This window comes from Mandrillus leucophaeus, unplaced genomic scaffold (genome assembly GCF_000951045.1).
Source record: "Mandrillus leucophaeus isolate KB7577 unplaced genomic scaffold, Mleu.le_1.0 Scaffold169, whole genome shotgun sequence".
Taxonomy (NCBI): domain Eukaryota; kingdom Metazoa; phylum Chordata; class Mammalia; order Primates; family Cercopithecidae; genus Mandrillus; species Mandrillus leucophaeus.
This window is the reverse complement of record NW_012101687.1, coordinates 3,044,977-3,117,065: the sequence shown is the minus strand read 5'-3', so window position 1 is coordinate 3,117,065 and position 72,089 is coordinate 3,044,977. Positions and strand designations below refer to the sequence as shown.

The 72,089-nt window shown below is 39.8% G+C and overlaps 1 long non-coding RNA gene across 1 annotated transcript; it reads right to left on the bottom strand.

Annotated features, from left to right (window-relative positions):
• Positions 1-19,288: 19,288 nt before the first annotated feature.
• Positions 19,289-54,889, bottom strand: LOC105537102. The gene is made up of 3 exons (XR_001005674.1): positions 54,737-54,889; positions 51,774-51,886; positions 19,289-19,489 (listed from the first exon to the last, which is right to left on the bottom strand). It is a non-coding gene; the product is annotated as an uncharacterized LOC105537102 (long non-coding RNA).
• Positions 54,890-72,089: the final 17,200 nt, after the last annotated feature.

Genomic DNA, 72,089 nt, shown 5'->3' with positions numbered 1-72,089 from the left:
TTTTTGTTGGGGGATGTTGGTTGATATGCGTGTAAATGAAGGTAGACTTTTAATTGCAACGGGGAAGTTAAAACCAAATGAGAATTAGAGATGTGTGCAGCTTTATGGGTGGTTGCTTTCGTAAGAACATGTTTGTACTCATTGATTCCTTTACTCAGTAAACAGTATTGAGTGCAAGGCACTGAGATACTCCCTAGGAATCCACCGGGGACAAAACAGTGGTTGTGTGAAGTTTCATTCCCCTGTTTCAGTCCCAAAATCACCTACAAGAAAATGTTGTATTTCAAATTTGCATTTTTATATTTGCATGTGTCTGTATGATTTAGAGAAGTGTTTAATTGAAATGCCACTGAAATAAGTCCCCTCCTCTGTATGAGGTACTCTAAATGACTGTTGGTGGCTGGCTATTCCAGCTTGGGCAGCCCCTGCCTGCCTTTTCAGGTCATGCATTTGGTGACATTAGTGGCTAATTAGGTTAATCCTGTTCCTTGACTGGAGAGACCACAGCTAGCTGCTATCCTGCAAATATACTCTTGGCTGTAGATCAACTGGACTGCAGCATGTGTCTGGATTATTAAAGACCTATTACCTGTCTTTGAGGAAAAAGTTTCAACAGCTTCTGTTCTAGTTTTTCAGTAGCTTTATTTTCATATCTGAGCAAAATCTGGCACAGAGTAAAGAATACAGCTCTTTCCCTCTTTTATATGTGTGTGACCTCAACAAGTCACGTCACGGCCAGTTTGAAAATCTCCAAGTAAACAGTTCTGATTTGTTGGTAGGCTATGCTGGAGAAAATGCAGAGGGGCTGGGGAGAAAGAAGACTGGGTCTAAAGTTTAGCTCTGCCACTTACTAGCTGTGTGAACTTGGGCAAGTCATTTAGCCTTTCTCCAAGACCACCTTTTTTCATGTGAATGGAAATAATTCTCATACTTACCCAAGCAAGTATCATGAGAACAAATTATATGAAGTATATAGAACATTATATAATATATATCCCCAGGTTCTAGAGATGGATTAGCGTTTGAGCCAAGAGGTATGGGATTGATCTTGGAAAGGTCACCCTGGCCCTCTGTGCCCAAGACACCTCTAGCATAAAGACTGAACATGTCCTGCCTGTATTGGGCTCATACACATTTACTGAGCACCCATATATGGGAGTCACCGAGCCAGAGACTATTGACACAGACAGAAGTGTCGGGTTCCTGTCCTCAACACAAATAAGGTTCCTCTATCTTATATCCGTTATTGGAAAAGGGAAGGGAAGATTTTCTAAGGTTAGAATGAAATTCTAAAGTAATTAATTGACTGCCAATCATTGTTAAAGGGCACTTTCTATGTTGTGTTATGAAGAGCACTGGCAGGCACGGGCAGACCAAGGGCCTTGAGTGGCTCTTCCACTTATTACGTGGGTGACTTTGGGCAAGATACTTTGTTTTGCTAAATCTGTGTTTTTTGCAAAATGTGGACAATAGGAGCATGTTCCTGACAGGGTTCTTGAGAAAATTAATTGAATTAATAGGAGAGAAAGAGAGAGAGAGAGAGAGAGAGATTTTCTGTCTCCAACATATGCAAATTCTGTTTGCATATGTTGAAACATTAGTCTATTTTCCCACTGCTATAAACACCCAAGACTGGGTAATTTAAAAGGAAAGAGGTTTAATTGACTCACAGTTCCACATGGCTGGGTAAATCTACAATCATGGTGGAAGGAGAAGGGGAAGCAAGCACCTTCTTCACAAGGCAGCAGGAAAGAGAAAGAGTGAAGGGGGAAGAGTCCCTTAGAAAGCCATCAGATCTTGTGAGAACTCACTCACTATCAGGAGAGCAGCATGGGGAAACCGCCTCTATGATCCAATCATCTCCCACTAAGTCCCTCCCCCAACATGTGTCAGTCACTATATTAGGCACTGGAGATACAAAGACAAAAGAAAATTCTGGACTTCAGTTGAATTAGAAAGGAAAGCACAAATAAGCAAATTGATTAGTACATGATGAATGTTATAAGGAAAGCCTGGAAAAGGTCTCAAGAACAAGAGGAGAAATTTTACTATTCTACCTGGATGAGGTAAAGTGTTAAGAATTTATGATTAAAGGTGTTCCTAAAGGTGGACCTCAGAGGCCAAAAAAAAAAAAAAAAGGGGTAATCAAGCTGTCCTCTTATTTCTTATCCCATAGGAAACACTGACCAAACAGGAGGGATTTCAGTACATCATTTCCTAACCAATGACATCTGGGATTTTCTCAAGTTGTGTAAAAGCAGCAGTAACTCAACAACAGACAAGTGGTTGAGATGAAACAGGCATGCTTGGGGTTGGACAATCTGGTGCTTTATAAACTGTGAGTCAAACTATGTTTCTAATTTCTCTTGGTTTCAGGTTTCTCACATATAAAGTGGAGATAGTGGTGCCAGCCTTTCAGGTTATTGTGGGATATGAGATAATATGCCTGACACACAGTAGGCACCCAGTATGTGTTAATGAATATTTCATCTGTAAGATAAAAGTTGTCCTGTCAGAGAATATAAAAGAGTTTTTAAAATTTGTGTTTGATTAGGTTTTTAAAATTTGTTTTGCTTGTAAAGACAAATCTTTCACCAATGCATGTGATTTCACCTCCTCTTATCTCCTCTGGACTGTACTATGCAAACATTTCCTTTATTTTATTTTTGACCAGGCTTATGACTAGTATGTACTAGCACAGTGATCCTGCCTTTACTTCCCCTCCACCATCTCATTCCCTTCACACTTCAAAATTAGTTGGGGGTTATTAGGGGCTGAATTGTGTCCCACCTCCTGCCCTGCAAATGTATATGCTAAAGTCTGTGCTGGTCAGGGTTCTCCAGAGAAACAGAAACAATAAGATATAGATTAAAATATAGATATATAAAAACAGCTTTATTATGAGGGCTTGGCTTGTGTGATTATGAAGGATAAGAAATCCCACCATCTGCCATCTGCAAGCTGGAGGCCCAGAAAGCTAATGGTATAGTTCCAGTTCAAGCCCACAGCCCATAGAACCAGGACAGCCAATGGTGTAAGTCCCAATCTGAGTTTGAAGGCCCGAAAACTAGGAGAACTGATGTCCAAGGGCAGAAGATGGACGTCCCAGCTCAGGAAGAGACAGTGAATTCACTCTTCCTTTGCCTTTTTGCCCCACTTGGGCCCTCAGTGGATTGGATGCCCAACCACACTGGGGAGAGTGGTTCTTCTTTGCTCAGTTTATGAATTCAAAGGTTAATCTCTTCCAAGAATACCATCATGAACACAACCAGAAATAAATCTTCCAGCTATCTGGGCATCCCTTAGCTCAGCCAAGTTGACACAAAAAATTAGCCATCACAAGTTTTTAACACTCGTGCCTCTGAATGTGACCTTATTTGGAAATAGGATCATTGGCTATGTGATTATATTAAGGTCATACTGGAGTATGGAGGACTCCTAATCTAATATGACTGATGTCCTTACATAAAGGGGTAATGAGGATGCAGACACACATGCAGGAAGAATGCCATGGAAAGATAAAGGCAGTGACTGGAGCGATGTGTCCATAAGCCAAAGAATGTCAAGCTGGGCCAGGCCAAGGTAGCTCATGGCCTGTAATCCCAGCACTTTGGGAGGCTGAGGCAGGAGGATTGCTTCAGCCCATGAGTTTAAAACCCGTAAAAGGAATATAGTGAGATATAATCTGTACAAAAATATTTAAAAATCAGCCAAGCATGGTGGTGCACACCTGTAGTTCCAGCTACTCAGGAGGCTGATGTGGGAGGATCGCTTGAGCCCAGAAGGCAGGAGTTGCAGTGAACTAAGATCATGCCACTGCACTCCTCCCTGGGTGACAGAGAGAGATCCTGTCTCAAAAGAAAAGAAAAAAAAAAGAATGACAAGATGGTCAGCAAATCATCAGAAGCTAGGAGCAAGGCATGGAACAGATTCTTACAGTCCTTAGAAGGAATGAAACCTGTTGACACTTTGATTTCAGATATCTGGATTCCAGAACTGTGAGAGGGTACATTTCTGTTGTTTGTGCCACCAAGTTTGTGGTACTTAGTGATGGCAGCCCTAGCAACTAATACAGGGCTCCAACAGAAGCTGGACGCATGGGGATCAGGGTCTTGAAAGACTAGTAATACTCCAGGTATTGAGTTAGATCAATTAGGGGACCCAATTCTCCATCCCTCCCTATATCCATATTTTTTGCCACGTAACTGTGCCACTCCTCCAACTCGAGGTAGTAACTTTCTCTGCCCCTTGACTTAGTGACTTGCTTTGGACCATGAAATGTGAGCAGACATGACATGGCATTGGTCCTGAGCCTAGTGATAAAGGCATTGATTGGAGTGATGTATCTACAAGCCAAAGAATGCCAAGCTGGGCCAGGCCATGGTAGCTCATTCCTGTAATCCTAACACTTTGGGAGGCCAAGGCAGGAAGATTGCTTGAGCCCATGAGTTCAAGACCAACAAAGGCAATATAGTGAGGCATTGTCTCTACAAAACAATTTAAATATTAGCCAAGTATGGTGGCACATGCCACCTTGAGAGGCCTTGTTTGTTCCTACTTTTCCTATTTCCATAGTCAACAGAAGACAGGGCTCCATTTTGTCTATTGGTCTCAGGAAAAGCATGAGGATCTCCTGGAGAGGAGTCACCTCAGCAAAGGTGTCGCCATTAACTCTCAAGTTTATGAAAAATAAATACTTACTTTTAAAAACCATTGAGATTTTGAGGTTTGTAATGCAACAATCATTGACTAATTCAGCTACTTTCATTTTCTTATTTTCTTCTAGTCTAGTTTTGCCTATTGAATATTATATTTTATTATTAATTTTATTTCATGTTTACCAAGAAGGCATTACAAAGTATTAATTATTAAAAGAGGGCATTGCGTCAGATAGAGATAAGAACTAATGTACTGAATGATCTCTTAGAGTTTCTGCAATATCTATATATCTTGGGCTCTTAGGCTCTTAAATGTTGAATGCAATAAGAGCTTTAGTATCTTAAATTTTCAGTATGGAAAGAAAGTTGGTTATTTAAAACTTTTTGTAAAATACCCAAATGTGAACTCAATTGTGTTATTTAACTTTCCTAAACCTCAGTTTCCTCATTTATAATGTGAAAATAATAATATTGACTTATAAGGATTCCTGTGGGCATAAAATTTTTTATCATGTTAAGTGAGAATGACAGTAGATAAGGTGGGTTCGGTTTTCAAAGATGTCTTCAGGCTGTAATGGCAAGAAAGCTAACAAGACCGGTGGTGGAGACAAAGTTATGTGTCTCCCATAGCATTTCCTCTTTCTGGAAATTCATGGAAATCTACTGTTTTAGCTAATGAAATATGTAAGCCACTCCCCAAATTGGCCTTTAAAATCAGAGCGACCCTCCAGTCCTCACTTCCACAGCTCCAAGTGACCCTTGGAGCCATGGGGACCTACTGGCTTGGCTGAGATGGAGAATGGTCTTCAGACTCTCATCCAACTGTGGGGTGAGCAAATAAACTTTTACTATGGTTGAGTTTTGGAGGTTTGTTTGTTGGGGCAATGTTTTAGTCCCTTTGTATTGCTATAAAGGAATACCTGAGGCTGGGTAACTTATAAAGAAAAGAGGTTTGTTTGGCTCACAGTTCTGCAGGTTGTACAAGACGCATGGTACCAGCATCTGCTTTCTGGTGAGGGTTTCAGGCTGCTTCCACTTATGGCAGAAGGTGAAGGGGAGCCAGAGTGTGCAGAGGTCACATGGTGAGAGAACAAGAGAGAGGTGGAAGGTGTCAGGCTCTTTTTAAAAACCAGCTCTCGGAGAACTCTCTTGGGAACTAATAGAACAAGAACTCACTCATTAACAGGAGGAAGGCACAAAGCCATTCAGCAGAGATCTGTCCCCATGGCCCAAACACCTCTCATTAGGCCCCACCTCCAACATTAGAGATCGAATTTCAACATGAGGCTTGAAGAGTCAAATATCCAAACTATAGCAGGCAACACACATGGCTTTCTCTAACCAGTACAAGATCTTAGACCACAATCACGGAAGACGGTCTCTGGTGAAGGGAAATGGTAACTCCCTTCTACACTAAGCATTTAGATTGCTGGTTTGCTTCTAAGCTCCACACTTTAAGAGAGACAATTTTGTTGAAGAAGAAAAAAAACAGTGTGATGAAGGAAGGAAAGATCTGCAAATCGTGATATTATCAGAAAACATTGAAAACTATAACACTCCACAAATATCCTGGAGAAAAGAATATTTGTAGAGCATTATAGTTGTCTTTAAATGGTTGAAGTTTGGGGCAGAAATTTTTTTCTATCTGGTTGCAGGCGTCAGCATTTAAGGAAATGAGCTACATAGAGTAGGATTGATTTTGGTTTGACATACAGAGGAAATCCCATTCTCTCTCTGAAAATGGCAAGGACTACTTCTTGAGAGAATATGTACCTTATTACTGGATGTACCAAAGTAATATCTTGAGAGCCACTTATAGGGGGTGTTGTAAGAGGAATTTATATATTAGATAAAAGGTTGAATTATGTGGCTTTTAAGTTTCCTTCAGCCTCAAAGAGTATGTTCCTAAGAACTATCACCTTGGATATTTCAGTTTTTAAAATTATACTTTTGAGTACTTCAATTTGTTTAAATCAAGGCACGCTTGTAATACAGGGCAATACGCATATACACTTGCTCACAGCAGGATCAATTTGGATTCAGGCTGACACTGTGCTCCTCTTCTGCAATCTAATTCAAATATAGACAGCGGTGAACTGACAATAGAGCAGCATGTGGAGTTTTAGCTCCTCTTGGGGAATGGAGGACGTGCAACCAAACAGGTGGCTTCAATTAGGAGAGCAGCTGCTGCCAGGAAAAACCAGAGGGAAATCATCAAACCACCAAGGAAGCAACGACAGGTAGATAGGGTCAGTCCTGGGATCCCCTGGAGCATCGCCAGAGAACACGGCCCGACTAGGCCAGCACAGTCAAGATTAATTGAAAAGAAAGGCAGTAAAGCATTGAGTTCTATAGGTATATCTGTTGGTGATAAAGCTGACTTCCCTTTCAAAGCTGCAATGCAAAGTTTAAAAAAGGAAAAAAGAAAAATAGAGAGCATGAGACTGCTATTTAATGAGATGACAACAGAGATGTGCTTAGACTGCTATTTAATGAGATGACAACAGAGATGTGCTTGAGATAATGACTTCCAAATTGTGAATGAGTCTGTAAAACCCTGAGCGCAGCCCATCTGACTATGCTTAGAGTGTTCTCCGTGTACTTTGGAGCTTTCCTGCCCCCATGCCTGCTCGAATACAAGGCTGATTCATTTGTTTGAGTTATCCTTGAATACCCCCTTGCTATCTTTTCAGAGTGCAACAACAAAGGGCATGTTCTCTAAAAGCAAGGCCAGGAACAAACCCTTTTAAAAGCATTGAGAGTTAATTTTAATGGGAATGGAATGGTCAAGGAGAAAGACAAATGGGAACATATCTTTGTCTGGCAGCTGCTTTAATTTATTTCCTACTAATGCAATCCCCTTCAAAGTCTCTGATCCTAGAACCATTTCCAAGAATCATTTTTAATTGGGGCAGATTCTACACAACCAAAGCGTATGAGAAGGTGATACTTAGGGGCGAATTCAGGCAGCTCTCCCTGTCTCCTCTGAAGAACAAGAATTCAATAATCAAGAAGCCATGACTTGGTAAAAATAGTAGTCTAGATAAGTATCTTCTGTATTATTTTGATTAATATTTTAAAATATCTGTGGAACCTGTGAGTAAAAGGCCTAGTCATTGTCCAAGTCAGATGACTCCTGACTTACTCGGAGCTGTGATTAAACCCCGTGCTGCTGCAGTGGCGACTTGGGAAAGCTCTGCCACTGCTTGGTTAGCATCACCACAAAACCACCATGATCACTCTCATGTTCCCAAAAGGTCTCAAAGGTGGTATTCCATTCCTGTCACATTTTTGTTTCATGGAATTCAGATATTCAGGAAAATGCCTTTGTAAAACTTGATTGGCAGGCACAGACATTTCAGTTCTGGGGCACAAGAATTTCTGATCACTTGTACTGGGATCAACAGACGAAGTAGAAAATGAGGACTGATAACAAAAAAATGTAAAAAAGCAAGAAAGTTGTTGAAGAGAATCAGAGTTTTATTGGAAGGTTCAAGAAGACAAAAATGAACTAATGTAAACTAAAAAATAAACTGAGTTGTCTATACCTTCTATGAGGGCAGAGGGACATGAACTTTGATCTATAAGATATAGCCAAAATTAGAGGGATGCCCCTCTCTGCAGACCTTATGCAGCTCACAAATCCTAAAATATTTTCTATCTGAACTTTTACAGAAAAATTTGGTTGATCCTTAATCCAGAAATAACCACCATTATTTTGGTGCCTCTTCTTTCCAATCTCTATTGAGCACTAGTGCAAATGTTTAAGAAAACAAAGTCTGTGATACTGCTGTTTATAGTATTTATTGACATATAATATTTGTGCATATTTATAAAAATGTGATATTTTGTTAAATGTATGGAATATATAATGATTAAGTCAGGATACTTAGAATATCCACCACCTTCTTTATCATTTCTATGTGTTGGAAACCTTTCAAGTCTTCTCTTGTAGCTATTTTGAAATATACCATACATGATTGTTAACTACAGTCACCCTACTCTGCTATTGAACGTTAGAACTCATTCCTTCTATCTAACTGTGTTTGTGCCATTAACCAGCCTGTCTTCTTTCCTCCACCTCCACATACACACTTCCCAACCTCTGGTGTCTATCATTCTACTCTCTACCTCTCTGAGATAACCTTTTTTTAGCTACCATATATGAATGAGAACCTATAATATTTGTCTTTCTGTGCCTGGCTTATTTCACTGAACATATTGTCCTGCACTACCATCTATGTTGCTGCAAGTGACATGATTTCATTCTTTTTTATGGCCGAATACTATTCCATCATATATATAATAGCACATTTTCTTTTCTTTATCCATTCATCTCTTGATGGACAATTTAGTTGATTCCATATCTTTGCTATTCTGTATACTGCTGCAATAAACATAGGGGTGCAGGTGTCTCTTTGATATACTGATTTCCTTTTATTGGGGGTGTGAATAGACAGCAGTGGGATTGCTGGATTGTATGGTAGTTCTGTTTTTAGTTCTTTGAGAAATCTCTCTGTAATGTTTTCCATGGTGGCTGTACTGGTTTACATTCCAACCAACATTGTTCTATATAGTTTTGTATCTTGTGGTTTTTTTCCACTTTAATATTACATCATGAATATTTCCCCAAGTCATTAAATTAAAAAAAAAGAAAGTCCATTTACATTTGTACAAGCCAAATGTAAACAACTACATTTATGGGACAGTGCCCTTAGTAGTTAGTCCTATTTCCCCATGAGTTTAATATTTTAATCTGTTTATCTTTTAAAAATTATTTTTAATTGTGTTAAAATACACATAACAAAATATACCACTTTAGGCATTTTTAAGTGTGCAGTGCAGTGAAGTTAAGTACATTCACATTCACGTTGTTGTGCAGTCATCTCCACCTCCACCATTCTTCTCTAGAACTCTTCTTTTTTTCTTTTTTTTTTTCTGTTTAACTTTTATTTTAAGTTCAAGGGTACATGTGCAGAGTTGTTATATAGGTAAACTTGTGTCATGGGGGTTTATTGTACAGATTATTTCGTTACTCAGGTACTAAGCCTAGCACCCATGGTTATGTCTCCTGATCCTCTCCCTCCTCCCATCCTCCACCCTCTGATAGGCCCCAATGTGTGTTGTTTCCTTCTATGTGTCCATGTGTTCTCATCATTTAGCTCCCGCTTATAAATGAGTACATGAAGTATTTGGTTTTCGTTCCTATGTTAGTTTGCTAAGGAAAATGACCTCCAGCTCCATCCATGTAGAACTCTTTTTATCTTGAAAAAAAAATGAAACTTTGCACCCATCGAACAATAACTCACCATTCTACCCTTTCTACTAGAAGCATAATTTTGAATTGTCATTGTATTAGTCCATTCTCACGCTGCTATAAAGAACTGCCCAAGACTGGGTAATTTATAAATGAAAGAAGTTTAATGGACTCAGAGTTCTGCGTTGCTGGGGAGGCCTAAGGTAACTTACAATCATGGCAGAGGGCAAAGGAGAAGTAGGCACCTTCTTCACAAGGCAGCAAGAGGAAGTGCAAAGTGAAAGGGAAGAGCCCCTTATAAACCCATCAGATCTCATGAGAACTCACTCACTATCATGAGAATAGCATGAGGGAAACCACCTCATAATCCAATTGCCTTCACCTGGTCCCGCCCTTGACATGTGGGGATTATGAGGATTACAATTCAAGGTGAGATTTGGGTGGGGTCACAGAGCCAAACTATATCAGTTACATAGTATTTATTTTGGTTTTACATTTCCTGGCTCTTTTCTTTTGGTGCTTTTCTATCGATATTAGAAATAAAAGTTATTTTTTGAGTCCTGCTATTTGGAGTAATGAAGGGACAGTAATAAAAGTCTTATAGAAGAACTGTCAAGAGTGGTTATGGTGGCAAGTTTTGAAAATTTATATTTTTACTATGAGATCGTACATAATGTAACTAAAAGGTGGTTTGAGGTTTGATAGAAAGTTTCAGGATAGTCCGGGAAACGAATTGCATGGAGTGAAGGTGACACCAGGGAGCTTGAGTGTCCCTCTGTCTAGATTAAACCTGTGCTTCACCAACCCCTGTTTCCATACCCAGCACCCAGGCATTGCTATGGATCTGAAAATCCCCACACCACCCCCTCCACACCAGAAAGAAGCCTAGAAGAGGAGGAAGAGAAAGCAAAAGGAGTCAGGGATGACTCCTACTCCGGGACTGCTGATGCTTAGGGATGTGGCCATGGAATCCTCTTGGGAGAAGTGGCCATGCCTGGAGCCTCTCCTCAGAGAGCTTTATGCAGAGATGTGATGTTGGAGAACTACAGGAACTTTATCTTCCTGGGAATCTCTCTTTTTGACCTGGGTAGTATCTCCATGTTGGAGCAAGGGGAAGAGCCTTGGACTGTAGAGAGCCAAGTGCAAATAGCAAGAAACTGAAATGGGTGAGAATGGATCAAATGTGTGATCACAGGCCTTTCCTTCTGGTCTCTGGGAAAGAACCAATTGTATGAGATGACCCATTTCATCAGGTGAGCATTGTTTCTATCCAAGTTCCTGGAAGAAGAAAGACTCTACCTTTGAAAATTAAATATTGTCTGAATGAGAGAGCACTTGGCAGAGGCTGAGAACAAAATTGATGATGCCACTCATCGTGCTCATTGTGTTCAGGGTGCCTTTCTCCTCACAGGAGGGCACTGTGGGTTAAAGGAAAGAAATTATCTACCAGCTGACCATGATATAGAACAGGCCAAACCCTTAGGACTCTGGGATTTTTATGGGGGTAGAGTAACAAGTTATTAGGTACTGATTATGTGGTAGAAATAATGCAGGAAAAAATGACCACATTCTCCACGGAAGGGCAATAATAGTTGTATAGCAAAGGTTGATGAAAAATTGGTCTCATTTTTGAAATTGAAGAAAGAACAGTTATCTGGGTGGAGAGTTCAATTTCAAAGACTAGAACGGCATGTTCTTGAGTAGGATTCACATTTTAACTGTTAGCATAACAATTTGTTACTCTTATTCAGAATGTGTTAGAGATCAAGTGTTTTAACTAATAAATTTTAACATTATTTCATAAAAAGAGAGAAAAAGAAAGTTTTGGAATTGTGTAATTCTGATCCCGTGACTTAAAAATTAGGACTAGTTAACCACTCTGTGTCTCAATGTTCTTATCTGAAAACCAAGGGTAATAAAACTGATGGGCCGGAAAGGCCAAGATGACCAAATAGAAACAGCTCCCGTCTGCAGCTCCCAACAAGACCAATGCAGAAGGCAGGTGATTTCTGCATTTCTATCTGAGGTGTCCAGTTCATTTCACTGGGACTGGTTAGGCACTGGGTGCAACCCATGGAGAACAAGCAGAAGCAAGGTGGGGCATTGCTTTACCCAGGAAGTGCAAGGAGCCAGGGGACCTCCCTCCCCCAGCTAAGGGAAGCAGTGAGGGACTGTGCTACCTGCCCAGAGTACTACTTTTCCTACAGATTTTGGCAATCCATGGATTAGGAGATTCCCTCATGAGCCACCACCACCAGGGCCCTGGATTTCAAGCACAAAACTGGGCGGCTGTTCGGGCATGCACTGAGCTGTAAGAGTTTTTTCATACTCCAGTGATGCCTGGAACTCCAGTGAGACGGGAGAACTGTCCACTCCTCTGGAAAGGGGGCTGAAGTCAGGGAACCATGTGGTCTCACTCAATGGGTCCCACTTCCATGGAGCCCAGCAAACTAAGAACCACTGGCTGGAAATTCCCACTGTCAGCCCAGCAGTCTGGAGTCAGCCTGGGACAATCAAGTTTGGTGGGGAAGGGGTGACTGCCATTACTGTGGCTTTAGTAGGCGGTTTTTCCCTGATGGTGCTAAGGAGACTGAGAGGTTTGGACTGGGCAGCTGTGGTCAGACTGCTTCTCTAGATTCCTCCTCACTGGGCAGGGCATCTCTGTAGGAAATCTAGCAACTCTAGTCAGGGACTTACAGACAGAACTCTTATCTCCGTAGGACAGAGAACCTGGGAAAAGGGAGGTTGCAGTAACAGCTTCAGCAGACTTAATCTTTCCTGCCTGCCAGCTCTGAAGAGAGCATCTGATCCTGACAAGGGTAATTCTCCCAGCACAGTGCACCAGCTCTGCTAATGGACAGCTCTGCCTCCCCAAGTGGGTCCCTGACCCTGTGCCTCCTGACTGGGAGAGAACACCCAACAGGGGTCGATAGACACCTCATACAGGAGAGCTCTGGCTAGTATCAGGCTGGTGCCCCTCTGGAACAAAGCTTCCAGGAGAAGGAGCAGGCAGTAATCTTTGCTGTTCTGAAGCCTCCACTGGTGATACCCAGGTGAACAGGGTCTGGAGTAGACCCCCAGAAAACTGCAGCAGACCCGCAGTAGAGGGGCCTGATGGTTAAAAGAAAAACTAACAAACAGAAAGCAACAACAACAACATCAACTAAAAGCACCCCCTCCCAAAAAAAAGGTCATCAGCCTCAAAGATGAAAAGTAGATAAATCCATGAAGATGAGGAAAAACCATTGCAAAAATGCTGAAAATTCTAAAAGCCAGAATGCCTCTTCTCTTCCAAATGATCGCAACAGCTCTCCAGCAAGGGCACAGAACTGGATGGGAATGAGATGGGTGAATTGACAGAAGTAGGCTTCAGAAGGTGGGTAATAACAAACTCCACTTAGTTAAAGGAGCATGTTCCAACCCAATGCAAAGAAGCTGAGAACCTTGATAAAAGGTTACAGGAGTTGCTAACTAGAATAACCAGTTTAGAGAGGAACATAAATGACCTGATGGAGCTGAAAAACACAACATGAGAACTTCATGAAGCATACACAAATAGCAGCAGCAGAATCGATCAAGTGGAAGAAAGGATATCAGAGTTTGAAGACCATCTTGCTGAAAAAAGGCATGCAGACAAGATTAGAAAAAAAAAGAATGAAAAGGAATGAATAAAACCTCCAACAAATATGGGACTATGTAAAAACATCAAACCTATGATTGATTGGAGTACCTGAAAGAGATGGGAGAATGGAACCCAGTTGGAAAATAGACTTCAAGATATTATCCAGGAGAACTTCCCTAACCTAGAAAGACGGGCCAACATTCAAATTCAGGAAATACAGAGAACATCACTAAGATACTCCACAAGAAGATCAACCCCAAGACACATTATCATCAGATTCTGCAAGGTCGACATGAAGGAAAAAATGTTAAGGGCAGCCAAGAGAAAGATGAGGTCACCTACAAAGGAAAGCCCATCAGAATAACAGCGGATCTCTCAGCAGAAACCTTACAAACCAGAAGAGAGTGGGGCCAATTTTCACATTCGTAAAGAAAAAAATTTTCAACCCAGAATTTCATATCCAGTCAAACTAAGCTTCCAAAGGGAAGGAGAAATAAAATCCTTTCCAGACAAGAAAATGATAAGGGATTTTGTTACCACCAGGCCTGCCTTGAAAGAGCACCTGAAGGAAGCACTAAATATGGAAAGAAAAAGCCAGCACCAGCCACTGCAAAAACACACCAAAATTTTAAGACCAATGACACTATGGAGACACTGCATCAACTAGTGTGCAAACTAACCAGCTAGCATCATCATGACAGAATCAAATTCACACATAACAATATTAATCTTAAATGTAAATGGGCTAAACACCCCAATTAAAAGACACAGACTGGCATATTGTACAAAGAGTCAAGACCCATTGGTGTGCTGTATTCAGGAGACCCATCTCGTGTGCAAAGACACACATAGGCTCAAAATAAATGGATGGAGGAAAATTTACCAAGCAAATGGAAAGCAAAAAAAATAAATAAATAAAAAATAAAAAATAAAAAAATTTAAAAAAATGCAGGGGTTGCAATTCCAGTCTCTGATAAAACAGATTTTAAACCAACAAAGATCAAAAAAGACAAAGAAGGGCATTACATAATGGTAAAGGGATCAATGCAACAGGAAGAGCTAACAATCCTAAATATAAATGCACCCAATACAGGAGCACCCAGATTCATAAAGCAAGTTCTTAGAGACCTACAAAGAGACTTAGACTCTCACATAATGACAGTGGGAGACTTTAACACCCCACCATCAATATTAGATCAACAAGACAGAATATTTACAAGGATATTCAGGACTTTAACTCAGCTCTGAATTAAGTGGACCTAATAGACATCTGCAGAACTCTCCAACTCAAATCAATAGAATATACATTCTTCTCAGTGCCACATGGCACTTATTCTAAAATCACCACATAATTCCAGCAAATGCAAAAAAATCCTGAAATCATAACAAACAGTTTCTCAGATAACAGTGCAATCAAATTAGAACCCAGGATTAAGAAACTCACTCAAAACCACACAACTACATGGAAATTGAACAGCCTGTTCCTGAATGATTCCTGGGTAAATAATGAAATTAAGGCAGAAATCAAGAAGTCCTTTGATACCAATGAGAACAAAGAGACAACGTACCTGAATCTCTGGGACATGGCTTAAGTGGTGTTAAGAGGGAAATTTGTAGCACTAAATGCCCACATCAGAAAGCTGAAAAGATTTCAAATTGACACCCTAACATCACAATTAAAAGAACTAGAGAAGCAAGAGCAAACAAATCCAAAGCTAGTAGAAGACAAGAAATAACAAAGATCAGAGCAGAACTGAAGGAGATATAGAGACACAAAAACCCTTCAAAAAATCAAGGAATCCAGGAGCTGATTTTTAAAAAAATTAACCAATAGATAGACTGTTAGCTAGACTAATAAAGAAGAAAAGAGAGAAGAATCAAATAGACACAATAAAAAATGATAAACGGGATATCACCACCAATCCCACAGACCTACAAACTACCATCAGAGAATACTATAAACACCTCTGTGCAAATAAATGAGAAAATCCATAAGAATTGGATAAATTCCTGGACACATACACCCTACCAAGACTAAACCAGGAAGAAGTCAAATTCCTGATAGACCAATAAAAAGTTCTGATATGGAGGCAGTGATTAATAGCCTACCAACCAAAATAGCCCAGGACCAGATGAATTCACAGCCCAATTCTGCCAGAGGTACAAAGAGGAGCTGGCACCATTCCTTCTGAAACTATTCCAAACAATTGAAAAGGAGGGACTCCTCCGTCACTCATTTTATGAGGCCAGCATTATCCTGATACCAACCTGGTAGAGACCCAACAGAAGAAGAAAACTGTAGGCCAATATTTCTGATGAACATTGACATGAAAATCCTCAATAAAATACTGGCAAACTGAATCCAGCAGCACATCAAAAAGCTTATCTACTATGATTAAGTGGACTTCATCCCTGGGATGCAAGACTGGTTCAACATAAGCAAATCAATAAACATAATCCATCACATAAACAGAACCAATGACAAAAACCACATGATTATCTCAATATATGCAGAAAAGGCCTTCAATAAAATTCAACATCCCTTCATGCTAAAAACTTTCAATAAACTAGGCATTGATGCAACGTATCTCAAAATAATAAGAACTATTTATGAGAAATCCGTAGCCAGTATCATACTGAATGGGCAAAAGCTGAAAGTATTCTTTTTGAAAACCCCTACAAGACAAGGATGCCCTCTCTCACTACTCCGATTCAACATAGTATTGGAAGTTCTGGCCAGGGCAATCAGGCAAGAGAAAGAAATAAAGGATATTCAAATAGGAAGAGAGGAAGTTAAATTGTCTCTGTTTGGAGATGACATGATTGTGCATTTAGAAAATCCCATTATCTCAGTCCAAAAACTCCTCAAACTGATAAGCAACTTCAGCAAAATCTCAGGATACAAAATCAATGTGCAAAAATCACAAGCATTCCTAAACACCAACAACAGACAAGCAGAGAGCCAATTTATGAATGAACTCCCATTCACAAGCGCTAAAAAGAGAATGAAATACCCAGGAATACAGCTAACAAGGGATGTGAAAGACCTCTTCAAGGAGAACTACTAACCACTGCTCAAGGAAATAAGAGAGGACACAAACAAATGAAAAACATTCCATCCTCATGGATAGGAAGAATCAATATTATGAAAATGGCCGTACTGCCCAAAGTAATTTATAGATTCAATGTTATTCCCATCAAACTTCCACTGACATTCTTCACAGAATTAGAAAAAAATACTTTAAATTTCATATGTAACCAAAAAAGAGCCTGGATAGCCAAGACAATCCTAAGCAAAAAGAACAAAGCTGGAAGCATCACGCTACATCACTTCAAACTATACTACAAGGCTACAGTAACCAAAACAATATGGTACTGGTACCAAAACAGACATGTAGACCAATGGAACAGAACAGATGTCTCAGAAATAACACCATGCATCTACAATCATCTGATGTTTGACAAACCTCACAAAAACAAGCAATGGAGAAAGTAGTGTCTATTTAATAAATGCTGTTGGGAAAACTGACTAGCCACATACAGAAAACTGAAACTGGACCCCTTTCTTACACCTTATACAAAAATTAACTTTAAGATGCATTAAAGACTTAAATGTAAAACTCCAAACCATAAAAACCCTATAAGAAAACCTAGGCAATACCATTCAGGACATAGGCATAGGCATAGGCAAAGACTTCATGACAAAAACGCCAAAAGCAATTGCAACAAAAGCCAAAATTAACAAATGGGATCTAATTAAACTAAAGAGCTTCTCCACCACAAAATAAACTAGCATCATAGTGAACAGATAACCTACAGAATGGTAGAAAATTTTTGTAATCTACCCATCTGACAATATCTAATATCTAGAATCTATAAGGAACTTAAACAAATTTACAAGAAAAACAAATGACCCCATCAACAAGTGGGCACAGGACATGAACAGACACTTCTCAAAAGAAGACATTTATGCAGCTAACCAACATATGGAAAAAAGCTCAACATCACTGATCATTAGAGAAACACAAATCAAAACCGCAATGAGATACCATCTCACATCAGTGAGAATGGCAAGTCAAGAAACAGTAGATGCTGGCGAAGCTATGAAGAAATAGGAACACTTTTACACTGTTGGTGGCAATGTAAATTGTGGAATTGTGGAAGACAGTGTGGCGATTCCTCAAGGATCTAGAACCAGAAATACCATTTGACCCAGCAATCCCATTACCGAGTATATACCCAAAGGAATATAGATCATTCTACTATAAAGCCACATGCACACATATGTTTATTGCAGCACTATTTACAATAGCAGAGGCATGGAACCAAGCCAAATGCCCATCAATGATAGACTGGATGAAGAGAATGTGGTACAAATACAATGCAGCCATAAAAAAGAGTGAGATCATGTCCTTTGCAGGGACATGGATGAAGTTGAAAGCCATCATCCTCAGCAAACTAACACATGAACAGAAAACCGAACACTGCATGTTCTGACTCATAAGTGGGAGGTGAGCAATGAGAATACGTGGGCACAGGGAGGGGAACAACAATACCAGGGCCTGTCAGGTGTTGGGTGGCAAGGGGAGGGAGAGCATTAGGACAAATACCTAGTGCATGCAGGACTTAAAACCTAGATGATGGGTTGACAGGTGCAGCAAACCACCATGGCACATGTATACCTATGTAACAAACCTGCACGTTCTGCACATGTACCCTGGAACTTAAAGTAAAATACAAAAATAAAAAATAAAACTGATAGGGTTGATATGTTGTTTAAATGAGACAAAGTACGTGAAAATAATTTTAAATAACATGATGTGATGTGAGTATTAGTTTTTATTATGCTTCCAAGACATTTGCTATCAAAGTTATCATTTATGAGAGAAAATATTTTAATGGATTTTTTTGAGTGGCAAGGTCATTACATTGAAATCATAAGGAACAGAGGACATGTTCAGAGCTAACTTTTTAGCAGCTCAAATTTTCCCTGGAAATTTACTATTATCCTGGGAATATTGCAGGTTCAAAAGCTGAGCACTTCCGCATGGCATTTAATTAAAATGCAGCCTGAACATGCTATGTGAAGAATTTTAAACAGTCTTGTTCAGTATAAAATATGCTCAATGTCAGTATATTATGTCTTTTTTTACTAATCATTTTCCCATTAGAATGCATTTGACAGTCAATTTGTGAAAAGATGGATTGGGATTTTGTAATTTTTATATTCTTCTTAACATTCTTTTTATTGTAATGATAAATTTATAATTATTGCCCATCCCATTTACAATGGTCTGGAAGGTAAATACTTAAAAATATTAATAAAAATCATACTGCTAATCTCTATTAACTTGAGTTCTCAGGGGTCTAATAACATAAAATAAGATAAAATAATTTTAAAAACATGTTTCACAAGTAACACTCTTTAAAAAAGCCTCCATCTATGTAAGTAAAGTAAAGTAGATAGATATAAATAATACTGTTTGTTAAGTATTCAGGATTTTCCAGATTGTCAATTATTCACATCAATCACTGCTATTAATAAAGTACACCAGATAACTTTACAACTCAACTGTTGTCTATAGCTTCTTGTTTTTACACAACAATGTGGAAATTGGAATTGAAGAATCAGATGGTGACAAAGGCCATTTGGAGTTGCTAGGATTCCCTAGTAGGAGGGGTGAAACTAAGTTCATGGGTCCTCAGGTTTGTACAATTTCTTTTAGAAAAAACATGAACATTTAATCCAAATGTATGTAAGAAGGTGAATATTTATGAAACCAGAGCAAGTGAAGGACTCCTAAAGCTTCACCCTTGAAGTGAATCCTCAGAGTAAATCTACTTTCGCCTGGGCAGACTGAAAAGGGGGCTTCCTTTCCCGGAAGGCCTTTTTCTTTCTCTCTGTCTTCTGCTTGCCTCTTGCCTTAGTGTAAAGAATACAGATGGGCTATGCTAAAGAGCAAAAGAAATGTCATGTTCATGATCATAGTTTCTATGTTTGTAAGATACAATGTTTCTAAGATTTCAGGCTATAGTTGGGGAACAGAGGCCAAATGAAAATTCACACCAACTGCATGAACAGAATTTGGATCCAAGAGGCATTCCATTGTTTCTTTCAGCACAGATAGGAGAATCTGGCAGCCCATAGACTCACCACCAATTCTTGAGCTAGTTCCTTGTATCACGTGCAAATGTGACAGTGCTGAAAAGATATCAAGGTGGCTGTTGGAAGCTTGCTGCATACATGCTTGTGGTCTCTGAGTGTATCAAGCTGACCTTTTTAGGAAAATGATGTCTGACTTGTTGGATGAATTAACTTGCACCCTAGCTGTGAAGCAAAGGAGCTTCAGAGCATTCGGGTGACAAATTGCACAGATAAGATGGCATTCCTTTTCTGTCTGAGTGACAGCGTGCTGAGTGGTGGTCTGATTTTGTGATAATGGCTGGGAAGCTCTAAATAGCAGGCTATTCTCCTTTGAAGCACATATGGCTGATTTAGATTGAAAAATGACAGGTGTTATATAAGTGAAGGTGAGAACTCGGTAATAACTTTAAAGCTAACAAATGTAGAATTTTGCTGTAAGTTATGTTTTTTACATTCTCATGTATTTATTAAAAGTTCAAACTATGGATGCTGATCCATTCAGCATGAAAATAAGATTCTATTTTTGAAAAAAGGAACTCATTTTTGTTTTGATTTAATTTCATTCTTCTTCTGTCCTCCATAAATACCATTGACTAAAAGTGTCATGTCATTATCCCATCAAAATCACTCACCCGCACATGACTTGGGGCTATGCTGGACATTGTATAAAGGAGGTGTTAGGCAGAATAAATTGACAAAGTAAGCAAAGTTGGTCTTTCCACACCCTCCATCTTCCCCCTTAGCCTCATTCTTTATTTTTCTCTTCTTGTCTTTATTACTCTACCTGCCATTACCCTTCCCACCCCCATTATTTTCTGCTATAGTGTTAATTGATATGATATCTGTTCATTAAAGAGTAATCCCCATTCTCCAGAATGATACTTAGTAAAACTGGCAAAGCCTTTACATGATAAAATAAAACTATACTGGTAGAATAACAGGGAATAGGGTTTGAATCTGAGGAAAGGATTCCTTCCCTTAGTTTCATCTCAATAGGACTATGGGGCTAGCTTCCTATTTCACTGCCTAGTTAGACTAGCTCCATAGAAAGCCTTCTAGGAGGAAATAATCTGAGTCATAAAACAAACACGACATAGACAGAGGCAGCTAGCCTCCAAGTCAACTGAAGAATTAGACCTTCAGAGTAAGAAGGGTCATTAGAGCTGGTTTTGTCAAACCCTGAATTTTCTTCATCTGGAAACTGAGCCATGGAAAAGGTAAGTGCATTGCACATGTTCTTTCAGCTAGTCTATTTATACATTTGGTAAAAGAATTCGGGTTTTGTACAATTTCTAGTCCAGTGCTACTTTTATCAACCATATTAACCCACCTCCAACAAATATGTAAATCCAATAAAACATAAGTGGAACGATACGGTTAGGCTTTGCCTCCCCACCCAAATCTCATCTTGAATTGTAATCCCCATAATCCCCACCTGTCAAGGGAGAGACCAGGTGGAGGTAATTGAATCATGGGGGCCCTTCCCCCTACACTGTTCTCATGATAGTGAGTGAGTTCTCACGAGATCTGATGGTTTTATAAGGAGCTCTTCCCCTCCTTCGCTCGGCACTGCTCCTTCCGGCCGCTTTGCGAAGAAGGTTTGTTGCTTCCCCTTCACCTGCCACCATGGTTGTGCGTTTCTTGAGACCTTCACCAGCCGTGCTGAACTGTGAGTCAATTAAACCTATTTCTTTATAAGTTACCCAGTCGCAGACAGTTCTTTATAGCAGTATGAAAATAAACTAATACATGGAGCATATCATAATGTTTTATTTTTAACGTGGAGTAGGAATGATGAAACAGGTGAGTCAGGTCTTATGGATGTATCGCAGGAAGGTGGAGAAAGAGAAGAGAAATGAGTAAACTTTTAAAATAGAGTAGGGTGTAACTTTTTTATTTTTGAGACGGAGTCTCTCTCTGTCCCCAGGCTGGAGTGCTATCTCGGCTCACTGCAACCTCCGCCTCCTGGGTTCAAGCAATTATCCTGCCACAGCCTCCTAAGTAGCTGGGACTACAGGCGTACACCACCATGCCTGGCTCATTTTTGTATTTTTAGTAGAGATGGGGTTTCACCATATTGGTCAGGCTGGTCTCAAACTCCTAAACTCAGGTGATCCACCCGCTTTGGCCCCCCAAAGTGCTGGGATTACAGGCATGAGCCACTGCGCCCGGCAGGTGTTACTTCTCCAAACCAGAATGGGAAGGGTAGGGAGGAAATATGAGACTAAATACAGATGAAAGATGAATACTGTTTGTTCACCTTTCACTTAAATCCCAATCCTCTTTCCTTCCTTGGCCAACATAAGTCAGAGCCAAAGGGCATATTGAATGCATACCTTTTTAAATTTACCATCAATTTTGACTTCAGGAAGAAATAGTCAATGACTCTTAGGGCACGTTTATGGGGATTGATCAGGGAAGGAGGAGTCTGATTATACTTAGACTTGGAGTTAGCAGGGAGACACATGTGTCTGTAAGGTACTTTTAAAGTGTCTCTTATTAGAGATGAATGCAGCGATTATAGCTGTTAATACCTGTGTTTGCCTGTAACAGCAGCTCATTAGTTGCAGCAGATGCTCTTGATTGTCCTTCCATATCTCCTAGTTTTTCAATGCATGCTAGCTGGACTTACAGTGATCAGTCCCTGCATTTCTTCTCCTGAGGGTTTCTCTGACTGTTAAAGCCCAGTGTGCCTCCTACATGGTAGACAGATATGCCAGGGAATTAATGTTCCCTGGAAGCATTCCTCAACTGATAAATGAGTTGGTATGTAAATACCCTAGCCACTTTACCCCTGAGGCATGTCTTTTCCATTGGTTTGTAGAGTTTCTTCACAGTGGTAGCCGACTTGATAATGCACCCTTCATTGGCTGCTTTTTGTCTGTTTCACTTCCCTAACTGCTTATTGATATTTCCTTCGCCTCTGAAGTGAACCACTTGCACCCTAATCCTTGTCATAAGGTCTATTATTGAGGGAACCCAAATGAAAACACCCAAATTACTTACTATGTTAGCAATAGAGTCTCACAACAACCCTCAGGAGAACCCATCTATGTCAGGCATTCAGTTGCAAGAAACGGCAACCCAAACTTCAGTAACCTAATAGAATAGGGGATTATTTTTCTTCTATAAGGAGAATTCCAGTGGCCTACAGTTGCTAGAGGAGGTTCAGCTGCTCCATGATCCCACCAAGGAATCAGGGCTTTTCTGTCTTTCTGTTTTACCATCTTCATCTTTACCTTTCATCCTTGGACTTTTTGCTCATGTCACAAAACATCTGTTGCATCTCAGGAACCAGAGCCATATTCCAGGAAGAAAGAAGGGGAGAAAGTTAAAGCTTTCCTTTTTGCACAGCTTTGTCTTTTTAGTCGGGAAAAGAAGTCCTCCCCAGGTGTCTCCACCTGCAGTTGAACTAGGTCACCTGCTCATCATCCGACCAATTATATCCAAGAGAGATGACAGTAGAAAGCCTGGTTTACTTAGCTCAATCATGGTTCATCCCTGGCGAAGGTCCCTATTTGAACAAATTGGGATTCTATTAGCTGGAAAGAGGCAGAAATGACTTGGGTCAGCAACAGACAACATCTCATGCATCACCTCTAAAAAGTATATCATTGGCAGCTCCATGGTCAATATTTCAGTTTCCTGTCTCCACATGACCTATTTCAGACCAATGGCACACCAGCAGATGCATACTCTAAGACAAGGAAAATACAGAAGCAGAGAGGAGTAGCTTTAATGTGCCTTCCTTAAAAGTCTTTCTTATTGGGTCTTAGATATCTTTAGAAACTGTACTTCCGAATAAATGTAGGCAAATAAAATTATTTCTGTAGCCTAAAAACTACAAGGCATACTAGTTAACTACTGTTTGTAAAGGGGGCTCTGCTCAGAGAAGAGCACTGTTTTTGCAGGTGTAAAAAGAGAACAGAATTCTAAACATAAAGCTATTTAGAGGATACTTGCTTAGTGAAATTGAAGGTCAATAACATTCACGAGAACAAAATCTAGGTCTCTAGTTACCATGAATATGTCCTTGCAAAGATATTGGTAAGAGGTCCCCTGGGAGAAAGCTGGCCTTCTAGAGTTAAACTCTGTCTCCTGTGGAATGTTAAGCTTTAATCTTAAAACACTGCATGTTAATTTGTTGTCAGAGAAGAATGTATTGAAATTGGCATCTGAAAGCTCTGAAGAACTATAAAATGTACTTCTTTGAGGTGAGACAAGAGCCTCAAACTTTGCTTTTCTTTCCTTTGGTTGGCCAAAGGAGAAATGAATAAATCAGTGATTCTGTTAGAGCTCTAGTGTTGAGCTGTACAATACATATTTTTTAAATAGGAACAAAACATCCTTGTTCTAAGTAGAATCTACTCGGTCAAGGGCCAGAAGACTTTTGCCAATCATATGGTAGAATGGAAGTGTCACTCCTGCTTTCCAGAGAGCCGTGTAGGACAATTTAAGAAATTAAGTGGAAATAGAAACGCAACCAAAGCCAGTTAACCTAAACTAGAATCTATTATGCCCCATGAAACTTTATGAAGCAGATACAGTTAATTCTGACAATCCAGTATTTTGTAGTTCAGAGATCCTTTTGACTCCTCTTGGAAAGTCAAAGGAATCCAGAAAAATCCTGTGCTCCGTTATGTGCCAGGCATTTTCTCAGGTGCTTCAGATGGATTAATTCTTAATCTTCAGAACAATCCAATCCAATACTGTGAGTGCTCTTCTTACCACCCCCATTGTACAGATGGGAAACAGCGGGGACAACGTTCAACCACACGCCCAAGATTGCATAGCAAATGGGTGGCAGAAACAGGATTCAGTTCCCCCGCCTTCTAATTCTGAAGGCAACATTTTCAACTACTTTCACTGCCTTAGAAATTATCAGATAAGTGTCCTAAGTGTATTAACTGAGTTGGTATGTCATTAACCCACAAACACATCAAGAATTGAGATCTTTCAAAATATTAACTTGGCATAAAATTACTGTTTTTTAAAGAAACACTGTTATTTACTGAGCATAATGGTAATTGTGTTATGGCAGATGCAATAAATCTGCAAATTTTATGAAATCAAATCTTCTCTCTGTATTTCTTACTGCTTATATCTCTGAAATTTCTGAGACTTTAATGAAAATGACAGTGATAAACCAAGCCCTGCAGATGCTCATGTTCTGTTCACATTTTTTTATTGTTTACTATTCTGTCGCTCTCAGATCTTACAACTGTTCTGAGGAACACGGTCTTATCATCCAGTTTCATAAGACTTTGACATTAACTGCTGTTTTGTGTTGGAGATATTTGATTACTTTAAAAAGATTGTTTTTCTTTAAAATTTTGGAATAATGTGCAATTTTGATATAGATTTATGGTACATAGTAAAAGTTTATGCTAGAAGTAAATTATACTAAAAATCGGACCTTATCTTCACCTCTTACCAAGGTGAAATTAAGATGTATCAATTGAGTAATGTCCGTTAGTCTGAGATCTCAAAAGGAGAGGGAGGAAGAGGAATAGGAAGAGAAACAGGAAGAATTCTGGATGGCTAATTTAATACTTTCAAGCAAGGGAAAATATGAATTCTGGCCTGCCCTTATAAAAATTATTTCTTAATAAAAGAAATAAAGTTCTTTTTTGATAACCTGATGTGTGCTTTCCCAATCTTTGGGTCCAACCCCCCTCAATAAGAGTAAAAATACAAATTTCCTTATAAATAGAAGACAGGGTCTAATATCGAAATCCAGCAGTGGATTTCATAGATGAATGATCTTGCCATTTAGTAAGTTCAAGAAGATAATGCTACCAATCTAATATTCCAAAAGTGAAATCACTATTTGTGAAGATACTATGTAGCTTTTGCCTAGTATAGAAATAATAATTCAGTCAGTCCATCCATGGGTTGTTGATTCAGTAGATACTTATTATCTATCATATCTTGGGTACTCTTTTAGGGACTAGGTAGGCAGCAATGAGGGAAACAAAGTCCCCACTCTCAGTTTACAATCTACTGGGGAGGAGACTGCTCGTGACATATAAACAAGTAAACATATGTGTCAGATGGTGGTAAGTACAAGGAACAAAGAACAGCCAAGAAAGGAGTAGCGTGGTTAGAAAAGACATTTCTGATAAGGTGACAAAGAGAAAACAATTTCATTTGGTTTCTATGATGCACATTTTGTGAACAGTTCATCTTAGAGACTATATCAGGAAGTATCATTGTTTAAAGTTAAGAATTCTGTGGGTGCTTCATTGAGATTTTATGTAGCCAAAGTGGTTGTCTGCTTATATTTCTCAACATTTTTCTAGGTTAAAATTATGAACATGATATAGATCAAACATGAGCTTACTGAAGAACATTTGGAACTGGCTGTAGATATCGAGGGGCTCTACTGTCCCCAGAGCTGCAGCAAAAACCATCACTACAAATACAAACTCTTGAGATGGCACCATCCAGGGAAGTAATAGATGTAGAAAAATAGGGATGTGTGTGTGTCTCATCCCCCTCAACCCTTGGTGTCTGCAAAAGGGTCTAGAAGTGAAATCATTCCAATTACAATGAGCACACCACACTAAATCTTGATTACTGAGAGGTATTCCCCATTAAGAGAAAGCTGAACTCCTTGAAACAATATGTGATTTCAGGGCTGATTTTAAAATGGAACAGAAAAAGTACAAGATGAACCAGAAAAAGCTGAACATGAGTTTTCCCAAAAAAAGAGACATGTCAAAGAATATAGGAGGCAGCCTAAAGGGGAGAGAATTTCTTAGGTCAGATCCTGAATCTCTCTCAGGAAGAAAATTCCTCTCATTTGTTCTCTGTGGAGCCTGGCTCTGTTTTATGAAAAATCTCTTTTCGGGTATTTTCCCTGGCCTATCTGAAGTGGGCATTGAGAAGGATACTCTCCACAGGATCGGCAGTGCTTTCACTGTCTATATTTTCCCTATGGAAGTTTGAGGTCCCATGGATTTTAAGATTGAATAATCAACGTACGATATGGTTTGGCTGTGTCCCCACCCAAATATCATCTTGAACTGTAGTTCCTATAATTCTCATGTCATTGGAAGGGACCCTGTGGGAAGTAATTGAATCATGGAAGCAGGTTTTCCTATGCTGTTCTCATGACAGTGAATAAGTATCATGAGATCTGACAGTTTTATAAAGAGCAGTTCCCCTGCACAAACTCTCTTGCCTGCTGCCATGTAAGATGTGCTTTTGCTACTCCTTCACCTTCTGCCATGATTGTGGCACTGTGGCACAGCTATGTGGAACTGTGGGTCCATTAAATCTTTTTCTTTATAAATTACCCAGTCTCAGTATGTCTTTATTAGCAGTGTGAGTACAGATTAATACATATTATTTTACTGATGTCTTTGGCAGTAGAGATTCCTCAGAAATACAGTAGGCTTCTAATCTCTTTGTTTTCGGTCAGTCCCATGTACCAATAATCATATCCCACATTATCTCCTAAAGGTAGATTCATACGTCTGCTTTTTCTGTTTCCTCTCCCTGTGTCCCTATCTTTCAACTTTATAGTAACTGCTTTGGAGTGTTTGAAAGAACAGGCTTGGGTGGGACTGAAATAGCCTTATGGTGGTTTTTGCCATGGGACTGAATCACTTGATTCAACTGAGAAATCATAATAGGCCTCTTAAGATTTTATTTTTCAGTCTTTCTTTCCTCAGATTCTAGGAGTTAGCTTTTCCTTCCCTGTGAAGTCACATATGTCCAACTGTGATTTCAAATGAGCCAATTTTTGCTGACTTGCTAAAGGTCTTTTTTGTTTGTTTGTTTTATAATATCTTGCTAAAAGTAGCAAGAAAAATACCCTACATTAATATTCTTTTCAACCACTTTTCTTAAAGCCACATGCTCAGTAGACATATGGTCTGCCTGAATTATGACACATGGCAATTTTACCAAATATTTTGTCTCTGTATAATACTGGTTTCCATTTTTTCCAGCTTGTGTTATCCATTTTCTCATTGCATACACTTGACCTTTAATCCAACATAATATTTTTAATTGTAATGATGCTCTATAAGGTATATCTTTTTGTGTTAATTAGGATAGCGCTAACTGCTGTAACACATAAACCCTAACGTGTTATTTCTACCTAACCAATATATGTCCCGGTTGCTAGGCAGTTTTCCTTTACACACTAATTTGGGGCACTCCTTTGTCTTAAGCCTCTACATCTTTGATCTTCTCACCTCTAACCAATGGATGGGAAATGAGAGTATGAAACTTTTAAGTGACACATGACTTCAGCTCACATCCCAGTGGTGAGTAGTAATGTAACCTCTGAGTGGCAGCTCCACACTCTGGAAGAGGAAGCACAAATTGTATGGGGATAGCTGGCTTCATCTCCCACTGCTGACAACAAATACTACACAATCTTTTGATTAAACTTAGACAATTAGCTGCACGAAACCCTACTCACACGTCTGCTTTTGTTCCTTACATTGATCAAATTAACATTTTTTTCTGTATAATGAAGTCAAATCCCCAATGTAAAAATTAACATTTTTTTAAGTGTAAGACTTTGCTTCTGTTCAACTTCCTCATGGCAGTAGCATCCTTATTAACATGGAAACAGTTTAAGGAGTATATTTTATTGACTGAAATTTCATGATGGAAACTAGGATTAATGCAATTGGTGTTTAGATGTGCTTTTCAGGATTCCCTCTACTTTATTGTTATTCTGTTGTGCCTCTTCAGAACAATTTGTTTTCTGTGCTCTCAATATCAAGAAAAGCATGCCACTCCCACATTTCTCAGAGAGGAAGTGTAATAGTGGGTAGGTATGTTACAGGTTGAACTGTGTCCACACAGTTGAAGTCCTACCCCTAGTACCTCAGAATGTCACCTTATTTGGAAATAGAATCGTTTCAGATGTAATCAGTTAAGATGAGGTCATTAAAGTAGGCTCTGATCCAATGTGACTGGTGTCCTTATGGGGAAGATAATGTGAAGACAGATACACGGGAAAAAGGCCATGTGATGACAGGCAGTGCTTTGAAAGACACAGCTGCAAGCCAAAAAATGTCCATCCTCGATGACCACCTCCAGAAGCTAGGAAGAGGCAAAGAAGGCTTCTACTTAGAGTCTCAGGGAAAAACAGTTTGATTATAAATTTCTAGTCTCCAGACTGTGAAAGAATAAATTTCTATTTTTATAAGCCACCCATTTGCAGTACTTTATCACTGCAGCCCTAATAAGCCAACACAAGGTGTAAGAGTTGAGGATTAAGCAGATTTTGGGTTGAGGATCACCTCTGGAAGCTGCCATCTGTGAGGTCCTAGGTGGGTCGTTTTATCTCTCAGCCTGTTTCTTCAACTGTAAAATGGGAGAGAATAATTTTATCTTTTGGGACTGTTAGGATTTAAAACTTGTAAATTTTTAGCACAAGTCTTGATAAACTAAGTGCTTGATTAAGGGAAACTATTCTAGTGTATTGCATGTTTGAGTATTGAGTGGCATAAGAATTGAATATTTGTCCAGATATCACTGCTGCAGCTTTGGACCTAATGAAGTGGGTTTTTTTTTTTTTTTTTTTTTTTTTTTTTTCAGGACAGTGTATTTTTATACTCCCTCCTCCAGGTATCTCTGTATACTACCATTCAGACTATGACTGCATGCTCAGACAAAATGATTTATTTAGCTTTGGCCTTAGAGCAGGAAAACTCTCCTATGAGCAAGGATGGAGAAGGATACAATAATGTGTTTAATTCATTGATTTAAGAAATGTTTGCTGAACACTTAAGTTCCAGTAGTGCCTGGCACTATACCAAATCCAGGGGATGCAACAGGGACTGAGGTACAGTCCTCTTACAGTTAATTTACAGGCAGGGTTTCCTGATGAGTCTTTAGAGGACAGTGCAGTCAGTGCTCAGGGAATGTGCAGCAGTAGTCTCTGCACCAGCCTCGGGAGCCAGGAAAGGCTTCCTGGAGAAGATGCACCTTCAGCGGAGCCCTAGGTGTAAGTTACTAACTACCCAGCACAATGAGGATATTGTGGGGCATAGATGCTTCCAGCAGAGGGGGCAAACCAGACACAAAGGCCCTGTAATGGGTCAGCTTCCGGCTGAGCTCTCAACAAAGCGTGGTTCAGTGGCTCTATCTGAACACACTTGTGTGTTTTGGGTAATTCCCCTAGACTTAGGAACTTTTAACGCATCTATGGCAACTGAGTGTTCTTTACAATCTTGCCACTTATTCTGATTTTTGATTTGCTCCAAAAAATGCTTTTACCATAATTTTTCAGTTGAGTAATCATCCTTCTGAACAAAACAGAAAAAACAAAATAATAAAATACATCAAAACAAAAGCACCGTCCAGTCCTTTTGTCTCCAGCACATTATTTGTTAATACAGTGTGATCTCGTCTTTCTGGTTATTTTAATAACCTAAAATAATAGGGGGTTATTTTTCTCCTTTCACAAGAATTCCAGCAGCAGACAGTTGGTGGAGTTGCCCTTATCCCACTATAGCTAGTTCCACTTTTTATAAGACAAACTAAATTTTCATTGTGCCAAGCCACTGTATTTCAGGATTTATCTGTTCCAGAACCTTAACTAACGAGCTTTATATGCACCCCTTCCCCTTGGCAGGTTCCTAAGCATGAAGCAGACCCAGCCCAGGGAAAGAGAAAAGGTTTAAATTGGGTGAGAGTTTGAAATTTTCATATTACGCTGATTGGATGTGTATGTGTGTGTTGAAAAAGAAATGAGATTTCTTATCTGAGAGCAACCGAGGGGTGGGGAAGACCAAGTTGAGAGATTACTTGAGAAATATAAAGTTGCTTTCTGTTTGCATCTTACCAACTTCAGCAATTTCAATAAACTAGTTACAGTTTACATATGTTTCTTCGATTCAGTAGAAGTAGCTATATTGATAGTTCAGTGTGAGCTAACAAAATTTTTTTTGCTAGACAAATTAAAGAATGCCATGTGTCTTAGTCCATTTGGGCTGAATTACAAAATACCATAAACTGGGTGGCTTATGAACAACAAACATGTATTTCTCATAGTTCTGAAGACTGGGAGGTCCAAAGTCAAGGCACCAGCAGATTTGGTGTCAGGGGAGGGCTCATTTCCTGGTTCATTGATGGTGCCTTCTCCCTTTGTCCTCACATGGGTAGACAGGGTAGTTCTCTGGGACCTCTGTTATAAGGGCACTAATCCCATTCACAAAGTCCCCACCTTCATGATCTAATCACTTCCCAATGACTTCCCACTTCTGAACACAATCACATTGGTGATTAGTTTTCCACATATAAATTTGGGGGAGGACACAAACATTCAGATTAGAGTATCATGTTTAATTTTATTAGTTTTCCACCTGACCCTGCGAAGATACACCTATATGAATAAATTAGCACTACTTCATTCCGTGCTATTAGCCTACCATCTTATTTTATTATATCAAGGGATGGAAACATTAAATATAAACTTAGTTTGGAGGTTTTCATAAAAACTTGCCAGCCTCCTTCTCCCGCCTCCCTACCACCCCAAGCCTGGTACTTACACTTTGCTACCTTCTAGCTCCTTTAGACTGGAATCTGCGGTTGAAACAAGTGTTTTTCTATTAGTTAGCTTCTGAGCAAGTTGTCTTAACACATGGTCCATGCTCTTTTGGTTCTTCCCCAACCCTTCATCTCATCCAGAAGGCAGTCCCAAGGTCATGCCTCAGTCTAATTCTGTGGTCTCACCTGCTCAGAATGGAAGTTAAGACAATGACAGCAAGAGAACAAACTAGAACAGGTTCTGACCACTCATGCCAAAACAAAAAAGAGAGCAAAAATAACTATAATTCATGAAAGTGAAATAATAGAATGGCAAAGGTCAAAATAGGAGCCAACATTTTGTGAGTGTTTTACTGTCAGTATGTTTATACCACAGAAACACCTTCATATGAAGTCAGATGTCATTTTGTATGCAGTAGATTGCCCACCAGTCTTTTGTCCACTAATAAAACTATTTTAAAAACCTAAGTTTATTGGATTAATCATAATATATTATTGAGTATTATGTGCCAGGTATTATTCAAAGCCCTATGTATACTCTACTTTATTTATTCCTTACAACACACACTGTATGCAAGGACTCCCCTTATATCCATTTCACAGAGAAGAAGCTGAGGAATAGCCTAGAGAAGATAAGAAAATTGTTCCAAGTCACACTGCTAAGAAGTGATAGATAGTACCTTCATTTATATCCAGGCAGACCGCAAGTCTGCACTATCTATCCTGGTATTAACTACTACTGATGGCTGAACCTTCACAGGGATCTAGGCTCATGACCAGGCACTTCACCTTGATCATTTAATTTAACCCTTACAACAACAACAACCTTCAAGATAATATTGACAATTCACAATTGAAGGTACAAAGGCTCAGTAAGATTAAGAAACTTGCCAAATCTATATTTATAATCTGATCTCCAAAACAACCTTTTTTGTTGTTTTTGAGATAGTCTCATTTTGTTGCCCAGACTAGAGTGAAGTGGTGGGATCTCATCTCCCCGCAACCTCCGCCCCCCGGGTTCAAGTGATTCTCCTGCCTCAGCCTCCCGAGTAGCTGGGACTACAGGCACACACCACCAACCCCAGCTAATTTTTGTATTTTTAGTAGAGATGGGGTTTCATTATGTTGTCCAGGCTGATGTTGAACTCCTGACCTCAGGTGATCCGCCTGCCTCAGCCTCCCAAAGTTCTGGGGTTACAGGCATGAGCCACTGCACCTGGTTCAAAACACTCTTAACCTTACAGTGACCATATAACTATTGTCTAAAGTCCAGGGTACTTTAAAGAGTGAAAGAGACATTATTAATGATACTGGGAGAGTAGTCACAAACCAGCACTCTCCCAGGCATGCTAGAATTCATGACCACCCTTCACTATACTGGACCTGGCTAGCTGATGACATTCTACCTCAAATCTGTGGAAAGTTCTTCACATGATAAAAGATAAAAGTGTTACACCAGGGTTTATTGAATTGGCATTACCCTTCTCCTTTCTTCTATTTATATCCTATGCCCCTTTGCAAACCCCAATGGACTAACTTCTTGTCTATTTCAAGTCTTTTGGGGAAAAAAAGACTACAATTAAATCTTATAAATGTATATTCCTTGAGTGCGAAACAATGGTTTATTGGAACCTTCGAGGAAATAACATCCTTTCATCTAAGAGCAGAGTTGAACAAAATGGGAGGAGACCACAGCAAGGACTAATAATTTAAAGAGAAATTTATAGGTCTACTGATCTAATGACTAAGAAATAATTTGCTGTCTGCATCTTAAGGGGTAAGGAAATTGTACTTGAAACCAGCTGTGCATGGCAATCTCCTCTAGCTTTAAGAACAATTCATATGCCCGAGTATCATTTCAGACTTATGGTATCAGAATCTTAGAAGGGTAAACCCTTCAGGGTTTCTTTTTAGAGCCTCACCAGTGGTTCTAATTCATTGCCAGGGAGAATGAATCCATATTAAATCCCCATGACCCTAACAGGCTGTTCTTGTAGCAATAAGGACGTGTATATTGATCTTGATACCATGCATGGACACGATATTGATACCAATATCTTGCATGTGTCATAGTTAAACAATCCATCCTGGGTTTTCTTCAACATATTTCAGGAACTTTTTTGGTTATTTTTCTAATCTAAAATGATCAAACCTTATCCCTCAGACCTATTTAAATATTTACAATCTCTTTCATGGTTTCTTTTACTTTTTCTCTAACTCCTCTTCTTTCCCTGCAGCTTGTAGTACATTTGTACATACATACAAACACACACACACATCTATATCAAGTTTCAAAATAATTCAGGTAAAAATTATATATAATCGCAATTTAAGTAAATATGTATAACCTCAAAATATCAGGTAATATGCATATTATCCGAATTACCTCAAGATATAGTTCATCAGAATTGTTTTGATATTTTAAAATCTCCCCTTTTTCATAAAAAGGTTGTTCTGTGTTGACTTATTTTCAGAGGATTATGAGACTTCTTAGCCATCCTTGATTTTTGTTTAAACGGTAGACAATAAATATCTGATAAATAATTTTGAAGAAATCCCATGATTTTTTAAGCTTCTATCTTATTTCCAACTGATTCTTTTTTCCAACACATTATGAAAGTTTTAAAACATACAGCATAGTGGAAAGAATTTTAGAGTAAACATTAAAGTACCCACCATCTCAATCCTGCTATGAACATTTTACTTTACTTGCACTATCACATACCTATGCATCCGTCATTCCCCCATCAATCTATAATCCATCCTATTTGATGCATTTCATAGTATATTTATGGCTGGGCATGGTGGCTCACCTCTGTAATCCCAGCACTTTGGGAGGTTGACGTGGGCAGATCACTTGAGATCAGGAGTTTGAGACCAGCCTGGCCAATATGGTGAAATCCCATCTGTACTAAAAATACAAAAATTAGCTGGGCCTGGTGGTGCATACCTGTAATCCCAGCTACTCCAGAGGCTGAGGTGGGAGGGTCACTTGAATGTGGGAGGCGGAGGTTGCAGTGAGCCGAGATTGTGCCACTGTACTTCAGCCTAAGTGACAGAGCAGGAATGTCTCAAAAAGTATATTTATACATGGATTTTTATATTTATATAAAAATGGATTTTTATATTTATATAAAAATGGATTTTTATATTTATATAAAAATGGATTTTTATATTTATATAAAAATGGATTTTTATATAAATATATTTATATATGGATGGCTGTTTCTAACATTGATGGTGACAAAATACTTCAACTGTATATTGTCATTCAACCAAGCAAGTTTTCATTCAAAATAACTCCATGGTAAAAGACAGTACAGGTCAGATTCCATTCTGAGGAATAAAACATATTATCTTCTGCTAGTAAGAGGATTTAAAGGTTGGTATTAAATCTCTATATAATGTAATGTATGTTTTTATTTTAATATTTAATTGTATTATGCAATTTGAAAATATTAACCTCTTGACCAAAAACTAATTAATAAAATGTTACTATTTGTCCAGTATTATTTAAGAAAAGGCACCAGTTGAAGGTAGGACTGTTAAGTATGAACATGCACATTTTTGTCCTTGTACCCTCAAATGTGGTTTACAAGTTTATAATATGTCCTAGATGCAGATAGTATGCATATCTGGAAGAAACAAGAACAAATGAATGATCTCTCTGTTCTGGAGTATTCAGAAAAGTAAAGGATGCAAATTGATTTTGAGTTAAAGTTTTATTTACTTGGTATCTAATTACCTGATTATTTTTAATTAATACATGAGATATTGAATTAAAGGTCAAATTTGTGTTATGCTTATAATACTTTACAGGCAAGCATAATATAAATAAAAGCTGCCACAGTATACATACCTGAAATGCAAAATTTATTCCACCCCATATAATACATTAAGGTAATTTATGTGTGTATTTGAGGATAATCACAATAGCTAGTCATAATTTACTCTTGACTGCATTCTCAATAAAATGCAGGTAGTTAAACTCTCAGGAATCATTTTAATGTTCTGACTTTAAAATTGAAGTAGAAGTCTATGTTTATCATATTGCTGTGTGTCTGATGTTTTTAAATTTAATCAATGAGACCAAACAAAACCAGAAGTTTGGAAAGATAGCTTGCCAAGATATCTTGCTGTTGAGATTGCTAGGGTCTAGCCTCTGCTACTGTGTGACCTTGGACAAGTCATTTCCCCTTTATTGGCCTCATTTGTCCTGTCTGAAAAGAATAAGTTGGACTAAGTGATCTCCAAGGTTCTTTCTGAATTTAAAATTCCATGATTTATTAAAATTTAATGATTTTTAGGCTGAGAACTTATATTCAAACTAATTTTTCATAAGGAAAACTGCAATATGTTCTTTGACAGGATTATCTGTTTCAGAAGATAAAGTATTCATTAGATGTTATATAAATACAGGGAGATATGGAATGTTATATCTTAAAGCAATTGAGCTACTTTAAATTTTAGCAATTGTACTAATCATAAATTGCATAGCATCTTTTTTTATAATTTGCTGCTCAAATATAAGAATAATTTTAATGTCAATCATTGATGCTGGTAACTTGCATGGTTTCAGAAGACGTAGTTGTGAATACATGGTGTAAGAGTTGAGGGGTTGGCGTTAACCCTGGACTTCACTCTTTTAAAAAGCAACATGCAGCAACATAGATTTATGGCTCAAATTAAAGTATATAAGGATTTATTGAAGTTGTACCAAAGCATTCTGTGGAATAGAATAGGATGAGTGTTAATGTCAGTCTTTTTGTAGAACCAGAAATTAATGTTATCTTTTAAAGCTTATACCAAAATATCTATGTCCCCCATTTCAAGTCATGTGTCAAACATTTCTTCTCTTAATAGATAGACCTAATATATTTTTTCATTAGTATTTTTGTGAAGCAAATTATTGTGCTATTTTAATATATGTAATTATAATTTGGCCTATTTCAAGCCTTTTAAAAATGTATTAACATGTTTTGAGATAAAATCGGACCTTTTTAGTTATCACAAAAATCTATTCAGAAAGAGGGTGTGAGCTGTATACCTTGCACAGTGGAGTTGACCGCCTATAAACGCTCCCTAAGACATTTGTTTACAAGTGTATTTCATTTTAGCCAATGCTTCGGTCCTCAGTGTGTGCTGCATACAAGTAAATGTGTTCTGAATCTTTTCATCTTATTGATAACGTTTTTACGAATTTTTCCAAGGAATTAAAATTATTCTTCCATTTTTTAAAAAAAGTATTTGTGATGTTCACTCATAAAACTGAAAAAAAGTTCATAGTTTGTAGCATCTGGCTATGGTGCAATATGATAATATGGCGGGGTTTCGGACCCATTTGTTGAAAATACAAGTAACAGTGGGTCTTCCAAAAATAAGGACCTTTTACACAAATATTATTTAAGGACACCATAGAATAGTTCTTTTCTCCCCAAAATATCTCCCACACCCACCTGAAACCTCACTGTCATGTTTCATGGGATTTTTTGTTGGGGAAATCCTGGCTAAACACCAACAATGTTCACTGTCATTCTCTGCCTTTCTCAGCCCTTCTCAGCCATAGATGCTGAATCCTTCACTGTAACCTGACTCAGCCCTATCCCATCTTTCTGGACTATGTTACCAGGATAGGGAAACCAGTAGATGTCACATTTCAACAGGTGGAAGTTAGTATTACTTTTGCTGCCATAAACTTGGTATTTTTGGTGTCTTGCAACCACTTTGGTTCACCTCATGTCTTAGTCTGCTTGTGCCACTATAAGAGAATACCAGAAACTGGATAATTTATAAATAGTAGGCATTTATTTCTCACAGTTCTGGAGGCTGGAAAGTCTAAAATAGAGGTGTTGGCAAGCTTGTTGTCTGTTGAAGGCTTCTAAGATGGCACCTTGAACACTGAGTCTTTACATGATGGAAAGTGGAAGGCAAAATGGAAGAGATAGCTCCCTCAAATCTTTTTAAATAAGGCCCTCAATTCCATTCATGATGGCTCCATTTTCAAGACTAATTCACCCCCGTACCTTTTCATTTGATCACATTAATTATTAAGTTTTACCATATGAATTTTCGGGGATACATTCAAATGACAACACCAAGGTACCCACTAAATCAGCCTTCTACCAGCCCCTGTGTACTTGGTGCCTACATGAACTGGACTCTCCTACTGACTTTCTGTCTATTGCAGTTCCTTGAATTTCAAGTTGGCTTGATGATGTGTGGGGAGGGTGGTGCTGGTTCCCTGTCTATTCCTAGCCCCTTCCTCTGTGTCTCAAACCTTGGGTTTCATAGTCCCAGTTCACTATGGAGATACAACTTCACATAGCTATGTCCCTTGAAACCATGACCCAAGTACTAATGTGACCTTGAACACCGCTTATATTTGAATTGCCTCCAATTCTGCATCCCAGCTGCTGGATTGGATCTGTATCCCAGCATATAGATACTGAGGCTGGTTGACATGGAGCCTGGACTTGCAACAGTAGAGATTAGAATTCTGGTTGCTGTTCCTTTGGGAGCAAGTCCTCATGTCATAACATACAGCCTTAGTGCCCCCTTCTCCTGATCCATGTTGGGCTTACATCAGGTTGATCCGTTCAGCACACTGAATATTTAAGAACATGGGTGCTACAGTTAGACAGTCCTGGGTTCAAATTTCTGCTCTACCAGTTATCAACTGTGACATTCTGTCAGTCCCTTAACCTCTAAATGTTCATCTCTTTCTCTGGAAAAATGAGGTTTCCATAGCATCTCCTTCATTTCTAGTTTATGGATTTTTACTGAGATAAATACATGGATTTATCCTAGGATTTAGCCTAGGATATTATGGTGTACAGTAAGTACTGAAGAAATCTTAAACAAAAGTATAAAGTACAAATAACATTTTAGATACTCAAAGCCATTTCCAAACTAAAGTGAGTTGCAAAGAAAGAAATAACCTAAAGTGTACTTTTATCATTAATAATGTTTTGACCCTTTACTGCTCTAATGTGTTTTGGCCACCTGATAAAGCCCTGTGAGGATGATGTGGGAAGATTATGGCCTATAGAAATAGAATAATCTTCTTGTATTCTTGCTATTTTCTTCCTGTCTACAATTCATGAGCCATTCAACTTTTATTCATTTGTTCATCCAAAACTATTTTGTACAATGTACTGCACTGCACCACAGTGGGCACCCAGGCTCAGTGAGGTGAGATGGGATTTATAGGTTATGTTAAGCTGGATTTTTGGCCGGGCAAGGTGGCTCATGCCTGTAATCCCAGCACTTCAGACGGCCGAGGCAGGTGGATCATGAGGTCTGGAGTTTGAGACCATCCTGACCAACAAGGTGAAATCCCATCTCTACTAAAAATACCAACAATGAGCTGGGCATGGTGGCACGTGCCTGTAGTCCCAGCTACTCGGGAGACTGAGGCAGGAGAATCACTTGAACCCTGGAGGTGGAGGTTGCAGTGAGCTCAGATCGTGCCACTGCACTCCAGCCTGGTGACAGAGCAAGACTCCATCTCAAAAAAATAAAAGAAAAAAAAGAAGCTTGATTTTTTTTTTTCTGCAGGTAATGAGGAGGCATCAAAGAAACTTGATCATGGAAAGATCTTCACGTTGCATATCTGCATGTTGATAAGACCACTCTGGGGACAATGTGGAGAATGGGTTTGTAGGGGAAGGGACCAGCGTCAGGCAGACCACTAGATCTCATGTGAGAGTGTATGTTGTGCTAGTTTATGTCTTTGAGGCTTTGTACTGCCCAGAATGACCTTCCCATGCTCTTTCCTCAGCCCCTCCTCCTCCAGGAAGCCTTCCCACACTTTTACAAACTGTAAATCCAGTGGCATTACTCTGTGCTCCCAGAACTCTGTGCTTACCCCCATGTTAGCACTTACTAAAACATACCAAAATGAAGTAATATCTTCCTTGTATTTTCCACCAGATTTTAAGTAGTTTGAGGCCTGGACATATATCTTCATTGTATCCCCAAAGCCCAGTTCAGTCCACAGCACATACTAGATGTTCAGTTAACATTTAATTAACAATTAAATAGGCTGGGCTAGTAGTCAAAGACTACACAGCATGACTCCACCCGTGAAAGTCATAGTTTAACAGAAGAAAAACAGACATGACAATAAATTATTATAATGCAATGGGATGGTAGAAATCTATATAAATGTCTGTACAAGTACAAAATAACATAATGGAACAGTGGAGCCCACTGGGACCTCTGGCCTCAGAATTAGGGCTATTCTGTATAACATAATCTGTGGATTCCACCTCCAAGGAGCAAGTCACTCCTTATGTTTCAGTGGACCCAGAGCCCTAAAGGGTCTCAACTTGTAGGGTGTGAACCCATTGTTGGCAAAGGGGCTGGACCACAGCAAGGAAAGACCACTGCTTAATTGGCTGTGCCAGTGTCATGCTTACAGCTGAGGGCTCACTTGTCTGCATTCTTAAAAATCTGTTCTAGAATTCGGTCCTCTAGCATTGTTCATGTTCTCTGTATTTTCTCAAAAATGTGTAGCAGTGCTTTCTTGTGTGATTCCTGCTGAACCCTTGGATGGAATTTGCCTAGAATCAGCACCTTCAACCCATTTAAAACTGTCACAAGACTCACATTGTCTTCTAGTATTTTTGTTATGTTTTGATTTTTAACATGTTAATTACTATGTTTATTTTGCTTTTCTGTTACTTTGGTTGATGTTTTTTTTTTGATAGCACATACTGCTGATAGCAAATCATCAGCTTATTTTTAGAGCAATGCCAACTCAGTAATGACTCCATCCGAATAGATCCATTTAGTGGGGAAAAAATTTGATATGAGAAGATGAATAGACAGGGATGCAAGAACAGGAATTGCAAAGTGAGGAAGGCATTTTATAATTTATGACAATAAGAACTGTCTTTTGTTTAAAAACATTTAAATTTGGATGTATCTTGAATTTCAAAATCATCATAAATGTGTTTATTCTGCCCTTTCAAATACAAGTGGAAAAGACAGAAACAAAATATTGAGCCTTTCTTTAGACTGCCCCTGGTTCTCATTGCTTCCTCCGCTTCAAGGTAGTCTTACCTTTCTTGATATGAACACAGTCAAATAAATACATAAAAATAGAAGCCCTCATTGCTGATCTTGTGTCTTCTGCGATTCCAACCCAGTCCCTCAATCACCTCCTTCCCTCTCTCCCTTTTTGTTCTCTTTCTCACTTCTTCTCTCTAATTAGTTGTTTTTCAGGCCATACTGGGCATGGGTTTGCTTTAGTATCATTGCAATGAAATAGGTTGAAAAGAGAACTTGGAATAATGAGGGCTGTCTTGGGCTAAAGCATGACAATTACAGAGGCACATACTCCACTGTATTAAAATAGCACTTGATTCCGATCTCTGTCACTAGGTGTCGCTAAGTAATCTAATTAAATACCTGGTTTATGACCAACAAATTTGAGTAGACATTGAGCTGAGTGAGGCAGAAATAAAAATTAAGGTCATGTGGCCTACATAAAATCCCGTTATCTGCAACAGCTATTTTAGAATAGCAGGGTGAGTACCTGGAATAAGAATTGGAAAGTTCATGAATTAACAGGAACCTGCAAAGGTGCTTAGTCTTTATTGGGGAAAATGAATAAATCCTTTCTATTTTATGTGCCCTTGCTTTTCTTCCTCTCCTATTAAATTGGACATCCTGCTGCCTGCATTTTCATGAGCATACCTGGATTTTATGTGGTCTAAACGTACTGGCTGGGCTGTTTGCATCTAATCCTTCCTTAGTTCATATATTTTATTGTTAAACTATTTTTAGAGCCTGTTTTAACCTGAACGACCTGAAAAGCAAGCTGGATAAACATAATACCTTTCTTAGTGGAATATCTTTGAGTGAACTCCTATGCATCCTTCAAGGCAGATCAAATGTTTTCCAGTCTGTCAAACGTGACCCCAGGCAGTTCTTTTTGCCTCGTTCCCAGAACACAGCTGCATATTCTTCCATGTGCCATTTTTTGCCTTACATGGTAATTAATGGTTCATGTATCTGTCTTCATCACATACTGTGAGCTCCCTAAGGACAGGGACAAGTTGAGGAAAGTGACTGCTCAACATTTGCTGCCGTTGCTACTTATAGCTCTTCTAGTGGTGCAGCCTATAGCAAATTCAGCACACAATTACCAGTTCCCTAAGCATTTCAGTAGAATCTTCTTATGTCATTTCAGCAGGAGTTAAACTGGTTGTGTGTTTTGTGGTTTATAATATTGTGTGCTTAGAAAGCAAAATTAAGGGCTTACTAAGTTGACATGGAAAGATTTTATGTTGTGTGTGTGTATGTGTTTGGATGGGGTCTTCAAATGTTTGTAAAAGGGGTTGTTTATTATTCATTCATCCATTGCCAATCCTTTTAAAAACAGTTACGCAGCAGAGAAGGGGGATTGTATTTAGAGGAGACGCTAAATCAACACCGAAATTAAGGATAAGCTTTTAGGCAAATTACTGCGTTTTTCTTTCCTGAGAGAAATAACTTGAGATTAGGAAACATCTTTTCTTAAAGAGTTTAATGTACTTCCAAATTCAAACAAGTATTTAAAATGTTACCAGTAATTCCATCTAAATCTTCTGTGTGTCCATAATTTTCTAAACTAAGTGGCAAATCACTTTAGGAAACCTGTAACAGAGTGAAAATCAGCACACATTGTTCAGGTTTACTGTGTGCTTGATGCTTTGTTGAAGGAGGAGAGAGAAACATGTCTATCCCCCAAGAAGTTCACAATTGGTGTGGCCATGGATAAAACATCTAAATATAATTTGCTACTATCCAGGAACCAAAAAGAGGACTTGATGAGTTCCACAGAGGACGATGAGATTTACAGGGAGGTTTCCCAGAGAGGCATGACATTTGAACTAGAATTTTACCATTTTTACAGTCAGGAAGCTTTATAGTTTCTGCTTACTTTATGGTTTAGCTAAATTGAAGCACTAAAGGATTTAGGCAATGTTTACCTGGAGTTTAAAAAACCTAGTTTTAACATTTTTATTAATGGATTGGGTGTATCTTTTAATCTAAATGGTAAAGTTATTAGAGTAAATCAAAATGACTATTTTCTCTCATATTGACCTGTTCCTAACCTAAGAGGGTTTCAGACTTTGGCATACTTTGAAATTATCAATACAGTTGTTAAAATACAGATTCCTCGCCAAACTTAAAGAATCTCAACCTCCTGGGATGGAGAGGCAATGTGCTTTTATAAAGGGTTCCATGTGAATCTGGTTTAAAACCATTGTCTAAGCAATTGGATAAAACAGGTACAATTTGGCCTCTATGTATGCTATGGATTATGGGCATGCTATAAGTTAATAACATCATCTTGTGATTTACTAATGAATATTCCTCTTGAGGGGAGATAAGGAAAAGTTATTAAGCACTCTTCTCTGAGTTTTAGAGCTGCCTATAGATCATTTTTTTCAAACACTGTAATCCAGCAAGACTCCCACTTTAGAGATGAGAAAACTTAGGGTTTAGACAGTCTAAAAATTTGATCAGGGTCACCCGTCTAGTAAGTGGTAAAACCAGTAATAAGTCGGCTGACTCCCTGCTCATGGCCCATTTAGTATAGCCAGCTTCCCTCAACCCCAGAAAGATCAATTTTTAAAACATGTTTACTGCAAGACAATTATTTAAGTCATTTCCATTAAAATAGACATGGTGATTTTCTCACATGTCTGCTTTGAACCGGCTGCTGACAACTCCATTTCCAGGGAAGAAGGAAAGAGCTGACTTTCTGTACTGATAATCTCTTTCACTTTCATCCAGCACTCAGCTTCTTTCGGCATTCCTGTATCAGAAAGCAAACACGGGCAACTCTAAACCTTAGCACTCACATGCCTCAGTTGGTGTCAGAGTCCCCTTGAGGCGGCATTTGGAGGTGGGACAGCTCTTAAAAGCAATCAAATTGCATAAACAGCTCCTTTTGCAAATGGGAGTTTAGCCAAGCACAGAGAAGAAAACTTCTGACAATTAGGATCCTATAGTAGGGCTACTTAACTTATGCTTGAGGACAGTGTTGGGTATGACCAAGATAAAGCTTGATAGGACTAATTCCTAGTGACCGAAGAATTAAGAGAGCACCAGGACCTGAGATGAGTCAGTCTAATGCCATCCTGAAATGATCCCAGAAACTAATATCACAAAATTTCTGATCCTTGGCTAATAGGGGCATTGTTAACAACATCAGCTGGTCTGTTGTGGTTGTTACTGACTGGCACAAAGTGGATGGATTTCGTTTTCTTTGCCGGGCACCTCAAAAGATAACTACTAGTTGTAGAACACTGTTAAGAAAATATTTGTAAGACAGTTTTACAGTGGATTTGCATACAGTATTTGTTAGCAAAAACTGATGGTACTGTAAATTTTGCTTTTCAAATTTATATTGGCAATTGCAGTCTCTGAGAACACTTAAATACACGAAAGCAGGACTTTTACCATTATGCTTTCAAGATTGAGAACCCTGAGTTCAAAAGCTGATACCCTAAAAACACCTAGGCTGAAGGAACGCTTTTCAAAAACCAATGGGAGTAATAAACACAACCTTAAAATTTATCAACTGACTTTTCTTCAAATGAAATTATTGTTAGAAAAATATAAGCATTTGTGTAATTAAAAAAGTCCATCATGAACCTGTAATCAAACATTTTGGCCCTTGTATTTGCTCATTTTAAAATGGGTCCATTTTTGCATGTGTGTGTATACTTCCAATAATGACAATTTAGCATGTCTATACAGTCCAGAAATGACAATATAGTGTCTATCTTACCAGAATTACAAAGCAATTCTGAAATAAAGGTCATGAGAGGGTCCCATTACCTTCTCCAAAGGGTGCTAGGACAACTTTTCTATTATATTTTCTCCCCGAAACCTTTACTGTTCCTTGTTTGTAATATCCATTATTTTTCTTAAAAAGACAGTATGCAGCCCAAGCTTTAACATGAGTTTTGTAACTGTATTTTTATGAAAGCTGCTATTTCAGCAGCCAGAGAAACTGACTTAGCTGGCCCCTAAACAGCCTTCTCTCAACATGCCATGCAGACGAGATAAGCCAGCTGATTGTGTAACAGCAGAAATCTCCCTACACGGGCAGTTCAGGAGCTGGCAGAGGTGGTGGGAATTTTTCTGGGCAGTGTTCTGGACGGCCTGTACTGTCTGGTCTGTCTTTACCCCATTGTTCCCTAAAGCTCATCCTCCACGGTAATGCCTCAGACTGTGATGGGCTGTTCACTCCACAGCATGAATTCTGACCATTAACTTAGTGATAAGACCCAGAGGAAGTGCTGCCCTCCCCGTATCTGTTCTTTGGGAATGTCCTTGCACAGGAACAAACCGTGCCCTAACCTGGGTGATCAATTTTTATAATGGGAGCTCAGTAGGGTTAGAGTGTGTTGATACATGTAAAAGTACATAGAAAGTTGGGAACTTGCTCTGAATAAAATAGTACCACTACTCCATTACTGTCTCTCCCTGTTTCTCTCTCTCTCACACACACACACACACCCCACAATGTTTTATGGGAAGATATAGCTGTAGAAGGAAGCCTTTTCCTCTCTAACCTTGTTCTTTTCTTGGCATTTGTCCCTGAAAAGTGGGTCTACTTTTGCAAGTGTGTATGCGTATTTGCAATGAGGTAATGGTCTTAATTTATTCAGAGAACTCCGTTAATTCTCTGCTTACCTTTAGATTACAGAGAAAGAAAATTTTGTTAATTCTTTTGATCTCTCATGAATGTACTATGGAGTGAGTCTTAACCTCTCTATCTTCTGCTTTCTCCTCCCCATAGGAGCAGATGTGGTTAATCTGATTGCTCCCTGGAACTCATCAGGCATCCATTTCTTCCTTACTAATGCACTGTGACCCCAGATGATGTTATTTAGGCCACCACTGTGTCCAGATAAGACTCCACATCCCAATCTACATGGCAGCTGGAAGTGGCCAATGAAATGCAAGCAGAAGTTGGTGGGTGGGGTTCCCAGGGTAACTTTCATTCAGCCGGGAGGCGTGTCCTTCCTCTGGCTCCTTCTATTTTCCCATTGCCCTGGGACACAGTGCCATGTCTAGAGCTCTAGTGGCCATCTTTCAACCTTGAAGTGACCTTGAAAACAAAAGCTACAGGCCAAGTAGGTAGAGTGGAAAACAGAAAGATTCTCATTCCCTGATGATTGTGGAGAACATTACACGTCCTGGCTCATCTATCTTCAAACATTTTTGGGAGAGAGAAAGAACTGTTTTTAAAATAGTTATGTAGTTTTTTTGTTCAATCCAGCTGAAGCTAGTCTTATAAACTGTATACAAGTCATGTAATCGAGAATAGCTCCACGCTGCCTCTTTCCCCCTTCTCTCTACACCCACCCTTGGCTGCTGGTTTTTGCTTGCCTTGTAGCTTCTCATCTCCAACCCGTAAACCCAGTGCTTGGTCTGCTTGTCTCATGAAGGTTGGAAGCCTTCCACCAATGATGTCCACCATCACTGAACACAGGCATCCAGCATTTGTCAAACCTAGCCCCCATTTGCTTCCAGGTACCCTAGATAGCAGCAGAATCCAGTCTCCTGATTTGAGGCAAATTAACCAATCAGATTATTATTCCCATTTCCAGAAAAAAGAGCAAATAAAGAGGATTTGAGATGGTGGATCTTTCCTGTACAGTGTTTCTGAGAGAGTCATGATGGAGATTCCTTCTTCTATGAGATAAGAGGAAAATGTGGGAAGGACAAAAGTTTCCATAAAGATACAAATCATTCATTGTTTATGTTTAAATTTCCATACCAGTCTTTGCTTCTTTTTCATTTCCACTTCTTTAGCTGTGTTGAAGGGAGTGAAGGACTGGAGTGGAGAGATGGGTCACTAGATCCTGGCCCTTTCAGTGCAACATGCAATTCAGCTTTACTTCTTCTCTGGCTGGTGGCTCTGAGAGACACCAGGGGGTGCAGGAAGCAGGTGTGTGCTTCTCCACCGTATAAAGGTGCACATACCCTCTCCCCTGTGCACCTGCCCAGCAGCAAGGGATGCGGTTGGGACAAAGAAAGAATGTGGGGAGAGTAGACAGTGGCTTTGTCTCCCTGCTTTGGCTTCTACACTGTGTGGATCCCAAACTCATTTGTGTAAATCACAAGTGAGGTGCAGACAGATTATTATGTTAGAAATGCACTTGTTTACAGTGAGTTAAGGATAGACAGTCAGTTTGCAATGACTGGAACTAAGGATTCACTGCACTTCCTACATTGCCCTTCCTTTCCATAGAAGGTTAAACTAACAACATTTGCCATCAAGAAAAGGGGGTAGTTACCTTTTCCACATTCCAGAATCTTATTCTTTCTATCTACTTCCTTAAAAGAAATCTGAAGGAAGAGAATCAAGATCTTTTGATTGCACGAAAAGGGATGTGAACACACCTCTTAAGGACCATCCTTCTTCCAGGTGCGATGATGAGTGCCCTAGGTTATTTTCTAAAAGGATCATCAGAGTTGACAATTTTGTGGGCTATTTTGAAAACAGAACTTAATATTCTGGACACCATGATAACTAGAGGAATCAACTAGGGCTTGAATCTGAAAACTGTGTGTGTGTGTATCCCAAGCTTTGCCCCCACGGATGACCCACTCAGAGCCACGGTACATCCAATGGGCCGCTCAGTTGCTGTGAGAAATGAACACCAGTGCATATGTTTAAGACTCAACTGCCACATGGTGACTCTATTTAAAGTTACCCGGTGTTCAGTGTTGCCAGTTTCATAATAACACCTAGTATTTGTATATAACCTTTGGCTGAAAAATGCAGACATTTAAAAAATGTACTCAGGTCTTATCACAAATGTAGGTGGCAAGGGTGGTTCTGTTCTTCCTCCCATTGAGGAAAATTAGGAAACAGGAATGAATGACTTGTGCAGGCCCACTAAAGCATTTGTAAAACCTTGGCTTTTATTTGCCTTCAATTTAGTTTAATATAATTTGTTAAATGGGATACTGATTTTTTTCCTTATACTTTTTTGACATCTAATTCGCAATTTGCCTTTTTAAGGCACACACCATGATTTTCAATATATTCACAGTTGTACAACCATAATCACTATCTAATTTCAGAACATTTTAATCGCTTCAAAAAGAAATCACATACACATTAGCACACAATCCCCAACCCTTCCTTCCCCAGCCCCTGGCAACCATTAATCTACTTTCTAGCTCTATGGATTTGCCTTTTCTGGACATTTCATGTAACTGAATCATACAATATGTGGCCTTTTATAACTAGCTTTTTTCATTTAGCATAAGGTTTTTAAGGTGAGTACTTCATTCCCTTTTATGGCTAAATACTATTCTATTGTATGGATATACTAGGTTTTGTTTATCTACTCATCAATGATAGGCATTTGAGTTGTTTTTACTTTGGGGCTGTTATGTGTAATGCTTCTGTGGACATGCTTATACAAGGTTTTGTGTGGAAATCTGTTTTCAATGACCTTGGGTTGATGCCTAGGAGTAGATTTGTTGAGTTATATGGTAACTCCATGTTTAACCTTTTGAAGAATTGCCAACCTGTGCTACAAAGAGGCTGCCAATTTTACATTCCCACCAGCAGGGTAGGAGGGGTCCTGTTTCTCCACATCCTTGCCAGCACTTGTTATTTTCTATCATTGTGGTTAGCTGTCCTAATCAGTGTGGTAGCTAATGATTTTTATTTGTTTTATTTTTTATTTTAAAAAATTTATATTTCAATAGCTTTAGTGGTACAAGAGGTTTTGGTTACATGAATGAATTATACAGTGGTAAAGTATAGGATTTTATTGCACCTTTTACCCAAGTAGTATATATTGTACCCAACAGGTAGTTTTTTTTTCTTTCTTTTTTTTTTTTTCTTTGAATGGGAGTCTCACTCTGTCGCCCAGGCTAGAGTGCAGTGGTGCGATCTCGGCACACTGCAACGTCCGCCTCCCGAGTTCATGCCATTCTCCTGTCTCAGCCTCCCGATTAGCTGGGACTACAGGTGCCCGCCACCTTGCCTGGCCAATTTTTTTTTTTTTTTTTTTAATACAGAAGGGGTTTCACCATGTTAACCAGAATAGTCTCGATCTCCTGACCTCGTGATCCACCCACCTCGGCCTCCCAGAGTGCTGGGATTACAGGCGTGAGCCACCGTGCCGGCCTCGGTAGTTTTTCACTAATGATTTTTAAACAATAATTTAAAGAAATAGAAAAGTAGAGACCTTGGGTCACTCTTTTTGTGTGTGTGAGACATAGTCTCACTCTTGTTGCCTAGGCTGGAGTGGTACGGTCTCAGCTCACTGAAACCTTCACCTCCTAGGTTCAAGCAATTCTCCTGCCTCAGTCTCCCAAGTAGCTGGGATTACAGGTACACGCCACCACATCTGGTTAATTTTTGTATTTTAAGTAGAGATGGGATTTCACCATGTTGGCCAGGCTGGTCTTGAACTCCTGACCTCAGGTAACCTGCCAAACTCAGCCTCCCAAAGTACTGGGATTACAGGCATGAGCCACCACACCTGGCCAACCTTGGGTCACTTGCTAAGCTGGGAGAACAGATTATGTGGCCTATGGAAAGGGAACCCTTTTCCTCACTAGGCTTCTCCCCATTTTCATTGCCCCACTCCTTATCAGTGATAGACTTTCTGGGGTCTGCACTTAATGGGAGACAGAGAAAGCTGCTTGAGGCTTCACCTCCTCCCTCCATTCCCAGAGTCCCACATTCAGTTTACAGGGAGGCTTTTCCGATTTGCAATTCCAACTCTCTCCAGAAACTCTCCTACCATTAACACCTGGCTCAGTGCATTCACTATTGTCACCGTCTTTAGCTGTTCTGGAATACTCTTTACACCGTTTGATGTCTTCCTCTTCCTCATATTAATAGTGATATCCAATACCGAATAAGTGCCCATAGCACTTACTATACATGGTTATACTTAATCTTCATAGCAACTCTGTGATTCATGTTGCTATTGTCCCAGAAATTTTAGAGATGAGGAAATTAAAGATAAAAGGTGCAAGGTCAATTTCCTTGGCCACACAACTATCAATGGTAAAGTAGAAATGACTGGGCAGGGGTATAATGTCAGCTTCATCTGTCCTGATATTTATTTATTTCTTGGTCTCTTCTCAGGCTCTGAAAGTCTGGAGAACTCTCTTACACTGAGAAATCCTGAAAAGTGATTTCTTCATCCTCCCTCCCTAAAGACACAATAATCCTGGAGGGAGTTACAGAGCTAAGTAGGCCTGGGATGACTTGGTATTATTTAATTATAATTTTAATTATTCCATTAGGCCATTTGTGTCTCTGGAGTCAATTTTCCTTCTCATATATTTTCTGAGAACTAGAAAATAAGTTTATATTTTTTTCTTGGTTTTAATTGCAGTCTTATTAATTGGATCAGTTTAGGTTTGGAGTAATTTCTTGGTGTGGTGCATAAGAATAATCAAGGTTAACCCCATACACACGGTGCAATAATCATAATTTTTGGCTGTGAAACAGAATCTAGCATGGTGATTTTATACCAGGTGAAAGATGGCTCTCACTTAAAACAGTATTTCCCCACACTTTCTATGATTTTGCTGGTGTGAAAAATGCATTATTAGAACACATGACAAAAATGCTAGAGTGGACTCTGGATTTTTTATGCCAGACTTTCATTAAAGTGAGAGAAAAGAATACAAATTTCGACATTTCACTTGGAATGGAAGCAGGTGAGCCTCTAGGGTTTTTTTGTTTGTTTGTTTTTAACTTTTATTTTAGGTTCAAGGGTAAATGTGCAGGTTTATTATATGGGTAAACTTGTGTCATGGGGGCTTGTTATACAGATTATTTTTTCACCCAGGTACTAAGCCTGGTACCCAATAGTTATTCTTTCTGATCCTCTCCTTCTCCGAGCATCCTTCATTCTCAAGTAGGCCCCAGTGTTTGTTGTTCCTGTCTTTATGCCACCTGTTGATGAGCCTCTATTATTTTTAAGGGTCTAGTTAAATTGAAATGGTACCTTTTAAAAAATATTCACCATTGAGACATGTATTTTCTAGTAGCAAAAACGCTGTAATGAAAACCTCAGGGCCCCAAATGCTTTTTCACCCAACTACCTATCACAATTTCTCAACCCATTTAAGAGCAAAAAAGAGGAACTTCATATCTGGAAAAATACAGGCATTATCATTTGGTATGGGCTTTGACCATATATTTTACTTTCATGACAAGTTAGGCCTACTTTTCTTTCTCATGTTTTAATCCTTCCTACCTGCAAAGCTAGAAGTTGGCATCTTAAAGATAGGATAGGATGAGGGTAAAGATATTTCTTACATTTCTGGAAGGTAGTGTGGGTGTGTGTGGGTGGGTGTGTGTGGGTGTGTGTGTCTGTGAGAAAATCTTCAGGGGAAGACTAACGAATAACTGTAGGGAATAGTGGTGAATTAATTTAAATTAGCATACTGTAATGACGCCAACCCCTGAGAACTGTTCTTCTGGATGTTATCATAAATAATACTCTATTCATTACATAGGCAAACACGAACTTAAATTAAATCCATTGAATCTTGTTAAAAAGTCATTTAACTCAGGGTTTAACTTAGGTTCATTCTATTTCTTTTTAAATTTTATTTTCAGTTAACCAAATAATTGCATATATTTATGGGGTACAATGTGATGTTCCGATTGTTTATCATGAGGAGCAAATAAATCATATTTCTTTTAAAAATGCTTTCTTTGAACTCTAACTCATAGCAATATCCAGAAGAAAGAGTGTTTCTGAGTTGCAAGGATCTTTACTGGAGATTTTTTTTTCTGACCCTGGTTCTTTGACATGAGTGATACATAACTGATACTGAGATGATTCCTGTAACTAGCATAGTTATACAATAAAGTGGACACAAATTGTTTTCCATTTAAATATTTTAAATTGGCATATATATATATATATATATATATATATATATAATGGAAACATCTGGGTATATGTGCAACTTGAATCTTTGTTGTATTTGTTATTTAAAATACAGAGATACCCCACTGGTCAGGGTCTGTGCTGTTCCTCGGGCCTTTTTGCTTTTCCAACTCAGATCTGGCTTTATATGGTCTGTTTCGAGCTCTTCCAGCCTCCTTCTTACCAATACTTCGGAAACCTCTAAGGCAGACAATGTAATGGGGGTAGAGTCAGAAGACCTGGATTTGAATATTCCGTCATTTGCTTATTTTGTGACTCTGAGTAAATTATTTGACTTCTCTGAGGTAATTTCTTCATCTATGAAAGTGAGAAAATGCTTAATAATTATTTTTAGTATTAGGCCTTTAATTTTCCACGCAAAGCTCTACTCTCATTCATTTTGAATCAATGATGGCTTGAAAAATATCCTAGCAATTTCCCTCTGTTAATTTCCCTCATGCCCCAACTCCATGTTCACCATTGATATCAATATTTGTCAGCATTTAAACAAATTATAATGATCTTCCCCCCAAAGGGAGTTGACTACTTTTGTTGTTCAACGTTGACATTTTCCTACTTCACATCATTTTTGGAAATGGGTAAATAATGAATAAAATGAGTACTGATACACCTTGCAAGACAAATTACCTCACCTGAATTGGACCACTTTGTTTCAGAGCATTATTGGAACACTTAATTGAATTTCTCAGTGGAGCCACAGGAAAGACTTTATGGGCAAGGCTGCTACAGGAGATCAAACAGAGGTGGAAGAAGAGTAAAGGAAAGGTGAGAGAGGGTCTGATAGCTACCTGCTGCCCAGGTGAGAATGAGGATAAACAAAGGGTTAAGCATCATATGAAGGGCATGGGGTCCTTGGAGGTGTGGGACCCACAGAGCCAATCAGATGCCTCCCTGAGGCTACCTTACCAGAACTGTGGACACCTGATAAGCAGGATGGCTACCTAGGGACTCAGAGAGGAGAGGAAGGCAATGAAGCTGCCTGCTGGCACAGGATGCCTTTGCCAGCAAGACCAGGAAAGGGCAGTGTTCAGGACCCAGTTCAAGCCAGCAGTGGAGTACCTGTAGTGAGGAATGGAAGCTCATTACCCCAACAAAAGTGATGCTGCCACTCAACTCAACCCAGATATGGAATTATTTCAGTTGCCCAAAGTAACAATATTCTTTGTGGGCCACTGTGACACGGTAAAACATTTTGTTCCTAGCAGATGGTATAAACTTAGTGAATGTTTGCTGAATTTACTCATTCACTTATTCATTCAAAAATACTTACGAAACTTCTATTTTAGGCCTGACACTATTTTAGATTATAGCAATATAGACATGAACTTGATAGGCAAGTCCTTGAAGTCATGAGTTTCTATTCTAGAAGGGGAGTCAGATACCTAAATAAATAAGCAGAATAGTATCAGGTAGTGACAAGTGCTTATCATTAGACTTATCTAGAATGATATTTTAAATACAGTGGTCAGGGGAGTGTATTTGAGGCCAGAATCATAAAAATTAGCCACCTACCCTAGGATCCATGCAAAGAGAATCTCAAGTGGATTCAATAACATGTAATGCTTGCTGATTTGTTCTATCCCTTAAGTAAATCTTATTCTAATATACTTCAAAATAGTTGTTGAACATGCTCCATATTCCAAGTAATGTGTTAGGTGCTAGGGATATAAAAGCAAAAGCCATAGCCCCTGCCTTCAAGGAACTGATATTCCAATATGGAGATCCAGAGGTGTAAGCAATTACAATAAAAAGTGAGAACTGCCCTGATGGAGGCATGGTGAGTGTACGTGGGAGACTTCTTGTAGAAGTGCATTTATTGTAATGAAAATAGCAAGACTATCTGTGTGTTGGGGAAAAAATGTCCATGGGTCTCTCATGTTTCTGCAAGCCTTGTCAACAAAGAGACTTTTATTTGGGACTGCCTTCCAAGAATATTTGTATGGTGAACTTCTTGGAGCTTAGAGGCAATGTGCCTCTCTTGAGCAGAGAGATTTGTTTCTTTACTAGGATACCAAAAAAAGTTTTCCTCCTAAGGAAAAAGTAGGGCAGGTTTCCTGATAGCCTCTCTAAAAGCTTGTAGTTTCCTAAGCTTGGTGCAAACCGACTGCATGTGCAGCATCTACCTTGGCCACCTCCTAATGCCCCACAGGATTTGGAGGACAAGAAGAACCAACATGAATATTGGAGCTGTTGCTGCTTCCTGTGCCATGAGTGATAAGGTCCTCTGTGTCTGAGTCAGGAGTCTGTGTCTTCTGTAAGAATCCACGCAATTGTGGCGGCTCCCTTGTTAGCTTGGAAGCAGATAAAATTTAATACCCTTCATCATTCTTAACATGACGACAATATTAAAATTATTTCAGCTTTATGAGCTTTACTTTTTTCAGTGGAAAACTTGGGATAAAAATTCTCACTTCACAAAATCATTATAAGAGCCAAATGGAAGGTCATAGGTGTAGCAGAGATGGTTAGCTATTCCCTAATAAATGTTCTTTCTCTTTCCTCTAACATAAAAATTGTAGTGTGATAAAGGCTACCAGATTGACAAAAACAACATCTCCTAGCCTCCCTTGCAGCTAGCTCTGGTCAAGCAATAAAGCTTTGGTCAATGGGGTGTGAGCAGAAACACAACTTGCAGATGATGCTCTTGCAAGGAAGGAAAATTCTCTCTCCTTCCCCTTCCCTCCTTCCCATTGCCTGGAATACAGGCATAGTGGTAAGACATCTTGGAACATTTGGATGGGAAACACCCTACACATGGCAGGGCACTAAAGACGAACCTGGAGCCTCTGTCCTCTTGCTGTTACCATTCAGGTGCTGGACTGCAAATATACAGACTGTCACATCAGAAAAAACTTCCCATCTTGTTTGAGCCACTCCTATTTGGCATGTTTATTGAAGAAATGAACCGGTGTTCTAATGAATGGAGGAATGAGAAGATCTGAGTGAGAGATTAGAAAGATGCTGTTGGTGATGGTAGAGAAAAGAAAATAGAGCCAGATAAATTAGGAGGGAGATTACCTAGCTGCCCAGTAATGGGTTATTTTTCAGAGGTTTTGAATGTTGGCAAATCTTTGTCTTACCTGGTCTGTGGAATCTTACAAGAACTTTGAATTCCATAGTCAAGTTAGGAACACACTGAGTTAAAGTTAAACGTAATTCTTCATTATCGGTAGTACAAGTGTTTTCAGCACTAAAGGATTTTACGCCTCTTAAAAGAGAGGGCTGAAAATGAAGTATTCCTCATACTCATCTGAAAATGAGACCTTTTATCTGAAACTTCTAGTGTTCATGACCTATGAGACTTAAGGACATCTCCCAGCCCTCTAGAAATTTGTAACCTGCACTAACATCCAAATAGTACACAAAGCAATTCACAAAGGTATTTGTCAGATAGGAGGATGAAATAGACACGTGTGCATGACACACACATCCTTTTCCAAAGGAGAGCCAAAAGTTGCAGATACACCAGAAACCATGTGGTATCAATTTTCCCCTCCACAGAGTTCAGCTTTCTGTTTTTGTTCCAAGGTGTGAATGAATAGGACAAGGGTTGAAAAGGATAACAGTTCCTACCTCGATTCCACTTGAAGATCTTCATGAAGAAAGTCTTTGCTGGAACCTGAGCAGACTGAATACTAATTTCTCTTAGCAAGACATTACGCTGCATGGTGGATGGCCTCCTTGCTCGGGAAGTTCATGACAATCCAAGAGGCAAAATGAAAGGAGGCAGAACAGAGCATGTAAAGTCAGAATCTTGTGACTTTGGCCCTGAGAGTGTTTGATCTGGCAGGAGCTATTTTCCATGAGTAACCGAGTCCTGTATAGCACTTATGGGATCAAATGGCAGTATAAATTGGATCAACAGTTAATGTCTTAATTCTCTCCATGACCAATGTGAGGAAAAGTAATTCTATTTAAATCCTTGATAGAAAAATACTTCATACAAGAATCCTGGGGGGAAAAGAATTAAAAATTGTGATCTCATGTCAAATATTCCTGCAGTTTTCTCAACAGTACAGTTAATCCTTTGGGCCGGCAAAAGCAGGTTTTCTTTCATTATTTTGGTCTGTATTGGCAACGAAGTTATTAGGTGCAAAGGAAACACACACAAAGATGTCACACCACACTTGACACTCACTGTGGTGACAAGGTTTTCTCCAGCTGTCAGTGTCAGAAGGGTTTCATTCTGTTTGATGCCACACAGTTTTGTGGTGAGAAGTGGCAGGCAAGCCCTTTTATTCCTTGTAATGTCTTCATTAATAATAGCAGTCATCAATTGCCAGAGAAAAGGAGTACAGAATAAATTGTAAACTTTATAACCTGGGGTCTTTATGGAGGTTTTCTATATCATCTCATGGAATTGGAGGTGAATTCAGCAGTAGGATTTTTGAACACTGGAAAGATAGGGGAAAGCTTCCATTTCTTCTTTGCATGTTGGTCACATAAGACATCAGTTTGTGTGCACAGTTTCCTCATTTTCTTCAATGGCCTGGGTCATTACTTACCCAACAATCCGAAAAAGAAGTACAAATTGTGTCTCTGAGTCTATACAATGGGAAGGTGACTTCTTTTTAAGAGCCATGAGAAATTCTCAGAATAAGAGTCTGTCTTACAAATCAGTAGAAATCTATCAAATCTCAGTTTGGGGAATACCAGGTAAGGTTTCTTCTTTGTAGGGTTTCTGGAGCTTTTAATGAGATGATGCATTCTGTGAAGCTTTAAGGAAAAAAGAAAATATACAGTTTCCTGAGTTTGTTTCATCACAGAAACATTTGTTATGGGCCTAGATAGTTCCATGAAACCTCTATTTTGGAAAGGCTAAAGGAATTAGTTAATACATCAGCTTTTATATCTAATGAGCACATACTGTGCCTACAAAGAAACCAAAGTTTTCAAGAAACGCCCTCTCAACCTGGCAGTCAGACCAAAGCCCACATTCTTGGTGAGGAAGTTAGGCCTAACAATGTTTTAGCAGAGACATAATTTGATCCTTGGGACTATTTAAGAATACAGCAGTAAAAGTTGCTTACTTTGAGCTGTGGCAGAGATGGGCTGCAGGATTTATGCAATTCTCATCTCACTGGTTGGAATTCTCTTCTCTCCTGTTTGAGAAAATACAGTGTGAAAAAGTCACGTTCCTGCAGGGGTAGAACTCACAGTCGTCTCTAAAATATGACCTAGTGATTCAAAAAGGTTGGTACTTTGCTGTTTGACAACATTTTCAGTGGACCATCACACTTTAAAATAGCCCTGTAGAGCCCTGACTCCAAGGATCCTGGAAGGATCCCGGAGAGGCTTTTGCCATTGGTGGGTGTGTGTGTGTGCAAATTCACCCACATGTACAGCCTCTGGATTAGAGGCCGGGAGGAGAATTCAGAGAAGGAAAAACAGACCACACCTCCCCGAAGTCTTCAAAGCTGGTAAGAATTCCCAAGACGGCAGTTCTTTTGAAGCTCCCCACATGGCGTTTTACAGGTTTTTGGTTTTCAAATTAACATAGACCATGAACACCAGGATTTAGCTTCATGGATTTTTGCCCTATGCTATAGAGAAGTCTTCACTTGGCATCTTGGTTTGCTGCCTGTGGGAAAATATGATGGGCAATTATAATGTCCTTTTAGTTATCAGCTGAAGGAGGAGTAATGTTTTAAAAATATAAAGAAAATGTAGAGGCAGCTTAGCATAGTGGTTAAGAATAGAGATTCTAGAACCATCTTGCCTAAGTTTGAACCAAAATTCTGTGCCCTTGGGCAAATCATTTAGCTGTGCTATGCCTCAGCTTCCTTGTCAGTAAAATGGGTCTGATTACAGAACCCCCCTCAGATTGTCATAGGGCTAAGTGAGTTCATATCTGGAAAGCTCTTAGAATAGTGCCTGATACTTAATGTTTATTACATTTTAAAATATTTTTAAATACGGTTTTCAGCCAGGCACGGTGGCTCGTGCCTGTAATCCAACCACTTTGGGAGGCCAAAGTTGGTGGATCACCTAAGGTCAGGAGTTCAAGACCAGCCTGGCCAACGTAGCAAAACCCCATCTCAACCAAAAATACAAAAATTAGCTGGGCGTTAATCCCAGCCCTTTGGGAGGCCAAGGCAGGCCGATCACAAGGTCAGGAGATTGAGACCATCCTGGCTAACATGGTGAAACCCCGTCTCTACTAAAAACACAAAAAATTAGCCAGGCATGGTGGCAGGCACCTGTAGTTCCATGTACTCAGGAGGCTGAGGCAGGAGAATGGCGTGAATCCGGGAGGCGGAGCTTGCAGTGAGCCGAGATTGTGCCACTGCACTCCAGCCTGGGTGACTGAGCAAGACTCCGTCTTAAAAAAAAAAAAAAAAATTAGTTGAGTGTGGTGGTATGCACCGTAGTCCCAGCTACTCAGGAGGCTGAGGCTGGAGAATCTCTTGAACCTGGGAGGCGGAGCTTGCAGTGAGCCGAGACTGAGCCACGGCATTCCAGTCTGGGCGACAGAGCGAGATTCCATCTGAAAAAACAAATATGGTTTTCATTTTCTCTCTTGCATTTCATAACACTCAGAAGTTATTTCACTGGACACTCCAGGGAAAGCTGGCAAGTCACTGCCACCTGGGAAAAGCAGTAGCTATGGGGCCAGGAAAGTGTTGGCCACAGTGAGAGAAGAAGTAGGCCCGTGGTGGACTTCAGGAGAACTAGGAGAAAGCTGGCATGGATTGGTGCTACAGGTGGACCCTCCTTTCAATAGGAGAATTCCTGGAAGGGTGGTAGGGGTGGCTGGTTACAAGCAAAGCAGAGAGCAGAGTAGGTTCCTTCTCATTTCCAGTTGGAGATTGTGGGGAGAGTCTCACAGATGCCCCTCTTTCCCTCACACCAACGTTGATGGGCTCCATCAGAGTGACCTTTGCAGTTAGGCCAGAGGAGGCCTACATTTAGTTCTCCCAATTTTTCCTCCACTCTCCTTGGGTGTCCTGACATTCTGGGCCCCTGTGGAGGACATGCAGAGATTAGATAACAATGCTGGGGGAAGTTTACTAGGGATGTTGCTGTGGTGAAATTAAACAGGCAGACTCTGTGGCTGAGGGCTACAGGCCAGACTACCTGAGCCTGGATTCAGTGGGTACAGCCATAGCCACAGATGCCTCTTGAAGAGAGCAGAGGAAAGGGTCATCTGAGGATGGAATGTCCAAAACAAAAAAAAGATAGACTGAGTTACCTAAAGAGACTTTCAATTATTTTATGCAACAGTTTACAACAGATTGGATTATCAGACACAGAGGGGTAGGTGTGAGGAATATTAGGTAAGCTACAGAAAAACAGAAAAATTACATTTTTTTCTGTTAATCTAAGGTTAGCGTAGTTTAAATACATAATTCCACAACAGAAACATTTATTCAAAAGATGACTATTAGCATGCAAAGTTGTACTAGATGCGTGAAGGAATAGAAACCGGAGTTAGATAAGGCTCTTGCCTTAGGCCTTGTGTAAGAAAAACAAAGCTCAGCACAGGAAGAGCTTGCTGAGCTTAGGTTTGTCATATTGAATTGAAAGGGTGGTTGAACCTCATGTGAAGGTACCCAGGAAAGAATTGGGAATGTAAGGTTGGAGCTCAGGAGGAGAGAAAACAGAGGAAGTTATTCAAGAGGACATCCACTTAGAGGTAACGGCTAAAGCTTGCCCAATAGTTGAGAAGAGTCAAAAGTTCTATTCACTTATTTGATGAACATGCACCAACCCCTTCTTGGTTCAGGTATAGCAATCAGTGTCAGGAAGGAAGAGTCTGGAAGTGGCCATGATATCGCCCAAAGAAGGATCTAGAGTGTTAGTTTATTGTGTCCTTATGTGGCAGAGACCACTTGGGATGGTCAATTTCCAAGTTCTCTTTTTCCCAAGCATCTGGCTCAACCGCATTTTCCAGTTTCCCTCAGCTTGAAGTGACCATAGGACGAAATTCTGTCCAGGAGCACAAGGGTGTCTGCAATGTGGGCCACTTCCCATATCCATTCCCTTTTATCTTCCACATGAAAGCAAAATTGCTTTTATTTCCACATGATTTCAAGCTTAAAGAAGACACAATGAGGAGGTAGCACTGAATTACTACAAGTCCTCACTTACCCTGCAAAGACTGGAATGTAAGGACACGAGTGAGAATCATACCTTTATTGTTAAATCACTAGGATGTAGGCTGTTTCTGTTTTAGATTCTAGTTTGTTTTTGTTTTTGTTTTTGTTTTGTGGCAGGGTCAGTCTCTGTTGCCCAGGCTGGACTGCAGTGGTGTGATCTCAGCTCACTGCAACCTCTGCCTCCTGGGTTCAAGCGATTCTCCTGCCTCAGCCTCCCAAGCAGCTGGGATTACAGGTGCCTACCACCACACCCAGCTCATTTTTGTATTTTTAGTAGACACGGGGTTTCACCATGTTGGCCAGGCTGCCCTCAAACTCCTGACCTCAAGTGGTCTGCCCACCCTGGCCTCCCAAAGTGCTGAGATTACAGGCGTGAGCCACTGTGTCCTGCTCAGGTGCTAGTATTACTATTTACCTAATAAATACAAACCAAGATCGATTTAACTCACTGGCTCACACTCAGTAAAACCCAAAGGAGACTGGGGTGGCTACCAGAATGACAGCTTATTAATTCAATTTGACAAATGTATCTGTCATTCAGACCAGAAATTCTCATACTGACATGCTCCAAGCCTTCTCTGGTTGTTGTCAGACTGCTTGGGAGCCAAGCAATCCAAAGCCACTTTGTCCACCGGCCATGAACGATCACTGCTCAAGGACTGGAAACACGTGGAGTCCATGGGCTTATCCTATTCTTGGTCAGTGGGAGATCCAGATGGGAATGAGAGGTTGTCTGAGAAACATGGAAGCAGGATAAGGGGAGTTATATAAAACCAGAGATTAAGGACCAAGAGCTAGGAGACTCTGAATCATCTGTCTCTTGAGATTACTTTCCAATGTGACTAAAAAGATTGGATGCCTGATAACTTAGGTTCCCTATCAGACAATTCCTCGATAGGTCCAGCAACTCCTATTTCCTTCTTTTCATGCTTTCATAGATGCTGCTTTTCTACCTTCACCCACATTGGAAGGACGCATTCTCTCACTAGCTGTGTTCATACAGGTAATCAGGGAACCATTCTGTCTCCTCCCACTATGCGCTCATTTTGTAGTCCCCTATATTGTGATTGGGGTAGGGCAACTGGAGAGATCTTTTTTTTCCTTTTTTTTTTTTTTTTTTTTTTTTGAGGTGGAGTCTCACTCTGTCACCCAGGCTGGAGTGCAGTGGGGCCATCCTGGCTCACTGCAAGCGCCGCCTCCTGGATTTGCACCATTCTCCTGCCTCAGCCTCCTGAGTAGCTGGGGACTACAGGCTCCCGCCACCACACCCGGCTAATATTTTTGGATTTTTAGCAGAGACGGTGTTTCACCGTGTTAGCCAGGATGGTCTCAATCTCCTGACCTTGTGATCTGCCCGCCTTGGCCTCCCAAAGTGCTGGGATTACAGGTGTGAACCACTGCACCTGGCTGGAGAAATCTTTCTAAGGCTTCCAAGGAGGGCTGACACCTGGCACCATCTTAGTGCTGGAATCTAGAAAGAAAATGAAGTAGGCACTTGCCTTTCAGAGACTGATAGCTCCATAGGGGACACAGATAAGCACATGAATACCAGGTTACAACACAGTGAAAACGTAACCATAGAACCAGGTACAAAAAAAAAAAAAAAAAAAAAAAAAAAAAGCTACAGCACAGAGAAAAGTGTGGTTAATACTTCTTGAGTGATAGACATAGGAGGAAATGAGGGAAGGCTTCCTGTAGGAGGTGATAATTGATCTGGACTACTGATGGAGATGTTCCAGAAAGGGGGAATATCATAGCAAGGGAACAAGGCATACAATGGCTTGAGGTGTCCAGGAAACTAGCAGAAGTTAATTACTTGGTGGGGTGCAGGTGCCTTGCATGTGAGGATGAAGTCGGGCAAGCCTGGGGAGGTAGGCAGAGGTCTTTCTCCATGAGGTGCCCTTTACTGAAGCATAGCTGTGTATTAGTTTGCTAGGGCTGTTGTAACAAGGTGTACCACAAGTTGGGTGGCTTAACGGAATTTGTAGTCCCACAGCTCCAGAGGCTAAAAATCCAAGGTCAAGGTGTTAGCAGGGTAGGTTCCTTCTGAGGGCTGTGAGGGGAGACTCTGTCCAATGCCTTTCCTTAGCTTTGGTGGTTTGCTGGCAACCTTTGGCATTCCTTGGTTTGTAGAAGCATCACCCCAATCTCTACCTTAATCTTCATCTTCTATTCTCTCTGTGCGCATGTCTGTGTCCAGATTTTCCTTTTTTCATGAGGACACCAGCCATACTGGATTACAGCCCCGATTAATGATCTTAGTTTAACTTGATGACCCCTATAAAGACCCTGTCTCCAGATAAGGTCACATTCTGAGGTACCAGAGGTTAGGACTCCAACAGAGACATTTTGTTGAGCTGCAACTCAATCCATAATGACCAGCATTTAAAGGAAAGCTAAAGAAGAAGAACAAAAGAAGGTTCAACCAGAAAAATAGGAAGGGAATGCAGTGTCTGAGACAAGTGGGACCAGGGGCTGGTCAACAATGCTGATTGCATCTTAAGGCTTGATAAGTGGATGCACTAATTCCGCCTCTGCCTCTTGCACTTCTCTCTCTGTGCCTCATTTTTCCCTTGTTTGTGAGATAGGGGTAGTAAGACTTCCTATGGGGTGGCTGTGAAGATTAAATGTGATTATGTATATAGACCTTAGCACATAGTAGGCATGCAAAGCACAGTAGCATAAAAACTGGATGGTCACACACCAATAATATCTTTCACATGCACATGCCAAAAGGGGTGCAGACTGGCACCAATTGATCCTTAAATATACAACATCATTAAAAGCTGACACCTTGGGAGCCTGATCTTGCCTCCCACCAGGTTTAGAACTTGTGAAATTCCATATTTGCTTCATGTGACCAAAAACCTACAGAAATATACAAGTACAAAGTATGTGAAATATGGCTGTGTAACAGGATTTCAAAACATTCCCCTCTTGTACTTCTGGAAATTAAGTGTCTGACACCTCATGAGTCTTTTTCTCCAGGTTGTTTGATTTGGTTTTAATGTGGAAACTGACCTGCCCAGGAAAGCAAAACAAAAGCTTGCCTTTCCCTGCACATCTTGCTGGTAGGACATCCAGGAGGCAAGTTCCTACCCCTCAACCATTCCTACTGTAGAAGATCCTTCTACAGCATAGTGTCAAGATCCTTCCTACAGCATAGTGACTGATTTTCTCACAGAGGCAGGTAAGAGTAGTTTAGATGCCTCCCAAGCTCCTTGGAAATGCATTTTCATATTCATGGCACACTCAAGTGAGGGTTAAAATGAGCACCCACCTTGCAGCACACATTATTAAATCAACTCAGTGCCTCAGGTCCAGTCTGTATCTTTCAAGCTTTCCCAGCTTCCAGGCCCTTTCACTGCTGACATTGTGCTGGTGTGGTGAAGAAACCCTGGGGGTGGACACAGTGGATCATGCCTGTAATCCCAACATTTTGGGACACTAAGGTGGGAGTATCACTTGAGCTCAGGAGTTTGAGACCAGCCTGGACAACATAGCCAGACCTTGTCTCTATAAAAAATTTAAAAAACAAACAAACAAACAGTGTTTGGCACACACCTGTAGTCCCAGCTACTCAGAAGGCTAAGGTGCGAGCATCACCTGAGCCCAGGAGCTCAAGGCTGCACGGAGCCATGATCACACCACTGCACTCCAGCCTGGGTGACAGAATGAGACCCTGTATCAAAAAATAATTTTTTCGGCCGGGCGCGGTGGCTCAAGCCTGTAATCCCAGCACTTTGGGAGGCCGAGACGGGCGGATCACGAGGTCAGGAGATCGAGACCATCCTGGCTAACACGGTGAAACCCCATCTCTACTAAAAAATACAAAAAACTAGCCGGGCGCGGTGGCGGGCGCCTGTAGTCCCAACTACTTGGGAGGCTGTGGCAGGAGAATGGCGTGAACCCGGGAGGCGGAGCTTGCAGTGAGCTGAGATCCGGCCACTGCACTCCAGCCTGGGTGGCAGAGCGAGACTCCGTCTCAAAAAAAATAATAATAATAATAATAATTTTTTCAAAATGCCCTCTTCCCTCAGATAAAATCCATTTCAGTAATATTTCTGAAAGACACTAATATTCTGAAACATGACCATTGTCTAAACATTTGTGAGATAGAGTACCCAATCTCAATTTTTTTGTTTTGCTTTCAAAGCAGCTTTACTATATTTTCTGTCAATCCTAATTGTTTCCTGTGAGATTCTAATCACCCTTTTGCTTTGCTTAACCTCAACTACTCCAAGCTGTAGTTGGAGCTATGTAAGCAGTCTGTTTGGAACAAAGAGCAAATTCCCAGGCACTGCCAATCATCCCCAGTTACTCACATCCCTGCTGCTAGCTTTAATGTGCTGGAGAAAACCAAGAAGCATGTAGAAAACCCTCTGTTCTGGCTTCTTCAGCTGTAAGCTTTTTCTGAGTGATGGGACATGCATCAATCAATGTTTGTTGCTTCCATCTCTTGCTGTTTTCCTAGCCCCACTCGTCCTTAGGTCAGGCCCTTCTCCCACTTACCTGGATTCCTGCAATAGCTTCTGAATGGGCTTCCCTTCTTCATGTCAATATCTTTGTTGACTTAAACTTTCACAACCCGCCTTGACCTTGGGCTTTTGGATTTTCATTGTTCTACCTCCAGAATAAAGTTTAAACATCCTCACATGTCGTTCAAAGACCTTCAAATATATGCCTAAACTACACCCCCAAGCTCTTGTTCCTTGAGATCCTTCCATATGCCATTAGCTCTAGCCTGGTGCAGCTGTTTCCTCACAGGCATTGGTACCACAGTGTGTGCTTTGATCATTCTCTGCCCTCAGTGAGGAAGTCAGGACCCCATCTCACTCAGGGCTCAGCTTCACCCTTCTGAGAAACCTTTGCTGACACCTCTATTCATTAAATTCCTTTCCTGGGGCTCCTATCACTTTCTACCTTATATCTTATTTATGTGTGTATCTGCTCAGCTCCCTCCTGGATTGCGAATTCCTTGAGTACAGAGATGTATCTGATTCACACCCCCAGAGTATCTGGCAAAGTGTCTTATACACATAGCAAGCACTGAATACATGTTTTGAGAGTGACGGAATGCCAGGCTAATGGATGAAGGGAAAACCTCAAAAATCTTCACTGTGCATCATCGGCCCAGGTACAACCTTCAACCATGTTTTTATAAGCAACACTTCATGCAGATCTGCCAGGTAAATGTACCCACCCAAGACAGCTCTCATATACTTTTTCTCATGTATTCTTAGCACAGTCCCCATGGTAATAGTCCCTTGCTCTGAAAGAAAGACTGTGTTGGGTGGAGAAAAGGAGGTGAGTTATGTTTTTCTATCTGACTTGTCCTGCTGTTGCTTCAAGTTGATTACTTGCATTTTTGTCTTGGTTTTGATAAACTGAGTTGCTTGTCAGCTATCTTGTTTCCTGGAAGCTCTGCCGAAGTGCATATAAAAGTGGCGCATAGCTCTTGGTGTTCTAGGCCCCAGAAATCCATCCTTACTTGGGCCCCTGTGGTTTTTCCCATGGAAGGCAGGAGGGCTCAGTTCAGTTTGTATTCCCTGCTGTGACCAACCAGGTTTCCAGGGCTGGAGCTAACTATGAAGAGCAGCAAACTGAAGCAAGCTGACTGTGGTGTTATGTGTCTGTGTATGTGTTTGTTTGTGTGTGCACAGGTGTGCATGCATGAATGTAGAGATGTGGGATGGATGAAAGAAGTACCAGTCAAGGGTGAGCAAGATACTGGTTGCTAATTTAATCAATATGAGTGGGAAAGGAAAAAGCACTGTCTACTGATACCAAAGGAACGGTCTGGGATCAAGATAGCTTCAATAAACTCACAAAAATTAATCCTACAGTCAAAGCGAGTGAAGCATAACCTTCAGCCACAACATCCCCAGACTACATATTTGACTTAGTGACTTCCTTCCCTTTTGATGTTTATTTTAGCCTTTTCTGTTCCTTATTACCTTCTGTCACTTGAATTAATGGTCTTGGAGGAAGAAGAAGGAAGATATACAATATGTTTTATGTATTATTTTCTCTCCTCTCCTTATTCTCTTTCTACCTACCTCCCAATGTTCAGGACTGTTCTGCCTGGAGGAAGTTCAAGATGTTCTCTTGGGTTCAGGCTCCATGTATTATTTTTGCCTGTCTGAGAATCTCTTTGAAAGTACTGAATTAATGAGTCATTGTTTATTCACAATCTTATTACAGTGTTCAGAAGTTTTTTTCGTAGAGAAAATGCAAGTTGAGTAAAATCTAGGTCTGGAGCCCCCAGGCCTTCTGATTTTTCCCTTTGCAACGAGGCTGCTTAAACTCCTGGTTTGTCTGCTGGTGGTTGTTACGTACCTGGATTTGAATGCTCTCTCTCTGCCATTCTCCCACCTCAAGACACCCAGTGTCCTAAGACTGCCTCAGGCCCCATGGCATGGCATGACCTCCTGGTAGCGTCACCCAAGACTTCATCCTGGGAGTGCCCCATACATTATACCTATTTTCTCACAATCACAATGTTCTTGAATATAGTTCCATCCCCTTTAAGCTGACTGAATAGGTAGTCTGGTCAACTCGTTCAAAATCTTGTTCTAATGACCATTAATAGTTCAAGGACTTCTCTTTCACCTTAAATATGTATTTAAAATAGGGCTCATCACTTGGTTAACTCTAAGAAGAATGGAGTAGTATGATATATTCTATCTGAACAAATTGTGTGTGTGTGCACACATGTGTGTGAGAGATACAGAGACAGAGAGACAAAGATAGACACACACACAGAATCAGGAAGAAAGAGTGAAAACAGGGGCTTTTGCATACTTTAAATTGCACTGTGTTCACCATCATGCCACTTAACTTTAGAATCTTATCATGGGAAGGAACTAGGTGTATGTTATTTTTACCTGGTAAGTACAGAGCCCCAAGAAGTGAAAATCATGGCACAATGAGAAACGGTGGGAGATGCTTGTAGCTGACAGGCAGTGTGAGGACCCCACTGCCTGGTCCCACACCAGATGCCTCCAGCCATATACCTGCTGGTGCTGTGGCCCTTGGAGCTGGGACAGTAGCAGAAATGATATTTGTAAATCTGCTAAACACTTATTTCCTTGCTAGCCAGTAGCACACGTGTCCTGTACATCATGTGAAAGAATTGTTCTCCAAACTTTAGCAGAGTTGCACAAGATTTCATCATATACGTTCATCTAAATTTTGAATATACCACTGCCTTCTATGTGGAAGTCACTGGCTCCTTAGCAAAGTTCCCTGTAAAACTTTACAAATGATAAATACTAACTTTATTTCATTTTAAATGGTATGGAGCAAATTTTTTGTTCGCTACTTTTTTCATGAGGTTTTATAATTCAAGTCCTGAGAAATGTCTCTAAGACCAATGAGTGGCAATGATGGAGGTGTGAGTGTGAGTGTGGCATTCTGTTCAGGTTTTTACAAAAACAGAGTTTTGTGCCTTTAAAAACATGGTAGCTAAAACTAAGTTAATGGTGTTAGGTTCAAATTGGAAGGCTGGAATTCAAGCTGCCTGCAGGAAAAACTGAGCTTGTCACTGGCATGTCTTCAATCCCAAGCACCTGGATCTCCAAATTCTAAAATAGTAGAGAAATGCAAAGAAATTCTTTCCTGTTTGGTATCATTTTTCACCAAAACAATTCTAATGATGGTAACAACCATGTTAAAAAAAAAAAAAAAAAAAAAAAAGCCGCTGAGAAATAATTTTTTCTAAAAATAACAATGCCATGTATCATGCAATTGATTTACTGTTTTGAAGTTATTTCACAGCAAATGTCTTATTTTTGTCCTCACAAAACTTCTAAGATAAATTTTCTTATCCTTGTTTGACATCTGGGAAACAGATACCGTGTAATAAAGAAACAGCTAGAATCCAGATTTTTTTGATTCCCATTTTGTATTATTTTTAGTAGTTCACAAAAGAAAGAGAAAAGAAACACTAATGACTGAGACAGTCCTAGCAGAGGTCAACATTTCCTAAGTGTGTGGATATGATGGTTATTGGTAGTAGTTTACAGATGCCCTTCAACCTGCCATAGTTTGATGAAAATGCTTTTAATACATCCAACCTACCTACATTTTAGCTTACATTGTAGAACATTTTAGCTTAAGTGTGTTCAGAAGACTTACATTAGCCCACAGTTGGGCAAAATTATTGAACACAAAGCCTATTTTATAATAAAATGTCAAATATCTCATGTAAGAGTTTTGTACCACATATTGCTAGCCCAGGAAAAGATCAAAATTCAAAGTATGGTTTCTACTGAATGTGTATCATTTTCACAGCACAATTGAGTAAGAAATTCATAAGTCAAACCCTCATAAGTCGGGACCATCTGTATAACTTAGGAGTTCAAGTTCAGATTTTTTTCTCCAGTTTTCTGGCCAAAGTTTTGGTCTTATATAATGATAAATAACTTTTAACAATTCCTTTAATAAAGGAGCAGATGAAATTATTATGACAAACTTTTACACAAATACCTACCTATACTTGGGAACTTGCTAAGATAACACTAGTTTATTATCAATCAAAGCTTAGTTTAGCATCTGACTTTTCAGATTTCTGGGTTATCCCAGGGTTCTGATACTTGAGGTTGCCTTAGCTTTCAGATTCTTAAGTCCTGCCTGGGAGACTGCAGCCAGGAGACCCCTGGGGCATAGCTAGTTCCTGGGAATCAAGCTGTTTGGAGTGGGGATGGGGGCTCACATCATGACAAGTTAGATATAAAAAGCAAGCGTAACATTCTCTCATGGTGAAGAATCAAGGTGTTAGATGTACGGGGTAGTTAGCTCTGAAATACTGCATTCATGAGGTTTATTTTTCTCCTGCTTTTTTTGTTTATTTGAATTTTCCCATTTTTCGTGATGAGAATATATTGTACTTTCATGACAGAAGAATGTTTCTAAGATACCATTTTATATAAGTAAAATCTAAAAAAGGAAAAAGGAAGCAGGGAAGACAGAAGAAAGGTGAGTAGAGAGAAAAAAAAGAAAAAAAGCAGAAAAAGAAAGAAGAGAAACAGAAAACAAGACAAGACTCTAGCCCAGGCAGTGAGAAGTTCGTAGTTAGGTTGCTGTCACGATCATGCTAAGGCCACAGAACCAGACTACAGCCTTGTTTGCAAGAGATGTTTCCATAAAGGAACATGTGCTTCCACTGTCCAGTCATCCTGGGAAGAGGCTAATTCTGGCTCTGAAAATGAAGCGGCCTCCATTTGGGGGTTGAGTCGGGCCTGTACTCTAAGGCATAGAAATACCTAGAGAGTTCTGATGAGTGTGAGCTGAGTTAGCCCCAACCACTGGCAGAATGCTGTGAGTTTGGGTCTGTAGACACTTAGTAAGAGCTTAAGAGTGGAACCTGCAGAAGCCCCTCACTGGGCTAGGTGAGGTTAGATGAGCTGCAGACTGGTGTCCCTGAAGAGCGGTGATGATGTAAGGATGGTAGGCACAGAGGCACAGTGAGGTGCAAGGTGAGAAGCCAGCCAGCTTGGAGAAAAGGGGGTTATGGGACATTCCTGAGACAGCAGGAGTCCCGCCTGGGAGACTGCAGCCAGGAGACCCCTGGGGACCAACTAGTTCCTGGGAACCAAGCTGGTGGGAGTGGGGGTGGGGGCTCACATCATGACAAGTTAGATATATAAAGCAAGTGTAACATTCTCTCATGGCTCAGACTTGTCAGGCCTGGGACATAAATGGTGAGGACTGGGCAAAAAGACTGGATGGAAGGAAATGCATCAAAATGTGCAATGGAAATAGATAGAAATTGTTGAATTATGAGTGATTTCTTTGTTTTCTATAATTTCCAGGTCATATACAGTTTCTTTCACAGTAAAAATGTCAGCATGTTATACATGTTATTGCTTTGTGTTTAGTCTCAGCCCTGAGACACTGTTCAAAGTGTTCATGCAACCTCTCCCAGTATTTCAGCAGGTGGAATTATTCCTTTGGCTGCTCTCAGGTGCCTGCCTCTAACGTGACACCCTGTTGGACCCAGGTCCTTCTTTCTTTTTCTTTTTTTAGATTTTATTACATTTTATTTTATTTGGAGACAGAATCTTGCTTTATCACTCAGGCTGGAGTGCAGTAGCATGATCTTGGCTCACTGCAACCTCCGACTCCCAGGCTCAAGCGATTCTCCTGCTTCAGCCTCCTGAGTAGCTGGGATTATAGACACATGCCACCACACCTGGCTAATTTTTTTTTATTTTTAGTAGGGAAGGGGTTTTGCCATGTTGGCCAGGCTGGTCTTGAACTCCCAACCTCATGATCCACCCGCCTGGGCTTCCCAAAGTGCTGGGATTACAGGCATGAGTCACCGTGCCTGGTTTCCTGGTCCTTCTTTCTACACAGAGGAAGAACAAAGGAGACTAAATTGTATCATGTCTGTATACTTCAAAGGGCAAGCCTAATCACTCTTTTGTAAAACAATCAGAAAGTAAGTGTTGACAGTACCCTTCAAAGGATCTACAGACATCTTACCTGGCATAGCATATTTTAAGGACTCGATAAATATTTGTTGAATAAATAATATAATTAGTCAATGCATTAATTCTCTAATTGCATGCTAAGTATTACATAAAATGTAAATATTGATTCAGCATTAGTTCTGCCACTCGTAATATTTTTCAGGACTGTAGACAGGTTTACCTAAAAGCTTTCTGAGAGGCATATACTATATTATAGAGTTATGCTGTTCAGTATGGTAACGTGGCTACTGAGGACTTCAAATGTAGGTAGAATGCATTAAGATGTACTGTGGATGTACAACACACACTGAATTTTGAATCATCTCAATATATTCCTAAAATTTTTTATTACATGTTGAAATAATAGTACTTTGGATATATTGCATTGAGTTAGTCTTATTAAAATGAATTTTACTTTTTTTTTACTTTTAAAATTATGGTTATGAGAAAACTTTAAGTTGCATACATGGTTTGTACTATTTTCCAATTGGATAGTGCTATTATAGCATAAACATTTTTGATGGGAGGGTTCTAACACATAGTTTTAACTTGACCTTATTGTAGTGCTGAAAATTTCCTTCCTCATCCTTCTGCTGTAAGTTAGTTACACTGTAAATCCTCATTTCTTCTCCTGGTAGTGTAATGATTATTTGACAGGAAGAAGATAATAAGATCAGGTAGCAGTATGAAAGCAAAGCCAGATATATGGATTGCAGAACATAGGATAGGTTTGAAGTTCAGGGACTAAAAGTAAGAGTTATTTAGATAAACTGACTGGAAGGCAGTGAGCCCATGGAAGCAGAGACCATAGAATATACGAACTGTCATGAACCTCTGAATATATGGCCATTAGGGAGGGATTGTTGTTCAGGAAGATTATTGTGTGTTGGTGCAATGGAGTATTGTATTTTTAGGTATGATTAATCATTTGGTATCTAAAAATCCTACAGATCTCTTTTCAAGCAAAATGGATCATTTGTACTTGAGATACTTTTCAGAAATCCTAATCTTAGCTTTCTGTCAAAACATTGATTAAGATGAATGACATATTTGTGGATAGCCAAAGCAAATACCATCTATCAGATAATATTCTCAGTAATAACTGTAATATATTTGGATTATATAAGTTCAGTGCCTCATCCAAATGTTCTAACGTAACCACAATTGTATGCCATGATCTCAATTATTTTTAATCAAGAATTGGCATAAGAAATGACCATGAGAAATACATATGAAGTGTTTTAGAAAACATGTTTTCCATTGGATTTCTCTAAGTCTCCATGATTAAACTCCATAGGAATAATTTGTCCTTGATTTTATAACCTGTAAAAAAAAGTTATCCTCTCCTTAAAAACTAGTATCTTTCCTTCTGCTAGACGGAAAGATCCCATGACACTGTCTTTTGCCTTGGGTAATCACAAGCTCAGAATTAATTTAGTGCTTAATTGTGGTAATTATCTAATTTCTGGTTTTTGATAAAATTATCTTTCTCTAGCTTCTCCTCACTCTTTTTATTCGAAATACCCTGGATACATAATGATAGAGGTAGTTCTTAGTGGGCTGGGTCTCATGTTCATTTGCCCTGACATGTGGAATAACCCCCACCTACCTTCAACCCCCGATCCAACCACACATGATCCTAGGGAAAGCTTTAACTCTGTCCTCAGCTGAAGTTCAGTCATGTATAGATTTTTCTGATGGAGTAGGTTAGGGGTATCAGAAATGAGACTGAATAGAGATATAACATATTAAGAGGTGCCTGCATATATTCCAGCCTTAATTCAAGGGAAAGAAAAAAATTAGCCTGAATATTTTTGCTTCTGTAATGAACACAAGCACTAAAAGAAGAAAGAACTGTGTCTCTTTTTGGACTGGTGATAAAAAGAAGGAAGAATTACAGAATGAGAAAAGTGATCATTATAAAACTTTAACATTAAAAGCCCTGTTTAATTAACTTGTGTCCTAATACTTTATACAAAAATCCTTACTAGTCTAAAAGACCGTGTGATCAGTTTCCTCCTGCCTTCGCCAGCATTATCCTGCCACTCCTCTGCTCACACACTGCTGCAGATGGACTGACCTTCATGTTCCTCAGCAGTACCAACCTCACTCCTGTCTCAGGGCCGTAGCCAGCTGTGCCTTTTCTTTAAACACTATCACAGGCAGAGCACAGTGGCTCATGCCTGTAATTCCAGCACTTAGGGAGGCTGAGGCAATCAGATAACTTGAGCTCAGGAGTTTTGAGACCAGCGTGGCCAACATGTTGAAACGTCATCTCTACAAAAAATACAAAAATTAGCCAGGCATGGTGGTGCATGCCTGTGGTCCCAGCTATTCGGGAGACTGAGGCAG